Raw genomic sequence first — 71,241 nt, 5'->3', positions numbered from 1 at the left:
CCTTTTGTGTACCCCCCACTGAGTACCTGGCCTGCAACCCAGGCATGTGTCCCAACTGGGAATTGAACTGGTGACCCTTTGGTTCATATTCTGGCACTCAGTACACTGAGCCATACCAGCCAGGGCTACTTCATTAGTTTTTCAAATAAGTTATCAATTTCTCGCTCTCCCTTTTCTCCTTTTGGCACCCCTGTGATTCGGATGTTGGAACATTTAAAGTTCCTAAGAACAAAGAGGTTCCTAAGCCTCTCCATTTTTTTTGAATTCTTGTTTCTTAATTCTGTTCCAGTTGAATGTATCTTTGTTCCTTCTACTCCAAATCATTGATTTGAGTCCTGGTTTCCTTCCCATTAGTATTGGTTCCCTGTACATTTTCCTTTATTTCACTTTGCATAGCCTTCACTTTTTCCTCTATTTTGCAACCATACTCAACCATTTCTGTGAGCATCCTGACTACCATTGTTTTGAACTCTGCATCTGATAGGTTGGCTATCTCTTCATCACTTTGTTCTGTTTTTGGAGTTTTGATCTGTTCTTTCATTTGGGCCATATTTCTTTGTCTTGGAGCTCTTGTTACATTGTAAGGGGTGGAGCCTTATGGATTCGCCAGCGTGGGGCAACCTATGTCACTCGCTCTATTGTGGCACTGTATATGGTGGGAGGTTGGAGGGAACAATGCTGCTTGCTGGGCTCTCAGCAGGTTTTCAGTCACTTCCCCTGATACCCAAAGCAAATTGGGCCTTTCTGGTGCTGATTCCTGGGTGGGTGGGTTTGTGTCTGTTTTAGGTGCCCGTGGCTCTCTCCAGTGAACTCTCCTGTGAGGATGGGAGTTTCTCCTGCTGCCTCAACCCCCAAAGGTTTTTACAGCCAGAGGTTTAGAGGCTCTCTTTTCCCCTGCTGGGATCCTGGGTTGCAGGGTCTGTCTTGCTCCCCAGTTGTTCCTCCCAGCTTATCCACATTCAAATGTGGGAGCAACCTAATCACCACCTCACCTGCCCAGTCCTCCAGCCACCACCTTGCTGTGTGTCCTCTCTACCCTGGCTGCCTGTCTCTACCCCTCCTATCAGTCTCAATGAATGTTTCTTCTTTAACTCATAAGTTATTGGACTTAGATACAGTTCAATTTTCTGGCAGTTCTGATTATTTTTTTGTTTTTAAATTTGTTGTTCTTCTTTCAGTTGTGCAATGAGACAAAGTGTATCTACCTCCATCTTGGCCAGAAGCCAATCTCCTATTATTTTTATAGTGTGACTTTTCAGAACACAGGATTGCTCAGGAGCATTGGAATGTTTCCATAGAAGCAGCTGGTGTGCTGAGCACCTACTCTGTGCCAGGCACTGTTGGAGACACAGTAGTGGACAACCAAAATGGTGACCTCCCTCATGGAGGGGACACTACAGTGGGGATGGAGCAGATAGTATTCTGCAAAAACAGCTGTAACACTATCCCTTGTCCCACTGTCCCTTCATTAGTGTGAACTTGACACTCCTGCACACAAGTGCTGGGGTCTAGACCCAGGCAGACCTTTGTGTCTACCTCTTTAACCAATAGGGTTACGTGACATAATGATAATAGGTGGAAGTGACATAATGCTGTAAGAATAGGCCATAAGTGGTGTGAAGGTCCTTCCTGGCTCCCTCTTGGGCCATGCCTCATTAGAACCAGCTGCCATCATTGAAGAAAGACCAAACCACACAGAGAAACCACACACAGGTAGGTGTTTCAGTTGACCGCCCCAGCTGAGTTCCCAACAGCCAGCATCACCTGCCAAACAGGAGAGCTTGGAAAGCATTGCAGGCCAGGCTTCTGATTGATGCTTCTCTCCCTCTTTCTCCCTCCCTTCCTCTGTCTCTAAAAATTAGTAAATAAAATCTTAAAAAAGAAACTAATGACCAACAAGGAGGCCAGTGGGGTTGGGGTAGAGAGAGCAAAGGGGTGAGGAGCAGGGAAGTGATAGGGCCTTGCTGGCTGAGGTCCTGAGAGTTGCAGTCTGTGTTTTGTGCTGGGAGGCTGCAGGAAGATTCTGAGCAACAGCAGGATGATACCCAATCTCTCTTTCACAGGGTCGGGTGACAGATGGAGCTGCTTTAGCAGGCCCTTAGAGCTTTGTTTTCAAGGGCCCCTTCCTCCATTTCAACAAAAGTAGTCATAGTTCAAACTGCATTGGCCTTAAAGTGACTATAATCCATGCTTGATTCATGACATATTTATTACTTTTAATTCATTTTTTCCCTTCCAATCTTAAAAGAAACTAAATTCAAAACATTTTCATGGGCCCCTAAAAGTATTGTGGGCCCTAGGCACAGTGCCCGAAGGATGAGTCAGCCCCACAGAGCCATGCAGGTGATGCCAGGGCAGTGATGCCAGGGCATGTGTCCTTGGGGGACCTGCAGCAGGACACAGAACTGGGCCTGGTGGGCAGTTAGCCAACAGATCTGCCCCCATCACACTCTCAGGGGAGCCCCATGATTAACGGACAAATGAAATGATCCAGACTCAGCCTCACTGGGTGAGGCAGACTAGACTACCTTCTGCCATAACACTGCTGGGAAAAGTTCTGGGGGAATAGGGAGCCCCAACCTCTGTGATGCTCAGAGAGCCCATTGCTGCCCCCTGGACTGTCAACTGCAGGAAGGAAGGACTTTCTCATGCCATTCCATGCTGAATCCCCAGCAAGGCCCCCTACACACAGCAGCTGCTCAGTGAATATCTATTTCTATACACTCTGGCTGAGGCAGGAGGTAGTCAGGAAGGAAGCTCCAGAGGCCCCGCAGGGCTGAGGTAGAAAACACCTATACATGACAAAGACCCCCTAAGACGGGTTGTTCCTGTTTTCTGGGATAACTCTGAATCATAGAATGCGCCTGCGCGCTACCCCCTGATTCATTATAATATCATTATAATGAAATAACATTGTGGGACTCCCTTCTCCAGTAGCCAATCAAGAAAGTCATGGGAAACCACGCATGCGCAGTAGCTTTGAAATCCAACTCCTTGTACCTGCACAGGAAAAGCCCGCCAAAGACTAGCAGGGGGGCTTCTGCCCCTATAAGAATAGAATCCCCCAGCCCACGTGCCCTTTTTTTTCCCTCTGCTCAGAGCTGGCTCACTCCCGTGTCCTGTGGTGTGTACTATCACTTAATAAACCTCCCCTCTTTCTTTATGCTATAAACTTTGTGTGTTCGGTTCAATTCTTTGTTCTCGATCACTAAGAACCTGGTTACCTGTGCACACCTGTGCACACCTGTGACATGGCCACGCGGAGTGTGGTTGGAATGTTGTCCCATAGGCTGAAAGGTTGTGGGTTTGATTCTCAGTCCAGGCACATGCCCAGGTTGTGGGTTTGATCTTTGGTCAGGGCAAAGACGCATAAAAGAAGGCAACCAAGTGATGTTTCTCTTTTACATCGATGACCCCCCCCACACACACACACACATACAGGATTTCTTTCCCTGTGAAAGCAATGAGAAAATGTCCTTGGGCTAGTACTAAAATCCATGTATGTCTATGTATTTATCTGTTGTGCACTAAATAAATAGGCTTGCTGTTACCAAACAGCAAGTGGGGTCCCTCTGCCTGCCACCACCCTCTAGGCAAAATCCCAGAGCAAAGGTTTGGAGATAAAGAAAAGGAGTCTTTATTCAAAAGCTTCACAATTTTGGAATAAGTTTCCACATGAATTAGTCATTAGGCCTAACAATTAAGGCTAAACTCTTTAACACCTGAGTTCTCTGATTATTCCCCCTGTTAGTTTTAATTATCTTATTTATCTAGGGTTACTTTACAAACTAAAACAACATAAGCTACAAAAAACTACACAATTTTGGAAGAATGGCAGGATTTTGCCTCACAGCCCATCCCCTCTAGAACACCCAAAGAAGTGTAACCCTGCCACCCTCTGCCAGGCCAGCTTGACTCTAAGCTGCACCCAGAGTTCCTTCCCACCCAAAATACCACCCATTGGGAAATGCAGGCAGCTGCAGCATGATAATCTGGGCATCCTCCAAGAAAAGAGAGCCAGAGAGAGAGCCAGAGAGAGCCAGAGAGAGCGCCAGATAGAGAAAGCCAGAGAGAGAACCAGAGAGAGACAGAGCCAGAGAGAGAGTGCCAGAGAGAGTGCCAGAGAGAGAGAGCCGGGGAGAGAGAGAGAGAGAGAGAGAGAGAGAGAGCCAGAGAGAGAGCCAGCACCCCCCTGAGAGCCCGAGAGCACTTCTTTTATTTCAAATCTTCTTGCCCATAATTCCATGTGTTCTTGAGGTGCTCAGCTTCTCAGCTTATCCTGTCCTAGAATGTTTACCAGTTGCCTCAGCAAACTCCAACTGCGGCCAATCCTGACTTCTCCCCAGTGATCTGATAACATCTCTCTGTATCATTACTGTTTCCTGTTCAGAGCCTTGGGCAAAGCTGATGTGAGGGTAAAAGGGACAGACTGGTGAGGGGACTACAGACATGTTAGTGATTACAGGTCAGGGCAGTGGGATTCCAGACTTGGGGAAACCATCTTCCACTGGTGTCTCTGTAGGGGTGAAGCCCTGGCAATGGCAGCCCCACTGAACAGGTAACTGCTTGGTGGGTCCTGATACTTTCCTCTACCCAGAAAAATTCTGGATTCCTCTCTGTGATTGTCTGGGAGTATTGGCCACTGCCAGATCTGCCTCAGTTTCCCTCTAGGAAGTCAGATGCAACAGTGGAAGGAAGGCATAACGCAGGGGGCTCGAGGGCACCTCCCTCTGGAAGTTTAGCACCTGCAGGGACTGGCTGAGGCTGTCCAGTACACCTTGAAGTGACTTGAGGTAAGAAGACCGTCATTGGGACCTACCGTCATGATGAAGAGGAGGCAGGATCCTGTTGGAGTTGAAACAGCCCTTGGGAGTTGGGTGTTTGTGTTTGAATCACATCTCTAGTCCTTTATTAGCTTCATGACACTGGGCAACTTAGAGAGCCCATCTGAGCCTCAACAGCCTCTTCATCTGTAAAATAGGGGAAATCATAGTACATACTTCCAGCGGGGACTGTATAAATTAAATGGGGCCCTTAGCTTGGGGTCTCACATGATCCAGGGCAGACCCTGTAAATAGCCTAGAAAATAAAGCTAGGGATAGAAAGCAACAGCTGACCTGAACCAAACAACCATAAAAAGGTGTCCTTAAGTGCCAGACTCTGATGAAAGATACTCTGGGAGAGAGGTGGGGGAAAGGGCACAAATAACTGGCAAGTTCACAGAGAAGAGTAAAGAGGCAAAGAAAATCAAGGCAAGATGAAACGGAGAAAGGAGGTCTTACTGGACATGAGAACACATCCTGGAGCTAGAATAATTAAAACAACATTGCTCTGGCACTGAGACTGGATACAGAATTTGTAGATCCAAAATCACATGTGTGCACATGCATGTGATCTTGTGTAATGAATATGGTGTCACAGATCAGCAAATGGTGGTAAGACAATTAGTTAACTACTTGGGAGTAGGTAAAAATCCTTTTCTCATACTACATTACAACCCTTTGGGATTGAATTTGACTATTTACAAAAAAAAAATCTAACAGTTACTGAAACAGGAAGAAGTTTTGCTATTGCTCATATAACATTAAATCTGGAAATAAAGAGCCTGGGGCAGAGGCTCCCCGCTCCCTGCTGGACCTGGTGTCATTCCATCTGTACACATCACCATCCTTAGCCAAGTGGCTTCTGTCCTTGTGGCCTCAGGATGGCTGCTGTCATTCCAGGCATCATGATAGTGTTCCAGGCCCCAAGCAAGGGGAAGGATTATGCCTTAAAAAAAATAAATAAATAAAGCAGGGATGGCAGAGTTTTCCCTTCCACACAGGAAAACAATAGTTTTCAGAAGCCCTACCATCACTTATATGCCATTAGCCACAAATGGGTCACGTGGCCACTTCTAGCTACAAGAGAATCAGGAGACATTTGTGTTTTAAATGGAGCAGATTGCTGCCCCAGACAAAAATCAATGTTCTTGGTGATGAAGAAGGAAAATAAGTATCAGACAGGCAGCCAAGCATCTTTGTAAAAATACCTGCAAACGAATTTCAGCAGTGGCAGCCAGCCTCTAAGACGGCCCCTGTGATCCTCATCTCCTGGTATTCAAGTCCCCTCCCCTGTGTGGTGAGCTAACCTGTGTCACTAGTAGAATTCTGTAGACAGGCTGTGACCTCTGAGGCTAGGTCAGAAATGGCACTGCAAATTCTGCCTTGATCATGTGCAAGGACTGGCTAGTGTTTTCTGTAAAGAACTAGATAGTAAATATTTTATGCTTCCCAGGCCAGCCATACAATTTGTGCTTCAATGGCTTGACTTGCTGTTTGCAGTGCAAAGGCAGTCACAGGTGACTGGTGAAAAAATGGGCATGTCTTCCAGTCAGAGTTTCTAAACACAGGCTGCAGGCCACATTTGACCCACAAGCTGGGGTTTTCAGCAACTGCATTTTGAGGTAACTTATTATTCAGCAGTAGCCGATGAATACAAGGTGATCTGAAGAGGTAAATATCTAAAAATCAAACTACACATCTCCATGTGACTAGAAGGAAATAGAAGTAAACAGATTTCAAATCTTTGAGATTTCAGTTCTTTCTAAGCTTACTTAAGAATAGTGGGAGAAATGGGAAAGAAATTTACTGGGTCATCTCTCTTTAAAATTTAAAGAGCTAATAGCTAATATGAATTGATTTTTATGAACACTGCAACCAAGAGATAGAAAAGCCCATGAATGGAGAAGTCACAAATATCCAGGTGAGAAAAGCAGGCCAATAGTGCTGATCCATCCAGGAAGATGTTCGACCTCATGAATACTCAAAGATACTAATTGCTAATTTAAAATGAGATATCTTTTTGTCTAATAGTGGCTTTTTAAAAATTACAAAATTTTCTTTAGCTTGCTGCTTTCAGCATAAATTGCAGCCTTCTGGAGAGCATTGGTACCATGTGCCAAGAATCATAAAATGTTTATCTTTTGCAAGCCAGTATTTCCACTTCTGATAATTCATTCTGAAGAAATATGAGAAGTAGGCAAATAGGTATACATAATGATACTCATGATAGCATTATTTTAATATTTAGTTAGCACAAAAGCTAAGAGGCACAGTTAAGTGAGGTACAATAATATGATCAAAACTATTATGTGGTTATTAAAAATGTTTTTAACATTTTTGATGAAATGGAGACTTTTCTACTGATATGAAAAGGTTTTCTTCAACACTATGGAAAGTGTTTTTATATAATGTTTTCAGAAAAAAAGCTGCCTACAGATGAAACCTAGTTTTTTTTTTTCTTAAAAATGCTGCTGCTAGGGAAGAATGAAGAGGATAAAGGGGGTGAAGGATGTTGTGATGGAAGGAGACTAGACTTCGGGGGTGAGCTCACAATAGAGTACACAGATGTCATATAATACTGTTGTACACCTGAAATTTAATTAATGGTATTAACTAGTGCTACCCCCAAGAAATTTAATTTTAAACATTAAATTAAGCCCTGGCCAGGTTGCTCAATTGGTTGGAGCATCACCCCAATGTACCAAGGCTGAGGGTTCACTCCCTGGTCAGAGAGCATGCAGGAGTCAACCAATGGTTGCATGATGGGTGGAGCAACAAATCGATGTTTCTCTCTCTCCCTTCCTCTTTCTCTGAAATAAATCAATTTTTAGAATTTTAAACAATAAATAAACATAACTTTAAAAAATATTTTATTTATTTATTTTTAGACTAAGGAAGGGGGAAGGTGGAAGAATAAGAGAAACATCAATGTGTGGTTGCCTCTCTCTCAGCCCCCACACCAGGGACCTGGTCCACAACTGAGGCTGTAGCCTAAACTGGGAATTGAACCTTTCATTCTCAGCCTTTCATTCACAGGCCAGCACTCAATCCACTGAGCCACACCAGCCAGGGCTAAATTTTTTAAATGATGGATAAGTGTACAACATGGTGGTTATAGTTAATAATACTGTGTTATAGATTTGAAGTTGCTAGACTTAAAGAGAGTAGATCTTCACGTTCTCACCAAGAAAAGAAAATGGTAATGACATGAGGTGTTAGCCAGCTTCACTGAAGTCATGGATTTTAGTACATCCAGGTGTCAAACCCATCAACACCTGTATACCTCAAACTCACATAATGGTCTACATCAGTTACATCACAATAAAGCTAGAAAAATAAAATAAAAGGAGGATCCTTCTCTGAAGAAATAATGAACTTAAAATTATTTTATAAATAATAAAGCTCTCTAATAAAATTAGCAATTACTAAAATCCTGTTGCTATGGAGCAACAGAAGCTCTCCTTCATTGCTGATGGGAATAAAAAATGGTGCAGCCAGTTTGCAAAACAGTTCAGCAGTTTCTTACAGAGTAACACATACTCTTACCATACAGTCCAGCGACTGTGCTCCTTGATATTTACCCAAGCGAGCTGAAATCTATGTCCACATAAAAACCCACACACAGATGTTTATAACAGCTTTACTCATAACTGCCGCAACAACCAGGATGTCCTTCGGCAGATAAATGGATAAACAAAACGTGTGCATTCAGACAATGGGATATCATTCATCATGAAAAAGAAACGAGCTGTCAGGCCATGTTTAACCAAGGAAGCTTAAATGCATGTTACTAAGTGAAATAAGCCAGTCCAAAAAGGCCACAAACCGCATGATTCCAACTTCGTGACCTTCTGGAAAAGGGAAAACTATGGAGATTGCAAAAGGATCAGTGGTGGCCAGGGGCTGGGGTCAGGGGTGGGACAAGCAGGTAGAGCACAGAGGATTTTTAGGGCAGTAAAAGTACTCAGTACGATACTGTAATGGTGGACACCTGTCATGATACATTTGTCCAAACCCATTGAACGAACAACACCAGGATGAACCCTAATGTGAACTGTGAACTTGGGGGTGATCACTGATTCCAGGCAGTGCCTGGGGAGGCCAAGGGAGGCCTCAACACACCCAGGTCCTTGTCATGGAACAAGAAGGAATTTAAAAGCATGACAGGAAGATTTAGCAAAGCCCAGTAAACTTAAAGTGATAGTACATGCTGGAAAAGTGAGAGCAGGCCACCCCAGAGAACAAGATCCCCCAATGGGCTCTGGGTGAACAGTGTTTAATAAACGTGGGTGGGGGGAGGTTAGGCTTGAGAGGAGATAGGGTGGTCTTTGGCCTCTGACGCTGGTGGGGTGACTGCCAACATAGATCATCCTTGTTCAGCACTCCTCTCTAGGTGGCAATATTTTTATTGGTCTGCTCAATTACAGGAAACTAGGGAGAGAAAAACAGGGGACACATGGTCAGTGAAGTCACATCTGCGATGTTCCAGTCAAGACAGAAAAGGGGAGGGGCAGGGCTTGAGGTCTCTGTTCTGTGTCCTAACTTTCGTGCTTTAATCACAATGTGTCAGTGCAGGGTCACCAACTGTAACAAATGCACCACTCCAGTGGGGATGTGGGTAGTGGGCGGCTGTGCATGTGTAGGGAGGGTTATATAGGACATCTCTGTACTTTCTGCTCAATTTTGCTATGAACCTACAACTGTTCTTGTACATAATGTCTATTGAAAAAGGTAAAATCCTGTTGTCTGTATGCTGAATAAAAGAAGCCACTTTCAAAAGGTTACACACTGTGTGATTCCATTTATATGACAGTCTCAGAAAGACTAGACTCTAGCGACAGAGGACAGAGTTGCCAGGGGAGGGGAGAGAGAAGATGAGACTGTAAAGAGACAGTGTGAGGGAATTTTGGGGGGTGATGGAGCTGTTCTCTACCCTGACTGTTGTGGTTACATGAATCTATGCATGTGTTAAAATTCACAGAGCTACATATCAAAAAAAGAATGCCAATTTTACATCTATCTATCTATCTATCTATCTATCTAGATATATCCCCACCCAAGGACATTTGTTCATTACTTTTAGAGAGGGAAGAAGGAACAGAGGGAGAGAAGCATCCATGTGACAGAGAAACATTGATTTGTTGTCTCTGTATGCACCCTGACCGGGGATGGAACCCGCAACCTTTCGGTTTACGGCACAACATTCCAACCAACTGAGTCACACCGGCCAGGGCTATGAGATATGTATATATATTTTTTTAATGCAAAAAAACACTGTTGCCAAATCCTCAGCTAGTCCATAGGACCCTTTATGCTGTACAGTTGTGACTTGTGTGCTTTTTCTGTATGCTACATTTGAATACAAAGTTCTAAAGTTAAAAGCCCTCCTCCTTCCCTCTACCCCTCTGTCCTGTTCAGGCCTCATGAGCTCTGCACTGAGCAGCTGCCCCTACCTCTGCCCTGCTCCTCCTCCAGACAGCAGCCAGGGGGTCACCAGAGCACACAGATAAGACTGTGTCCCTTCCTGCTCCAAAACCTTCCATGGCTCCCTATTCCCCCCAATATCAAATCCAAGTCTTTAAGGACTTTCTTAGCACCAACCTTGCTTCTTCTGCAGTCTTATTTCTACCTCCCCTCTCTGTTCTTGCACCACTATATTAACCTTCATCCCAGAACATGCCATTTCAAACCTTTAGGCATTTGTATCTGCTGTCCTTTTTGCCTATAGCCCTGACACACTATCACCCTTGTAAATTCAGTTTCAGCCCCCGCTCTGGAGACCTCACCCTCTCACCTTCCCTCTGCCCCTGCTCAGATCTTGGGATAGGAGGCTCTGGGACCATAGCTAATTTTCTTTTAGTCAATATACACGCACGCATGCACACACTCAGTTTTGCAAAATATAAGAGAAGGCATTGAGTAATATGCAAAAGCTTAGCTGCTCACCCCAGGATCCTTTCCTCCAGGAAACCCTCCTTTTACCGAGGAGACCCAAATAAGGGGACTCCACCTCCTCGGTTCTTGTCTCACTCTCAAGAGATTAATTCAGATAAGAGATAAAGAATACAGTGGAAAAGTGGTAGCAAGTTTATTTATAAAATACAAGCCGGCACCCATCTAGTCTGAGTCCTCCACCTATTGGGCTTTTAGAGGTTTTATGCTTATAGCCAGTCTCCAGGCTCCCCCTCCTCCTCCTCTCTCCAGACTTTGGAATTAATGCATAGTTTCAAGGCTTCCTTTCCCAGACAGTGGAACCAATACACACAGAATCTCAAAGGCTCCCCTCCTCCTGCCTATCAAGTCTCTCTTGTGATCTTTGGAACATCTGGCAATCTTATCTGACCCAGCTCAGGAATGCTGAATCAATTGGTGAGATGCAGCTCCACCACACCCCCCTGCTCCCCCCACCCCCGCCCCCCTCCCCGCCTCCCCAACTAACATTATCATCCTTGGAGCCACTCCCAGGCTGGTGGGGATGTAGAAAGAACTGAGAAACTCCAGGTCCCAGTGGGGGAGGACCCCCAAGTCCTGAGCTCAAACACAGCCCCTCCACTGTCTTGGCATGACCCCCAGCCCCACATCCCCAGGCCCTTCCCCAGCTCTGCCAGTCCTGCCCTGGCTTCCTCCTCCCACCCACCCCCATTTCTAGGCAACTCTCCCCCTCTTCCTCCCCAGCCTGCAGCAGTTATGAAAGAAACATTGGAGGGAAGGGAGGTTCTAGGGAGGTGGGGTCAGGCCAGTCCCCGCTCCAGCTCGCACCCCAAGCAAGAGTGCAGGAGTCTTCATTCAGGGCCCAGCTTTGCCCAGACAATGGGATCCATCTGTCCACTAGCCACTGACTCACCACCAATAGAGCAGAAACACTGTCCAGTGTTTCACTCCCAGCTCAGCCACTGACCGGCTGTATGACCCTGGGCCAGTACCCTAACCTCTCTACATGCCCATGTCCTCACCAGCGAAAGAAAGATAGGAATACCCACTTCACAGGGCTGTTGAGGGATCAGGTGAGTTTATGTAAAATAGAGTCTGACACAGGAGTACCTGTGACAACAGTTGTCAACAGTTGTGTTTACTAGGCAAGAGGCTAGGATATGCTCTGTGTTTGGTAAGTGGTCAATAAATGCAACAAATGCTGTTTTCCCCTCCCTGCTCCTCCTTTCTGATTGTCTTCCTGCAGCTCCTGCCCAAGGTGGTCTAGAGGCCAAGTTCAAGGCCTTAATTACCCTTCAGGTACACTCCTTCGGCCTCATCTGTCCAGCAAGGCTGCTCTGTGGACTCCTCTGCCTGGATGCTGAGGGTGGCCCATGCAGCTGGCCTGAAGGGGCAGAGGGGACAAGTCCCAGCCAGATGTCCCCTCGCAGTTAGACCCAGCCCCCATACACCCCCTTGCTCTCACCACAGAGGCTGTTGCCCATGGGCACTGTATCTCCAGCCCACACAAACTGGGCTTTCAGCACATGCCTCCCAGAGCCATCTGGACCTCTCCCATCCAACCTAGTACCTTCCCTTCAAATCTGCTGTTGCCCTGGCTGCCCCCTTGGCTTCCCAGCCAGAGAGGGGCATCATGCTATGTGCACAGTCCAGACCTGCCCATAGGACCTCCCTCCCACCTCACTCTCCTTTCTACCCCTCTTCTGCCCCCGGTCCTGCCAGCCACCAAGTGCCTTTGCTGTGAAAACAAGGCTCATGTCCCTTTATGCTTGCTGTGCACCTCCAGCACTGTGGCTCCATGAGCCTGCAGACTGCAAATCAGAGGATGACACTGTCCACAAAAACCTGATTGTGGTTCCATGATGTCTGTGCCTGGGTCCTGCAGGCCTGAGGACAGACAGTCTCCTCCAGGTCACGATGGGTTCTGTCTCCCCTGGTTCCCTGATCCACACCCACCTGCCCCTTCAGCTGAGGGACATTCTGTCCTTGAGAAGGTCACCCCTGACACCTGCCCACACCCTGAACATTCTGTCCCCCACACACCCTTATCACTCATCCTCCACATTGACTTGGAATGACAAAGGGGTCTCCTCATGACCCTCCAAAACACAGGAACCAAAAACCCGGAGGAGGAAATGAAAGGGTTGGTTGAAAGGAACTATATCTTTCAAAAAGTGTCCAAATTATGACAAAGAATTCATTCTACTTTATAGTGAACAAGATGGGGGCTATAACTTGAACTACAGGCTGATAATTCTTGGGGGGAAAAGGAATTAATTCACTGGGGGTGCAGGGAAACTCACTTTAGGTGCAACCTGGCTCCAGCACCAAAGGCGCCTGGGAAATGCTGGGCTCTGTTTAACTCTCTGCAGCCTCAGGCTTAGCTGACACCCAGACAACTGCACAAAGATGAGTGTCAGGCCCCCAGGATGGAGGTCAATGCATGTCCAGAGGGCAGTCACTGCCCAATGCTGCCTGTTACCTTAGGGGGGGACACACTGCTCTTCCTGGTGGGCAGCGTGACTACCCACCACAGAGTTCTGCTGTTAACCCCTATAAGAAGGGACCCTGTCCTGGGAGGGGCGTGGATTTTTCTGGGCTGCCACCACTGGGAGCAGCTGCCTTGCCACGTGTGTAAATTTCTCCTATAAAGCTCTTATGAATTTGAATAAGGCTATGTGCCAATTCTTCAGAATCAATCCTGAATTTAGACTTTTGGGGTTCTCCCCCAACAGGTGGTTTTTTGGAAGGGACATTTTGCTTCCACAAATTTGTATATAATAATTCACATGTTATTTCAATAGGGTTCTACCACCACAGAGTCGTTTGTGGGGGAGGGGAACAGATGTGTAGGAGAGTGCAGCCAGGGGGCCCCCAAAAGGATTTATAATGGGGTCCAGAACTCAAGGTGTCCAGGAAACATTAGAAAGATATATAGGATGTCCTCACCCCCACCCCCACAGGTGTGAGTTGGGGGAAGGGACACATGGAGCAGGGCCATTGAGGGCTGTTTTGCATAGCAACAGCTTTGCAGCTAACCTCTGGTGCGGTCATTTAACACATCTATAACCTTTAACTGGTTGCATAGATATGTTAAATAGCTGTGGCCATGCTCTGAGCCAGGGAAAAGGGAGTTACTTCCACCCAGGACATAACTGGGAGGAACTCCCCCTGGTTACAACACCTGCGTGAGAGCTTGGAGATGATTGGCTCCACGCCGTGGGGCCACGCCTGTCCAGACTCACTATGGCAGCCCAGTATACCTGGAAGGATACAGGAGTGCTGGCAAGTGTGGCCGATTGTGGGGGGAGTCGGAAATGGTGCTGCAGAGGAGGATTGGCGCAGGGATTTAAACCCAGACGTGACAGCCATTGCAGAGAGAGCTACACGCTTCTGGCAGAGTGGGAACCCCTGCAGCCATGAGAATAATCACCATGCAGCTTTAGCAAAAAACCATCACAAGGCTTTAGCTGGAGATCCCGGCGACACAGCTGATACTGCTGCCTGAGCCACGGACTTCTATTTCTTTTCCTGAGATACAGTACCCCAGACTGAGCAAAACAGGGAAGGAAGGACTGTGTGTGTTTGTGGGTGTTTTAAGGGACTTTGGGATTTTGATGAAGACATTAAGTCATTACTCTTAAGTCTATATAACTTGAATAAATAGCTCCTTTCTTTTTCACCAATCTCTAGCATGGAGAGTTATAATTCTCTGGTGAAGGGGAAGGTGAACCTAGTACAGGGGGACCCCAAAAGAAATGGGGATCAATTCAGTAACACTGTGGGACCCTCTTCCCTGGTGGCCAATCAGGGAAAATCATGGGAGACCACATGCACAGTAGCTTTAAAGTAATACAACTACTTGTACATGCTCAGTAAAAGCCCACCAAAACTAGCCAGGAAGGATCTGCCCTATAAAAATAGAGTCCCTCCAGCCCATGAGGTCAATCTCTGCTTGGAGTTGGCCTGCTTCCATGTTCTCTTCTATAAACTCTGGGTGTTCGGTTCAATTCTTTGTCCTGATCACCAAGAACCTGGTTACCCGTGTCCACCTGTGACAGATGCACACACACAAAGAACAAATCAAAAAAATATTTGGAAGGTATTTTGGATTGAATTATGTCCCTCCAAAATGTATGTTGAAGTCCTAAGCCCCAGCATCTGCAAATGTGATCCTATTTGGAAAGACGGCTGGTCCTCAGGTAAAGTTATATCAGTCTTTTTTTATATAATGTGGATTATATAATGTGGATATAATGTTTATGTCGTTTTTATGGAAAAACGATCAGTAGGAGTGCCAGGGAGTCTTCCAGATCAGCCAAGATGGTGGCTGGGGAGGTTTTTCCAAATGCATGAAAAGCTAGCAAGACAATTGGAGAGAGAAAAAAAGCTCCCCTTAACCACATTGGAGGTGGGGCCAGGGGAAGGCAGGCACAGGTACCATATAAGTCAAAATGGTGCAGGGGGAGGTGCTGAACCAAAGAGGCCTGTCAGTCTAGCCTGGCGAAAGAAGGGATTGGTTGGGGGGTGGGCCCACCCAAAAGCTTGCGAAACTTTGAGTAGTTGATTGGTTATTTTGAGAAAGCACCTGCTTCACCCCACTCCCAAGCTAATATAATCCCAGGTGAACAAGGAATTTCCCTCTCCCTCTCCCTTCTCCCTCTCCCTTCTCCCTCTCCCTCTCTTGTTCTTTCTTCCTTTCTTTCTCTCTCTTGTTGCACTTGCCTGTTCTTTCCATGCCATGTGGTCTTAGCATCACGTGGCCCATGGCCTCCAGGAGGGAGGCTCACTCGCCCACCTGGTAATGGTCTCACCCATGTGTTCATGTGCTCTTTTGCCTGGGAGCACACGACCATGTGACTCCAGCAGCCACATGGTTCATAGCTGTGCAGGTTCCACACACAGGCTCCAGCAGAGAAACTGAAGTGAACAACAGCTGGGAACAAGCTGGGGAACAAGCCACCTGGACAGGGACTAAGACCACTTAGTAGCCACCTGTGGGCTCCAAAGGACTGTACTTTAAAATAGAGCAGGAGCTCTGGACACGGGCTTCTGTCTTGGTCTTGCTGAGGACAGTTGGACTCTTTTCCATGGCAGAAAGAGGAGATGGTCTCTGAGAGAGGAGTCCACCATTCTCCCAGCTCACTCAGCACCTGAATAAAATCTCATTCCTTTTGCACCAGCATCTGCCTCACAAGATTGGCTTTTGTGGCAACAGATGGCCAAACCTCTGGATTTGTTCTGCTATAATATGTAATTTTGCTTAAAGTCATAGAACTTACCACATCAAGTGAGAACTTACTGTAGAGTCTTTGCAGGTGTAATCAAGTTAAAATGAGTATATCCTGGAGTAGAATGGGCCCTGAGTGAATGACTGGTGAACTTATAAGAGGAATTTGGACACAGAGAAGGAAGACAGCCATGTGGATATGGACCTAGGAATTGGAGTAATCAGTCTTACAAGCCAAAGAATACCAAGGAATGCTGGCATCACCAGAAGTGAGAAAGAGGCAAGAAAATTTCTTCCCTAGAGGCTTTGGAGAGAGTGTGGATTTGCCAATGCCTTGATTTTTAACCTAGAACTTTCAGAATTGTGAGAGGATAAATTTCTGTTGTTAAGCCATCCAATTTGTGGTATTTTGTTCTAGTGCCTTGGAAACCATACACTGGAAGTGTTCTGGCTCATCTGATGTTCTGATCACATCACCTAGAGCAGCCCATCCTGCCTTCACTGGTGGCCACTTGGGGGGTAGCTCAAGACCGGCCCCCCAAACTGGGTGATACAGAGGTGAGGCAGGAGGTAGTCAGAAAGGAAGCTCCAGAGGCCCCGCAGGGCTGAGGTAGAAAACACCTATACATGACAAAGACCCCCTAAGACGGGTTGTTCCTGTTTTCTGGGATAACTCTGAATCATAGAATGCGCCTGCGCGCTACCCCTGATTCATTATAATATCATTATAATGAAATAACATTGTGGGACTTCCTTCTCCAGTAGCCAATCAAGAAAGTCATGGGAAACCACACATGCGCAGTAGCTTTGAAATTCAACTCCTTGTACCTGCGCAGGAAAAGCCCGCCAAAGACTAGCAGGGGGGCTTCTGCCCCTGTAAGAATAGAATCCCCCAGCCCACGTGCCCTTTTTTTTCCTCTGCTCAGAGCTGGCTCACTCCCGTATCCTGTGGTATGTACTATCACTTAATAAACCTCCCCTCTTTCTTTATGCTATAAACTGTGTGTTCGGTTCAATTCTTTGTCCTCGATCACTAAGAACCTGGTTACCTGTGCACACCTGTGACAGAGGGATCTGATCATATCACTGTGGAGGAGTAGGGAGTGGCCATAGGAAAAGGTTGTCTGGGCAATGGTAAGCAGTCTAGGAAGGGATTGTCTGAGAAGCTGAATATGCAGAGCACATGGAAATAAAATGCCTGGGTTGCAAGCCAGGTCCCCAGTTGGGGATGTGCAAGAGGCCATCAATCAATGTGTCTCTTGTACATTAATGTTTCTCTCCCTCTCTTCCTCCCCCTTTCTCTAAAAATAAATAAATAAGAATCTTTAAAAACACTTGGCTTGAACACAGTAAATTGGAGAATTGGATGGTATATGAATTATATTTCTAAAGCTGTTTCCAGAAAATAAAAGACTCATCTCAACCCCTTTCAAAACAAAACCAAGAGATCTGTGTTAAAGAAAAAAAATTCAGGTCCAAAAGGGTATCACTCATGCTAAAAGCCCATGATGCCCAACCTAGATTTAATGCCAAACCTAACTGCACTTTCAACCCCTCCCAGAAGTGTGATCTTAATCAACTAGTCTGGACTTTGGTGGTCAACACCAATGAGATCATCTGTCTTCCTCCCACAGGAAGAAGAAACAGCCTGTGTTCCCTCATCCCCTTACCTCCCCCCCACCAAAGATGTCATAGTCTAAAAATAATTCTTTTCTTTTACTAATAGGTCCCTTGCCCCACCCTTCTTCCTGTAAACCCTTCCATTTGGTACAAGCCCTGGGAGCAACCCTCTGCTTGCTCAATGAGATGCTGTCACACTCCTGAATCATTTAATAAAGCCAATTAAATCACCAGACTTAGTTGAAAATTTGTTTTTAACACCTCTTTATGTATTTTAATTTCAAAAATCCCCAGAAGTATTAAGTTAAAAAACAAGGTTCAGGTACCTTGATAAGTTACAAATAGAATTACCACAGGCTCTAGAACAGGCCCCAAATTGAGTCATTTGCCCCTACAACAGCAAACCAAGACTTACTTGAAATTCAGCCTCTCCCAGAAGTGTGACCTTTTACCAGCCATTCTGAAATTTCCTGATTAACACAAGTGACAACATCCGCATGATAAAACCCCTGCCTTCCCTCCAGCCAAGAAGAGGACCTGGCCTGAACCAGATCGGTTCTTTTCTTTTGCAAATGGTTTCCTCCCCTCCCCTCCTTTGGCCATTAAAACCTTTCCATTTTGTTCACTGAGTGCCTCTCTATTCCCTAGAATGTGAACCTTCCTGAAGGCTTAATAAAACCAATTAGATCTCAAAATGTACTCTAGCAAACTTCTGTTCTTTAACCTGCCCAAAAGAATGGAGAGCAGGGACTCAACCAGGCAGTTCATGTTCTCTGCAGCATGATCTACAGTAGCCCAGAGTGAAAGCACTCGTGTCCATTGACAGTTGATGGATAAATAAAATGTGGTGTGTATGTACCATGGATATTTACTCAGCTATAGAAAGAATGAAGTACCTGGTACAAGACAGATAAACCTTAAAAACATTATGGTGAGTGAAGTAAGCCAGACACAAAAAGGATAAGTACTCTCTGATTCCATTTATAAGAGGTCCCTAGAGGAGTCAAATTCATAGAAACAGGAAGTATATGGTGAGAGCCAAGGGTTGGGGGAGGGGGAGGAGGAATTAGTGTTTAATGGGGACAGAATTTCGTTTTTGGGAAGATAAGGTTGGAAGGAAAGTTGGAGGAAGATAGTGGTAATGGTTGCACAACAATGTGAATGTAATGCTATTACAGCAGAAACTCCCAGAAACTCAATTCTTCTTGCCAAGGCAGTAAAGAATTACAGATCAGCAAGTTTATTAGCATGCAAGCAGGGTTTGTTGGTGATATGTTCTCAAGGAAGAGAATGGGCCTTGTGGAGAGGGGGCGGGGGTGGACGGTGAAAGGCAGAGGTTCAGGGCAAAGCAGGGTAAGAGCAGCCAAAGGGCCTGGATGGCAACTGCCTGGGTAGCCTGAGGCTGGGTGCCAGAGAGCCAAGAGAGCGAGTCCTTTGTTCAGAGGCGTATATAGTTGGCGGGATGGGGGTGAAGAAGTTACATATTGATTGACAGGTAAAGGTGGTGCCAGTTTTGGGCATGCATAGGGGTTGTGAACACCCAAAGGTGTTAATGGGCTTCATCCTTTGGGCACTGTGGGCTCTTTCAGCCTTCCAGGCCTTGGGATGAAAGCACAGTTTCAAAGGCTCACTTTCCCAGGTAGTGGTGTCATAGGTGGGCACAGGTAACTAGGTTCTTAGTAATCAGGACAAAGAATTGAATGGAACACCCAGAGTTTATAGAAGAGAACATGGAAGCAGGCCAACTCCAAGCAGAGATTGACCTCATGGGCTGGAGGGACTCTATTTTTATAGGGCAGATCCTTCCTGGCTAGTTTTGGTGGGCTTTTACTGAGCATGTACAAGTAGTTGCATTACTTTAAAGCTACTGTGCATGTGGTTTCCCATGATCCTCCCTGATTGGCCACCAGGGAAGAGGGTCCCACAATGCTACTGAATTGATCCCCATTTCTTTTGGGGTCCCCCTGTACTAGGTTCACCTTTCCCTAAGCCAGAGAATTATAGCTCTCCATGCTAGAGATTGGTGAACAAGAAAAGAGTTATTTATTCAAGTTATACAAACTAAAAGTAATGACTTAATGTGTTTGTCAAAATCCCAAAGTCCCTTGAAACACCCACAAACACACACAGTCCTTCCTTCCCCTCTTTGCCCAGTCTGGGGTACCGTATCTCAGGAAAAGAAATAGAAGTCTGTAGCTTAGGCAGCTCTTGGTTTTTCCTATAATTTGTGCTCAGCTGGCAGGCCTTTCTTAGTTCCCAGCACCATTGGTTGTGTTGCCAGATCTCCAGCTAAAGCCGAGCGGTGACTCTTCTCTTGGCTGGAGGGGGATGGGGGGTGATCCCCCTTTCTGGGAGAGCAATGGCATCAGTGGCAGTAGCAGCAGCAGCAGTGCCCAGAGGGCTAGTGCGGAGCTTATCGTGTCCTGGCCCCAGGTCCAGAGCAGGTGGCTGCGAGGTTGGCCTGAGGCTCTGAGAGCCCAGGCCTGGCGGTGGCTGCGGTGGCCGGGCAGTGACCCGGTGCTCCCAAGTCACTTACTGGTGGCCCCTTCTCACGGCCGCAGCTGCAGAGCCGGCTGGGGCTCGGAGCGTCTCAGGCAGTGTCTACGGGGCTACAGCAGGGCAGGCGGCTGCGGAGACTCCTGTCCTGTCCGGGCCGGCCCCTGCCCCCTCCTCACATGGCTGCAGGAGTTTCCAGTTAGCCAAAACTGCATGGATCTCTTCCCAATGGCTGCCGCACCTGAGTTTAAATCCCCGCGCCCATCTTCCTCTGCAGTCCCATTTCTGACTCCTCCCACACTTGTCCTCACATGCCAGAACTCATATCCTTCCAGCTTTACAGGGTTGCCATCATGAGTCTGGGCAGTCATGGCCCCATGTCATGGAGCCAATCTTCTCTGAGCTCCCACACAGGCGCTGTAACTCGGGGGACCTGCCCCCCAGTTACATCTTGGTGGGGAAGTTACTTCCATTCCCCTGGCTCAGAGCTGGTCACAGCTATTTAACATATCTATGCAACCAGTTAAAGGTAATAGATATGCTAAATGATATATCTAGATGCAGCAACAGCTGCAAGGCTGTTGCTATGCAAAACAGCTCTCATTGGCCCTGCTCCATTTGTCCCTTCCCCCAACCCACACCTGGGGGGTGGGGGTGAGGACATCTTAAAATCACCTGGACACCTTGAGTTCTGGACCCCATTCCAAATCCTTCTTTTGGGGACCCTTTGGCTGCACCCTCCTACAGTGGGACATGAAAGGACAAAAAAGCCCTTTCAGGACCTTTTTACCAGAGCTAGCTCTCTCTCTTTCCTTGAGCCCATCAAGCATAATTAACAGTTGTTTCTCTGAGCCCCTATTCTCAGGACTGGAGAGATTACTAAAAGCATCCCCCATGCGGGTCCTTTAAACTTACACAAACAGGACATGCCAGACCTAAGGATCTGGACCCTAAACCCAAAGATAACAGCAGAACAAACTGAAGCCTGCACGATCAGCCTGAAACCTTCTGATTTACAACTAATCACCATGACTACCCAGCTGTATTCCCCTGCTCTTTATCACCCAATAAAAACTTTTTGCTGCTTGTGTACTTCTCCACACTAGCCCCCTTCCCTGCTTGGAAAGTATTCACTTTGCTCTCTGCCTTTTCTTCTTTTTGTGAATTCTTTCACAGCCACAGCACGGCCACCCTAACGGGGCAGAACACAGGAATCAATGAATCAGGGCTTCCTGTGAGTGGGAAGTTAGAGATGAGTGGTGAACGGTAGGCGCACAAGAGGTGTTGGGACCCTTTCCCATCACCCATATCTTACCTGCATGGGGGCCAGGCCAGCCCTGACCTCCCAGGAAACAGAGATGGTGGGGATGAGGGAAAGTGAGGGGCAATCATCCCCGACCCTGATGCCTCCCCCACCCTGGTGCCACCCCCACCCAATGCAACAAAGGGAGAGAAAGCTGAGGCTGACAGAGAGTAAGAGGTCAGGCAGAGCTCAGTTCAAAGGTGCATGCTCCCTGTGCTGTGTGGCTTTGGGCAGCTTGCTTCACCACTCTGGACTTGTGTCTTCATATGTGAAATGAGCATTTGAAGGGCACTTGCTTCACAGACAGGGTTGGCCATGTTCATCTCTGCCAGATTGTCCGCACAGTGCCTGGTAACAACTTCTCCCCACCTCGGGTTGGCTGGTGGGCATCACTGACTCACACTGGCTGAGGGGAGCTGGGAGGGCCAGATGGTGGGGAAGGGAAGCTAGATGCTGAGGCAAGTGAGGACACTGAGGCACAGAGCTGGGAGGGTACCCGATGTGGGTAGGGTAGGAGGGAGACAAGCAGCAGGACAAGAGAGGAGGCAGTGCCAGTTCAGGGAGAGTGGGATCCAGCGCTCACTTGGTAGGGGAAGTTGAGGCTTCATAGGCACCCCCAGAAACAGAGACACACCCTGAGTCAGACAGACTCACAGACACACAGAGATATACAGAGAGGCACCCAGGGACACCTCAGAGTTAGACATCTCCATAGTCATACACACGTGCACCTACAGACATACCCAGGCAGACTCACAGAGATACAGACACACAAAGAAACACAGAAAAGCACACAGAGACCTAGATGAACATAGAGACACATAGACATACACACAGACACACCACTCAGCAAGTTCTTTCTGAGCCTTTCTCAGACAAATCCCATTTCTTGTCTGGGCTGTCTCATCCTCTCTGCCCCTAGTGAATATTTATGAAGCACCCACTGTGCAGCACCAAGGCCCTGTTTAGGTGTTAGGGTCACAGAGAGATCAAAGCAGGGCCCCCTGTCTTGGTGGGGAGTGGACACTCTCCAGGGGGGACTGCCAGTACACAGGCTCAATACTGAACAAGAGGGAGGAGGACTGGAGGTTTGGCAGGGGATAGCAGGAGGGAGGAGCAGGATGGCCTTTGACTGAAGACGCAAGGAAGTGAGTGTGGGGGGCTGCGTGGACAAGCGGGGACTGTGTGGACATGCAGGAAGAACATTCCAGGCAGAGGGCACAGCCAGTACAGAGGCCTTTCCATTCCTCATTTCCCCCTCCAGTCACCTCCCCCAGTCCCTATTCAGGGCATTTGGAGGGGAAAAGGTGGGACAGGCATGTGGGGAGAATGGTCCCTCCAGTTATCAGCCCCCAAGCAGGCCTGGTTATCTTCCATTCCACTGATAGGGACACCACAGGGCTCAGAGAGGCTGTATAACACACCTGAGGTCACACAGCACAAATGGGGACCCAGGCCTGTCTGAACTGTGGGTCTCTGTCTTCAGGAAGAGGAGCCCCTCCCCCCCCCGAAGGTAGGAATTTTTTTTCAATTATGGTTGACATTCCATATCACATTAGTTTCAGATGTACCGCATAGTGGTTAGACATTTATATAACTTACAAATTGGTCCCCCAATAAGTCTAGTACCCACCTGGCACCATAAATACTTATTACACCATTATTGACATTACATTCCTACAACTATTTTGTAACTATCAACTTGTACTCCTTTTTAAAAAAGCATATTTTATTGATTATGCTATTATAGTTGTCCCATTTTTTTCTCCCCTTTGTTCCCCTCTGCCCTGTACCCACCCCCACCATCATTTCCCCATCTTAGTTCATGTCTGTGGGTCGTACATATAAGTTCTTTGGCTTCTCTGCTTTCTGTACTGTTCTTAACCTCCCCCTGTCTATTTTGTACCTACAATTTATACTTCTTATTCCCTGTAACTTTTCCCTCATTCTCCCTGCTCCTCTTCCCCAGTGATAGTGCTCCATATAATCTCCATTTCTGTGAGTCTGTTCCTATTCTAGTTGTTTGCTTAGTTTTTTTTTTAATTATTTATTTTTACAGAGAGGTTAAGGGAGAGAGAAACAGAGACAGAGAAACATTACTGTGTGGTTGTCCCTCATGTATCCCCTACTGGGGACCTGGCCCACAACCCAAGCATGTGCCCTGACCAGGAATCAAACCAGCGACACTTTGCAGTCAAGCACTCAATCCACTGAGCCACACCAGCCAGGGCTGCTTAGTTTGTTCTTGTTTTCATTTTTTTCAGGTTCAGTTGTTGATGTGAGTTTGTTGCCATTTTACTGTTCATATTTTTGATAATCTTCTTCTTCTTAGATAAGTCCCTTTAACATTTCATATAATAAGGGTTTGGTGATGATGAATTCCTTTAACTTGATCTTATATGGGAAGCACTCTATCTGCCCTTCCATTCTAAAGGATAGCTTTGCTGGATAGAGTGAGTAATCTTGAGTATAGGTCCTTGCCTTTCATGACTTGGAATACTTCTTTCCAGCCCGTTTTTACCTGCAAGGTCTCTCTTGAGAAATCAACTGATAGTCTTATGGGCACTCCTTTGTAGGTAACTCTCTGCTTTTCTCTTGTTGCTTTTAAGGTTCTCTCCTTATGCTTAATCTTGGGTAATTTAATTACAATGTGTCTTGGTGTCTTCCTCCTTGGGTCCAGCTTCTTTGAGATTCTCTGAGCTTCCTGGACTTGCATGTCTATTTCCTTTTCCAGGTTGGGGAAGTTTTCCTTCATTATTTTTCAAATAAATTATCAACTTCTTGCTCTTTTGTCTCCTTCTGGCACCTTTATGATTTGGATGTTGGAACATTTGAAGTTGTCCCAGAAGCTCCTAAACCTCTCCTCATTTTTTTGAATTCTTATTTCTTTATTCTGTTCTGGATGAATGTTTATTTCTTTCTTCTACTCCAAACTGTTTATTTGAGTCCCAGTTTCCTTCCCTTCACCGCTGGTTTCTTGTATATTTTCTTTTATTTCACTTTGCATAGCCTTCACTCTTTCCTCTATTTTGCAACCATACTCAACCATTTCTGTGAGCATCCTGATTACCAGTGTTATGAACTCTGCATCTGATAGGTTGGCTATCTCTTCATCACTTTATTGTATTTTTGGAGTTTTGATCTGTTCTTTCATTTGGGTCATATTTCTTTGTCTCGGAGCTCTTGTTACATTGTAAGAGGCAGAGCCTTATGGATTTGCCAGGGCAGGGCAACCTACTTTGATCCGATGTGGCACTATATGTGGGGGAGGGGTCAGAGAGGGAACAGTGCTGCTTGCTGGGCTCTGGGCAGGCTTTCAGTCATTTTTCCCACTGCCCACAAGCAAATTGTGCCCTTCTGGTGCTGATTCCCAAGTGGGTGGGTGGGTTTGTGAATGTTTTAGGACCCTGTGGGTATTTCTAACAAACTCTCCCAATTTGTACCCCTTAATTCCTTCACCTTTTTCACCCAGCCCTCCAGCCCACCACCCATCTGGTAATCATCAAAATGTTCTCTGTATCTAGAGTTTGTTTCTGTTTTGTTTTTTCATTTATTTTGACCTTTAGATTCTGAAAGCAGGAATCTTGATTGGCAAAGATGGGCCAGACAGGACAGTCAGACCCTGGGATAGCAGACAGCTTCCTGGCATGAGGCACTAGAGCAAGAATCACTTAACAGAATACTGCAGGGCCCAGAGAGGTAGTGACAGACAGGCAGACATCCAGGACTTCAGTCCCCAACCCTTGGGAAGAGGGAGCAGCCACCCTGGAGACCACCATAGGGGGTCAGGTCTGGAGTGGTGGTAATTTGGAAATTGAGTCAACATGGGAGTAGGGGTGAGGTCTGACACTGTGAGAAGGACTCCTAATAGGGCACTTGGAGTCTGTGTGAGTCTCCTATAGCTGCAGTAACTAACCATCACAAAGATGGTAGCTTAACTAACACACAATTATTATCTGATGGTTCTGGAGATCAGAGATCCAACATGGGTCTCACTGAGCTAGAATCAAGGTGTCTGAAGGGCTGCAGTCCTTCTGGAAGCACTGAGGAGAATGTTTCTGTGCCTCTTCCTGTATCTAGAGGCTGCTTGCAGGCCTTGGCTCAAAGTCCCACCCTCCACCTTCAGAGTCAGCAGTGCAGCATCTTCAGTCTCTGACCCTCTTGCCTCCCTGTGATTACACTGGGCCCACCTGGATAATACAGGAGCATCTTTCCCTCTCTAAACCTTTAACTTAATCAGACCTGCAAAGTCTTTTTTGCCATACAAGGCCACATAGCCACAGGTCCCAGGGGTTAGGACATGTGGGTACCACTGCATAGCTATTATCCCACAGGATTCAAGGTCCAGAGTCCAGCTACCAGGCCTGGCTGTGATGGCCCCAGGGTCTGAAAAAGGCCAGTGTGGCAAGGACCAGCAGACTGGCTAGAGCAGAGCAGGAAGGACAAGGAGATCCTTGGGGAGGCACCTGGATCCAGGCCCATCAGCCTCCTCCATCCTACCTTCTTGTCTCTGAAGTCCTGGAGGGGAGGAGAGGAGACAAGGAGCTCCTTCTCTCTCCCTTAGGTCTGAGTTCTGGGCTTTCCTAGGGCCCACCCCTAGATGCCCCATACTGAACTAGCTAGCTTAGAAACAGCTCTCATTCCCCTTCCCCACTCACCAGGCCATGGCTTCCCATGATTCCCCTGACCCTGGCCATTTTACTTCTAAATCCCCCTGGAGTCCCTTCTTTCACTCCTATCTACCACCCTCAGCCCCATCAGGCCCCAGCTGCTCCCCCTGCCCACTCATTTTCAATCTGACTGTGTCTCATTTTACATCTGGTTGTGCCTTTCCAGGAAAAGCCTTTGAGGGCCTTTAGTCACTGACCTCACCCTATTGTCCTCCCCTCATCACCTCCAGACCCTGACTGTGTTTATTCCCTACCCACTCATCTCTCTCAAGTCACCCCCTCCTCCAGGAAGTGTGCTTATGGATGGGGCTAGGGAGGACCACGAGGAGGACATGCAGAAGCCAAGCAGCAGCCCAGCTGTAGACAGCCTAGCCTGCACCCCTTCCCTCAGGCTGACCCCTTCCTGCAGCCTCTCCACTTTGCCCATGTAGTACCTCCCACCTGAAATCTCTCCCTGGCCCTGGGCCACCCCATCCTTTTCAGAGGGCCTCTTCCTCCATTTTGCCAAGGATCTGCCACTTGTCTCTATTCCATGGGGAGTCTCCCTGTTACTATATTCGTACAAATGGCTGTCCTGTTCTGAGTGGCCCCAGGTACAGTGCATGTGCTACAAGGCAGTTCCTAGTGACAACAACGGAAACCAGTTACTTTGTTTTCCCTTTCTGGTATGCAAAGAAACTCTTGGAAGAGGGGTAGAGAATGAGTGCACATGGAGGGTGGGCAGAGGTGGAGATGGGGGGCTCTTTGGAAGGGACTGAGGCCTGAGGAAGAAGGACACGGCATTTGAAGAGAAAGAATAATGGGGTGGGGCAGTGGGTAAGCAGCAAATGCAAGGCCAGAAACTGAGTTGGAGGGACAGGTTCTTCCACACTTGTAACCAAGAACTCTGTCCTCTCTACACTCCTGTGTGTAGAAATCAAATGTCAGTGATATGAGGCAACTTGCCTAGGGGGCCCAAAGTCCAGAAAACCAGGACTTCTCCCACCTTCCTGGGATCTGCTTCAGGGAGAGGCTTATTGTCGAAAGATGATGCCAGATCACACGGGTTGGCCAGTGGCTCTGGAAACCCCACCCCTTCAACTGGTGACAGCTGAACCTTGAGTCCCTGATGTGCCTCATATGCACAGAAGACCTCTGCCTGATCTGGGATTGTCTTCCATTCACCGTCTGAATACAATTTGTGCCCCTGCACACTACTGACCTGGGTCACTTTCCATTCCAGCCACTACCAGGGAGCCCAGCACCTTCCCCTGTTTGCCTCTCCTATGTGGGCACCACAGCAGAACCTGGGGCTGCGCCATATTCCAAGCTGCCTGACACCTGCACGCCACCAAACTGCAGACTTTTTTTTATCCTAAATTTATTGAGACTTGTTGTGTGTCTTAACATGTGATCTATCCTAGAAAACGTTCCATATGCACTTGAAAAGAATGTATATTGGGCTGTATTGGGGTGAAATGCTCTGAAGGTATCAACTAAATCCATCTGATCTAGTGTGTCATTGAAGGCTGCTGTTTTCTTGTTGATTTTCTGTCAATGGGGTGGTAAAATCCCCTACTATGACTCCAAACCGCAGGCCACCCTGCTGCGTTCCATGCCTCCCAGCCTCCAGAATGGCCCTGAAGGCCCCCAAAGTTGAGATCAGCCTCTGCGCGCCCCCGGCCCATGAATCACGAACTGGACCGGTATGGCCTGTGAATTGGGACAGGACCCTAGACTCGGGGTACCGGAGGCGGCCTCGGAGGTCAGAAGCGGTGTCCAGGCCTCCTCTGCAACGCTCTGCCTACGGGGAAACAGGGCTTCCCAGCAGGGTTGGCAGATTCGCCGGCCGGAGCCGAGCCAGAAGGCACTCCGGAGGGGGCGAGGGGTGGGGAACATGTGGCGAGCGCAGGCGAAGTGGGGACCAGACTGAGCGCACAATGCACAGTAGCTATGTTCACAGACAGAGGTTCAGACAAGATATCTGGAGCTGGATTGCGGCCAAATGCGCCTTGGGGCGGGGCTGGGGGCGGGGCGGGGCGGGGCCCGGGGCGGGCGGGGCGGGGCTGGCGTGGGGTCGGGAGCAAAGACTGAAAGCCGCCAGTTGTAGGTAGGGCGCCCTGCGCCGCCGGGACCCAGCTTGTCCCCAGCCCCTGCCCCCAGCCCCGCCCTTCCAGGCCCCGGCCCCGCCCCACCCCGCCCCAGCCTTCCATTCCCCTCCACCCACCACCCCCGCCCCTAGCCGGAGGGGAGCTACGTACTGATTGTGACTACCCAGCCCTCGCAGCGTGTGGTTCTTTTATTGGCGCTGATATCCCGCCCCTCCGCCGACCCCTAGTGCACTCCGTCGCCCGCTCCCCTCAGGTAAGCTGTTCCCCCCCGGTCCAGAACACCGCCGAAATGCCACCCTTGCGGCCAGCTCCCGCCCCTCCTCCGCAGCCATGGCGGCCCGGGCCGGGTCTCCAGACGCAGCTGCTCTGTCCCCCATCTCCGCGCCCAGGACGGCATCTCGGGGCTTTCCATCTGGTCCAGGCCCGGGCTGCCTCCTCGAGAGATCCCCGCTCCCCGGAGAGCCCCAGAGAGGAGCCCCGGGGCTGTGCGCACTCTGGGACGCGGCTGCGTAATGGGCAGGAGGCACCGGGGGCATGCCTGGCACCGTCACCCGGGGGAATCGGGCCGCGTGCCCGCGGGGAGCGCTACGGGAGTGTCGGCTCGTCCCCAGCAAATCTGTACGGAGTGCCTACTGGGTGCCACAGACGTGCCAGACCTGGGGATGCAGCCGGAGCCCCGGCTGCAGAGCCCACAGGAGCTCAGCGTAGACGGCTAGGAACCGCGTAAGCAGAAACAGATCATTCCAGCCCCTACTAAGTGCAGGGAAGACGACGCTTCAGGGCAGTGGGGTAAGTTAGGACAGGGAAGGCTTCTTGGAGAAAATATCATCCGAGTCTGAGTGACCAGACAGCGAGGGCTTTTTAGGCCCAGAAAACAGCAAGATTCCGAGGCAGGGCCCACAGCCTGGTGTGTTTGCTGAGTAGGAAAGAGTCCAGCGGGGCTGAAACGCGGGGATTGGAGGTGGGGAGAGGTTGGCCCTGGCCTCGAAGATGGATGGAAAGAAGTGTGTGGTTTCCATTCTCAAGCCTGTGGGGACCACAGGAAGCTTAGAACAAAGTGTGAGAGGGAGTCCCATTGGAACTTAAGAGTATCCCGCAGCTGCTATGGGAAAAATAGATGGGAGGCAGCTTCTGCTTTGGACTGGACTCCCAGGGATGGTGGACACTAGGTGGACTGAATGTTCATTTTAATAGAACATCATCTGTGTCTCCTGACTGAAGCAGTGAGGCATGAAGGAAAGTGTTCAGAGGAGATTGCTGGCTGGGCAGCTGGGAGTGTAGAAGGGCCTTTATGGTGGGAATGGGGAAACTGAGGAAGAAACATGTCTGGGGTGTGGACCTGTGTGGCTGAGTCTGACTTGCAAAACCTGTGAAATGCCAACTGATGGGCAATCCTAGGCTGGAGCCCCCACTGGCCCCACTGAGGTGGACTGGATCTGTTGCATGGGACCATTGCAGAGTTAGAAATTCTGGAGCAGGGGCTGTAGTATCCCCAGCCTCAACTCAAGAGCAGCTGCTGTGGATAAACTGGGAAGTGCCTACACCCTCACACACCTAGGCCCCGCAGGCCTAGCCAGGCTGCAGGAAGGAAGCTATTGGACCTCCCTTGCCTGCCCTCCCAGCCCACCTGCTCCCAGTGAAGATGTCTGGAGGGAAAAGGCAGTGGAAATAAACTGGGAGCCTTCGTTCTGGAACTGGCCTTTTGGCCCCAAGGAAAGTTTTCTGAGCCTCAGTTTTCTCATCTGTAAAATAGGTGAGCAATTTCTATTTCTGGGAGTGTTGCTGGGGTCAGAGGAAGCTTTGACTAGGAAAGGGCCATCCCAGTAGCAGCCTCATGGCTGGGGGGAGGGGAGGCTTCCAGTGCCAGTGGGAGTTCACAGCCCCATGAGCCTCCATTTCTTGTTCTGAGAAATGGGTGTGAGGGTGCATAACTGTACCCTCCTCCAGACCCAGGGCCATCTACAGATTGAGTGAGTCAGGCACACAAAGTGTTTCTGGTTGGCCCAGCGCCTGGCATGGTGTGAACACTGGCACAGGAGCCGCTGGGATGACTGTAGTTGGTGGGGGCTAGGCCTGGGTTCACTCCTCCCACCTCCTAACTATCCCTAGGACACCCAGAGGAGAGCAGATGTGCGGGGCATGGGGGTGAGGTCCTTTCTTATCTGGGCACTGCAGGCTGCCCCCTTTCCGGCTGTGGTTGTGGTTGTGGCTGTCTGGATGTTGCAGCTGACCAGGTCCTGCCAGTTTGAGTTGTTCACTGACCTGAGGCTAGTGACTTCGCCTCCTCTTTCTGTGCTTCAGTTTCTTCCCTGCAAAATGGGAATAATAGCAATCACCACCTGTAAGCATCATCAAAGGTGAGCACAGTGCCCAGCTGGTAATGAACATCTGGTAAAATGGAGGATGCCTGAGGGAGGGAGCTGGAGGAGTGACCTGATTCAGCCTGGGGAGGGGTCAGGCGAGGCTTCTTGGAGGAGGTGGCTGTTGGACTCATTAGTAAGGATGATTAAGAGATAATAGGCAGAAGCAGGGTGCGGGGGGAGACCAGGGAGCTAGGATGTGGAGGCAAGAAACTGCAGGGCGGATGCATGGAGTTCCACCAGACAGGAACCAGCATGGAGGCAGGCACACTGCTGTGGTCCAGATCAGGGTGGGACTGGACCAGGGGGAGGTGTGGCTGTGTGAGAAGTGGGTGGGTCCTGGGGAGGCAGAAGCTGCTGATTGGGGAGCATGTTAACTTATCACTTACTAGTCGGCAACCTGTTTCCAGCATCTGTAAATAGTGGCACCACTGGAGGCCCAGGTGGTGGTGAGGTGACGCTAGGTGCTGGGCTGGCTTTGGAGAAGCAAGCCTGGAGCTCTGGAGACATAACTCACCTTGGGTGTGAGGATGGAGTTTGAAGAGAGGGCAGAAGGAAACCAGGAGTGAGTGTCATGCCAGATGCCAGGGGAGCAAGGGCTTCAAAAAGGAGGAAGACACCAGCCTCAGCCATGTTTTTCAATCCTTGCTTCTGATCCCTGCCTTTGGCTGCCCTTTCTGTTCCCCATCTGCACCCCAAGTCTTTCAGAATGAGCTTTTCATGGCCACCCTTGGATCTGCACCTCAAACCCAACCTGGCTCTGACCTCAATTGGAGGTAAATAGGAGGCCTTTCTCCTCCCTCAATCTTGACTTTGTACCTTTCTTAATAGGGTTCCCTCACACCAGTTCCCCGCACTGAACCAGCAGGAGTCTGGTTTTCTCCCCACCCACTCCTGGGCTTTCAAAACCATATTTTGCCCAGAGGTCCCACAACTGTGTATGGAGGAGGGGTTAAGCCCCTGCCAGCCATGCCCTCAGGAACCCCTCCGTCTGGCTCTGTCTCCCTTCTGTCTCTGTCTGTCATTCATTCATTCAGCATATTCTTAGGAAGTGCCTGCTCTGGGAGACAGTGGGGACTAGCAATGAATAAGATGAAATCCAACCCCTTCCCCTGGAGCTGATGTTCTGGGACCGGGGAGCAGAAAGGTGATGAGGTTGTGAGACCCAAAGGATGAAAAGGACCCAGCCAGACTGGGGGCGGGTGGGCATCTGGAGGAAGAACATTCAGGCAGAGGAGCCGGTCCTGAGGCAGGGCTGGGCTTGGCATGTTGGAGGTAGAGTAAGGGGGTTGGTGTAGCTAGAGCAGAGTGAACAGGCGGGGAGTGGAAAGAAGGGCAGATGAAGAGACCGAGGCTCTCAGGGCCCCTAGTGCAACAGCAGCTGGCCCTGGGAGGGTCCTTGCCCCAGGACTGCTTTGTGGTTTGTGGGGGGAGGGGAGATTGCTTTGGTACTTTGTCCCCTGTGTGCATTGGTCATTCTGCTCTGGAGTTCTGGAATCCTGAAGGCAAACTGGGCTGGCAGGAGGAGGGAAGATCACCCCTTTCCCCCTGTACTGGGAGCGGGTGCTCAGCTGACCTGGGAGACCCCCTGAAGGGGCTGGCGGGAGTGGAGGAGAGTAGAAAGGGAGAGGACAGTGATGGGAATATGGGGGTGGAGGGGACACAGTGGCACTCGGCCAGGGCACAGAGCTGGGTGTAATGGCTGGATGCTCTCGGCAAAGTAATAGGAGCCTTAAGGGACACAGGGATGGCAGGCAGGGGCCTGGCTGGGCCTTCAGGACAGGCAACAAAAACCTAGGCAGGCGTGTTTTGAGGATGGTCCTGCCACCAGCTGACTGTCACTCCCTTTCCAGGTTGAGGAGAAAGGTATTGGGCCCCCTACACATACCCTGTGAGGACAAGGACCTGGTCACCCTCCACACCCCCACCACTAGCCCAGGTGCACCCTAAACCCCTCTGGCTTCAGAGATTTCAGACACTTGGATGCTAGAACCTTAATCAGAGGTGCTGCGGAGCTAGGGACACACATGATTGGGACTGTCCTCCCACCCATCACCCTCCAAAATAGTGCTGGGTACACCTATGGGCAACAACCCCCTTAGGCCCTGGCTCAGCTATGGCCATGATCCTGGCAGGTGCCATGGGACCACAGTTGGAGCAAGGGAGTCAGACTAAACTATTGGGAAATGGTAGGAGGCAAGGACCTTGAGTGACAGAAGAGAGCAGGCAGGAGAGACTCTGGGAATGTCTGCCTCTGGGTCTCATCTGTCCATCTGACATGTTGGTTAGATGTTGGCTGTCACCACCCTGCCCCACCTCTTCCCACTCTCCTGTTTGTTCCAGTATCACAGGCCTTGTTTCACATGTGGCCCTGCCTTAGGGCCTTTGCATAGGCTGTTCTCTCTGGCTAGAATGCCCTATCCCCATGGTTTCCCCCCTGACCTCTTTTGCTCAAATACCACCTTGTCAGAGAGGCCTTCTTTAAAATTGCAGCCTTCACTCTTCAACTCCTGATCTCTTTTCCTTCCTTGTTTTTCTCAACGACCTGACATCATGAAACAAATTAATAAAATATATGGTATTGGCTGCCTCCCACTCCCACCCTCATGGAATTAAGGTTCTGGATGGGGTGGGAATCCTGTGGTAGTGTGTGCCCTGCTGGGATCCCAGTGTGTAGCCCAGCACCTGTTATACAGTAGGCACCCAATAAATGTTTATGAAAGGATGATGTTCGTCCCAGGTCCTTCTGGCTACAGCCTGAGAGGCTTAGCTTGGAAGAGGAGAGAAGGCATGGGGGAGGGTACAGAGAGTATCCAGCTCTGGAGAATAGCGAGCTTAGGTTTGAATCCCAGTTCTCCACTTCTTGCTCTGTGCCTCAGTTTCCCCAGCTGCAAAATATGCACAGCAGAAATATCTGGCACTGGACACCTGCTGTAGCTTCCTGGGGGCTTAGCTGGAGACTAGGAGCTGGGGACAAGTCAGACCCTGAAACAGGACACTTAGCACATTCCCACATATTCCTAGAATTTTCAAGAAATGTGTTGAGCCCTGGCCAGTATGGCTCAATTGGTTGGGCATCATCTCACAAAGTGAAAGGTCACCCTGATTCTTGGTCAGAGCACGTGTCTGGGTTGTTGCAGGTTGGGTCCCCCATCGGGGCGCATGCAAAAGGCAACCTACCAGTGTTTCTCTCTCACAATGGTGTTTCTCTCCTCTTTCTCCCTCTCTTCCCTTCTTTTTATAAATACATAAATACATAAATAAATAAATACAACCTTCTAAAAATTTTTTAAATAAATAAGAAATGCATTGAGTGGGGGGAGTTACTTTAGTTTAGGTGGTCAGAGCCTCTATGTATTTTTCTCCCCATAGATTTTGCATCCTTTGCTTTTGGATGTAAAGAAAACCTTTTTCACAGAGCTTTTGCCAAGGCAAATGCCATGACCCTTTAGACTGTGGGATTGCAGAAGCATTTTCCAAAGAGCCAATTTCTTTTTTGTTTGTTTGTTTAATTTATTGATTTTTTTTAGAGGGAGAGAAAGAGATAGACATCGATCTGTTGTTCCACACATTTATGCACTTGTTGATCGATTTTTGTATGTGCCCTGACCGGTGATCGAACCTGCAACCTAGGTATATCAGGGCTATGATACTCTAACCAACTGAGCTATTCAGCCAGGGCCCAAATGACTAATTTGTAATGATAAAGTCCAGTTCCCCCTCCACTGCCAAGTGCCACATTTTCTCAGGTATTAAGAGCCTCTGGACAGCAGATTATAAAGCAGTTCTTGGAGAAAGTGTCTGGCTGTCCACGCATGTGCTTCCATAATGCAGTTCTTCTTGTTGCCAAAGCAGTGATTCAGGATTTTGAAACCATTGCATTTTTCACACCACAAAATTCACATGACTCCACAGAAGTTATTGAGGTTGGTGGGACAGAATGTGTTTATTCAATCTAGAGCCTGTTGAAATAACACAAGGAGCAAGACCTCTGTCTTGCAGCCTGAGTTGTTCCTAGATTCGAGGCTGGCTCTGAGGGTTAAGGGTTTCCAGAACATTCTCCAGGGCACAGAAAGCGTATTGATGCAGTGAAACAGATGCTTGCCATTACTGAGACAGGGGTGAGCAAGGGCTGGAACTGTTCACTCCTTTCAGCCTATTTCAGCTTTGGACCATATTCATCCAGGACCCGAGTGTGCAGAGCCAACTGAAATTTTAGAAGTAGGTGAAGTCCAAAAAGTAGAGGAATCACTTGGCCAGGAATGAATGTCATCTTGTTTTCACTGTGTTTTATGGACACTATGCACATGACGCTGAAGCTGGCTCTCTTTTGGAGATGGAGGGCGACCTGAAAATAAATGTACTTAAGGAAGAAAAGTGAGCCTTTTGAAGGAGACTGGCAGGTGAGTCATTGAGCAGGTGGGACAGGGATGGCGAGGCTCGAGGCTGGGGCTCAGTTGTTTCCTGAGGCCTGGGTGTCTGTGGCCAGAATCAAGGTCTTAGCATAGCCTTTCTTCCAGCCATCCATTTGATGGCGAGCTTCTGGGCATCTGTTGTGTGCCAGGTGCTGGGAACATGGAGGGGTCAGGCCACATCACCAGGCTACTGGGGAGGAGACAAATGTTGACCCAAAATTTTCTGAGAAAAGGGTTGGGCAGGAGAGTCCAGGGGAAGGACCCTAACCCAGTCTGAGGGCACCTGGCAGTCTTTCTGGAGGAACTGTCTGGAGAACAGTGTTGAAGAACCAGAGGGGTCTGGCAGGCAGAAAAGGAGGGCATGGCTGGTGGGGGAGACAGGGACAGAGATATGTTCAGAGGCCTGAGGGTATTCCTGGGTGCCTGGTGGCAGGTTCGGGGGGAGCACTTGTAGGCTTTCAAGCTGAGGGTCTGGTGTGCATGGATGCTGATGGAGGAGATGGCCAAGGCAAAACCCACAGGCAGGGGGACCGGGGCAGAGGCCATGATAATTGACACGGAGAGATGAGGCTGCAGCGGACGGGATCAGTAGAGAAGGGGCTCTGTCAACAGTGACTGGGGAGATGGGTGCCATTGCAGGAGTCAAAGAGTAACTGGGTATCCAGGGATGTGGAGGGGCCTGGGATGATTCCCAGGTTCCCATCCCCAAACACAGGATGGACAGTGGGACCTTGGCCAAGAAGCCTCAGGAGGACAAAAGCATTTCCTGTGGGTGGAGGACAACTTGAGTGTGAAGGGCAAAAGCCCCCACACAGCTTTTTATTTTAAATTGTGTAGGATCTGAAACTGCTTTTTTAGACTCTCTCTTTTTAACACACTCCATCCATTGTTGAGCTGTTGTGGTCTCTGTGGGCTCTATCTTATCACTTTTTAAGCCAGTTTCTATTTCCAGTGACTAACAATAAAAAATGGGAAATGCATCCCATGCTGTTTCCTTATTCCAGACAGAGGCTGCCAACCAGTGTCTCCGTGTTTTGGTCGCTCTCGAGCAGCACTGCTCCGTAGTCTTCTGTGCGCGATGCTCCCTGTGTGCCCTGCCCAGGACACTAGCCACAGCAGCTATTGCGTGTAGGCATGTGCAACCGAGGAACTGTATTTTAAATTGTATTTAATTGTAATTACATGAAATGTAAATAGCCACATATTAGGCTAGTGCACAGGTGGCAAACACAAGGCCCGTGGCCCAAATCTAGCCCTCCACCTTGTTTTATCTGGCCTGGCACCTTGTTTCTACCCAGTGGCAGCACTGAGCTCTTGCTTTACTTTTAAGAAGTAGTTACATTTATACAGTCCTAAAATTACATTTGGCTCTTTGAAGGGAACCATGAGGCTGATATGGCCCCTGGTGAAAATGAGCTTGACACCCCAGTTCTACAGCATCTCACAACATCATAGTGAAATGATGTTGTTCGACGTTATACATTTAGTACGTAGTCCAGAGTTGGTGGTCATCGCAGAGAGGGCCGGTCTGATGTGGCAGCCCTGCCCCGCCAGGGCCAGACTTCTCCCAGTGGGTTTCCGTTTTGCAAACTGCAGAGCGGGCCATTAGTGTCTCTCTGAATTTGCTTTCATTTTTTTACCTCAGTGATCCTCCCAAGTCAGTGAACATAGCATTTCCTCTTCTCTTCCCCCTCTTTTGATAATTTTTTAAATTGTGTCAAAAATTGGCAGTGTTGAAGTGCACAGCTCGATGTTAAGAATGTTCACATTGCTGCACAAAGAAATCTCCACAACTTTCGTCCTGCAGAACTAAATCTCTCACCTTGCTAAAGGACAGCCCCCACCCCACCTCCCAGCCCCGGCTTCCGCTGTGCACTCTCTGTCGCTCTGGACTTGACTCCTCAGGGACCTCCCGTAGTGGAGTCCTGTAGTGTTTGTCTTTCTGTGACTGGCTCATTTCACTGAGCCGGCTGTCTTCACGGCTTGTACCTAATGATTCAGTGCATGGAATCCTGAGGTTCCTGATCCCCAAATGTCAGACACCAAGGTTGCTGCCAGTTTTCACTGGAAGGGCGAGAGGGAGGACTCGGAAGGGGCACAAGGAAACCTCAGGAAGAGATGGTGACCCTTGAACAGTGTGGGGGTTGGGGGCTCTGACCTTGCATGCACCTGAAAATATATCTGTAACTTTCAACTCCCCCAAAACTTAACTGCTAAGAGCCTGTTGTTGAGCAGAAGCCTCATCAACAACATAACAGTCAACAAATGCATATTTTGTAAGTTATATGTACTGGATACTGTATTTTTACAATATAACAAACATAAAAGAAAAGAAAATGTTATTAAGAAAATCATCAAGAAGAGAAAATACATTGGTAGTACAGTTCATACTGATGGATACTATAAGTTTCCATCATCTGTTTACAGGACACTAAAAACCTGCATATGCAGTGGACTCACGCAGTTCAAACCTGTGTTGTTTAAGGGTCAGCTGTATTCAATGTCTTGATTGAGGTTATGATTTCATGGTTGTGCACATATGTAGAACATACTGAATCTCACTATTGAAACATGCTGTTTCATACATGGTAATGGCACCTCAATAAAGCAGTGTTGTTTGATTGTGGTATCTGAGAGAGCCGCCCTACACCCCCCACCTGTGCTGACCCAACCCTGTGCAAGTATCAGATCCCACTGCAAACTCCAAGAGACCCCATCCTCTCTCGTCCCTCAGTCCATGAAACCTCCCTGACTGACACCCCAACATATACCCACATTAGCTGACGCTGGGGACCCTGAGGCCTCTCCCTGGTGTTCAGTGTTTGAGGGAGATGCAGAGCTAGCTCGCTCTCTCAGCTCCATGGGGTCTGACCATGGCCAGAGAAAAAGCTCTTAAGAAAGGCTGAGGAGGGTGGGAAGGGTAGAGAAAGTCTCTTAAGTGGAGAATTTAATCTGATCCAGGTCTTGAAAGGCTAGTAGGAACTGGCACAGTGAAGGGGGTGGAGGCGTTTCTGGCAAAAGGCTGATGCAAAGAGCTGGAGGCTGGACCCCTGGGGAAGCTCTGGGCCTCCTAGGGCCTGGGTATGGAGTAGGGCAGGGGCTCAAATGGAGCTGTGTGAGGGAACAGGGCAAGGCAGCCAGCCCACCGCACAACTGATGGGCAGCTGTAGAGCAAGCTTCATGGTCCAGTGTTGGTTGTTCAATTTGGGGGATGGGGCATAGCCAGGGGAATGGGAGGGGTGGCTTTGGTGAGGAAGGGTGGCCAATGGGCTGAGAATGCCAGGTACCTGGCTCAGATCAGCCAGGCCCCTGAGCCTTTGGTGTATGTGGGAGGGGGCAACCCTGGGGAAACCTTGGTGGACAGAAGCAGGCCTGGGAGGCCCCTCAAGGGTCCTATGAGCACTGATCACTGGCAGCCCCTGGGGAGCTTCCAGCCCTGGCTCTCTCCCTTGCTAGCAGAGTAGCCTGTTTCCAGTAGTTTCTGGCTTTGAACCTGAGACTTCTCAGCTTCTGGGGAGACAGTGCACCTGCTTTATGGGGATGGGTCTGACCTAGCCTGTTAAAGAAAGTGGGTCCTTTCTCTAGAACATTTGACCACCAGCTAAAGTCTTCATTTCCACCCATCAATGTGTCTGTTCTGCCCACTCATTCATCCACTCAGTATTTAGTTGGCACCTAAGGTTGTGCCAGGCCCCGTCTGAGGACCCAGCTGTGATGATAACACCCATGCCTTCATGAGGCATGTGCCTTGTAGAATGAGGCAGACAAGTAAGTAAACAGATCAACTGAGATGACAGGGCTGCAGGAATAGAACAGGGCGAAGAGATGGACTAGTATGGTGGCTTCTTTGGAAGTGGACTGAGAAGGCTTCTCTGAGGAGGCAACGTGGAGGAGGAGGCAGACCCAAACCCTAGGCCATGGGGGAACCCACATGCGCCAGGGCCCTGGGGCAGAAGTGAGCTTGGCAAGTTGGAGGCCCACCAAGTAATCATTGCAGTGAATTGAGCTGCTGGGGAGAGAGGATTGTATCTACAGGGCAGGAGTGTGTCAAATAGGAGGGGCTGAGGCGAGGGGTGCCCTGGACTTGGGGCCCTTCCTGGGCTAAGTGCATCTCTGGTCATTAGCAGCCCACAGGGACCCTGCTCAGAGAGGTTCGGAGTAGAGGGGACAGCCAGGGCCCCATGCAGGGGCAGCTGTGGTTATCAACAAACAGTCCCCACACCTCACATCATGTGCTCTTCACTGGGGCCTCCAGCTGCAAGAGCCAGGCAATTTGGTGTGTGTGTCCTTGTGTGTCTGCCTGTCCCTGGGCTGGACCTGGACATCTGGAATCTGAATTGATTTCCTATTTCACAACTCAGGCCAGTCCTGTGTTTCTAGCTAGACTGAAAATAAAACAAACCTGTATGCACAGCCCTGCTCTGCTGAAACCTTACGGGGTTTGGGGCCATAACAGGGGCTGGTGGACTCCATCAGAGCCCTGGGGCGGGCCAGGGACCCTGTGCTTTCCTGCCCTTCCTTGTGTCAGCATAAGCCCTAATCTCCCTCTGTCCTCCATTCCGGGGGTATTTTTAGCCACTAAGAAGGGTTATCAGAGTCTGGCTCCAGGTGGCAGGGGCAAGGCTAGGAAAAGGCCAAAGAGGCTTCAAGATACAGCTGGACTGAGAGACCCAGGGGCAGGCTGGATGGCAGTAATGGGGATGAAGGCTCAGGCTGGTCAAGCTGGCCCAGCCATCTACATGGTCATTCTCCAAATGACCCCTCTGTGGCCTTGGCTGAGCCCAGCCTGAGCTCATTAGCTACAGCTGTCAGGAAAGGTGCCTTTGCAGAGGCCAGGGGCTGTTCTGGGAACAACCACCCAGAACCTGCTGCAGGCCCGTACCCCTCCTTTCCAGAGTGCCCCAGCCCACCCCTCCTCTTCTCTCTACGGCTAACAATAAGTAACTAGATAAAGTCTAGTTACTCATGCCCACTCTGCCTGGGCGTCGTTCCAGCCACCTCACGTGGAAGGATCTGTCATGGCTCCATTTTACAGATGAGGAGACAGAGGCACCCAGCTGCCAGGTCAGTAGCCGAGGTCGCACGACTGTAAAAGGGTGAGACAGGAGTCTAGTCGGTTGCAGTACCAGCATGCGGTGTGTGCGGCAGCAGGAGACCTGACTGTACCCATTTCTCAGATGGAGCAGACAATGCCCAGGGAGGCGAGGGTCACAGGGAATGGGTGGAGGAGCTAGCATCCAAGAGAGGAAAAAGGAAGGCCAAGGCGTGCCACCCTGAGCCCCATTTCCTCCTGTCCCTCGGGAAGAGGATATCTGGTGGGGGGTTGGGGTGGAAGAGAATGTTGGGCCTTGCTGGCCATGGATGCCCGTTTACAGCTGTCCCTGAGCCTACCCTGTGTGCCAGGCACCTGTCCCACCAAAGGCGGGCGAATAAATGGAGGCCCTAGGCTGGGAGCATTAGAGCGGGAATTCCAGCCGGTTTGCTGGGCTCCAGACCCTCCTCTCTCCCAAACCAGCATCTCTTCTTTATCAAGAGGGCAAAGGGGGTGGAGGAAGGACAGACATTAGGGTTAGAGAAAGGTAGGACTTCAGGGCTGAGACCTCTGCAGTCAGGGTAGGGTATGTCAGTCTGAAAGCCCCCTTGGAGGGCTCTCTGGTTTGGAAAGCACTTTTCCAAAGTGACTTGGGGGCCAGACAGGGCTGGGCCTGCTTCAGCTCAGGGGACTGGGGTTGGAGACTAGTCAAGTATCCTTCCTTCACCCCTCACCACCTCTAAAGAGCCTGCCTGACTGGCTCCCAACCCCAGTGAGTGAGGCAGGGCTGGGGGAGGTGCTTTAGGAGGGTCCAAGGTTGAGGCAATTGAAAGGTGCCTCCAGGAGGAAGTGACAGCTCAACTGGGTTTTAAAGGATGCATAGGAGTTTGCTAGACAGACAAGAAAGGTGAGTAAACTCTGCAAAAACAGAGACCTTGCCTGCTTTTCCCCCCATTTTGTGTCCTCAATACCCAGCATGGGGCAATAAATACTAAGTGGACATTGCAGGCAGAGCACAGCTTTTGCAAAGGCTGGGTGTGTGAAGTGGTGCCATGTGATGAGGGCAGAGCATCAGGCAACGAATGGTGGGCTTTGAGGCTGGGTGCATCCATAGAGACCTGAGATTACGAGATGCTGTTGTTCTCATGTGTTCTCCCTTGTCCCTGAAGCTCCTGGAGACCTGTAAGCACCATGGCTTCAGTGGACCCCCTTCTGGGCTCCCTTGGGTGAGGGAAGAACATGGAGCTGCAGATCCAGACTACCAGCCCACTTCCATCTGCACGTGGTTGGGCATGTCCCTTGGATGGTTGGGATGACCACTGAGGAGGAGACTGCAGATCCCCTGCAGTGGAGGTGTGTAGCCAGGAAGCCAGGCTGGGCGTATGCCCACATGCCCCAGTGGGTGCATGGGGCCAAGTCAGCCTTGCTTGTGAGTGTAGGTGGTTTCTTTGCTAGAGAGATGAACCTTTGCACCAGAACTTGTACCTTTCCATCTGTCTATTCTGTCTGGGATACTTGAGCCCTGCGGGTTGAAATTAGCCACTGCTAGCATCCTTGATCCTTGATCGTTTGGCAGGCTACTGCTGCCTGGTGCTCTGCCTCTACCAGAGTGTCCAATGGCAGTGGCCACTGCCAATCATTTATTGACCCTGAATGCAGGATTCCCTGGTGTGGCAGGGGAGAGGGGGGAGGGTTGCTCCTTTATCCACACACCACCAATCCCATCCATCCTGACAGAGTTAAACATGAGTGCTGCCCCCCACCCCACCTGAGGAGCTCCTGCTTCTTCCACGTGTCCGTAGGGACATCTAAGCCATGCCTCCAACCCCAGCTTGTCTTGTTCAACACTGAGCCCAGCTCCTGCCCCCAAAATCCCTCACCCATCCTGGTTCACCCAGTTCCTCAGGCTCTAAGAATTTTTCTTTTTTCAGTATTTGACTTGTGATATTGTGATTTATAATAAGAAATACAAATTCTGCCCTTGTCACCTGTCCTGGCACAGAGCTCCTAAAACTAGGAACTGAGAGGGACAGAGGTATCTTGTTATGTTAAGGTGACTTTGGAAAGCCCCTTGGTCACCTAAGGATGAGGGCCAATTTTCAGGGGACCCAACCACGTGTCAGAGGGTTGAAGCTATCACACCTGCCCAGGACCTCCCTGGCAGAGAGAGGGCTGGAGCTGGTGAATCAGTCACCAGTAGCCAATGAGTTCACCCATTGGGCTTGTGTAGTGAAGACTCCGGAGAAAGCTGATAGGACAGCTCAGAGAACCTCAGGGCTGTGAACATGTGGGGCTTTGGGGAGGGTGCCTGGGCCAGGCATGGGGGCTCTGTGCCCTTCCCCATTCAGGCCCCTCGTATCTCTTCCATCAGGCTGTTCCTGACTTGGACCCTTTATATCAAAGCAGTGACCTAGCAAGTAACATTTCTCTTGAGTTCTGTGGGCCACTCTAGCAAATTAATCAAACCTAAGGAGGGAACAGTGGGAACCTCTTGATTTGTAGCCCATCATGGGTCAGAAGCCCAGTGAAGTTGATGTAGGACAGAGCCCTTAACCTGAGGGATCTGACATTGTCTCCAGATGATGTCAGGATTGAATTGAACTGTAGGGTGCCCAGATGGTGTCAGAAAATTGCCTGCTGGTGTGGCAAGAAAACCCCTGCGCCAGACCTCAGATCAGAATCATAGCTTTTAAAAGTACAAATGGTTTAATTTGCACAGAGAAAAGGGCCCATGTTATAGATGCACAACTCAGTAAATGTTTTCAACCAGAATAGTGCCTGGATCAGGAAACTGAGCCTTCCAGCCCTCTGCATGGCCCCTCCTGGTGACCAGCCATGTGGGAGCAGAATAATGCCCCTTTACAATGTCCACATCCTAATCCTGGGACCTGAGAACATAGTACCTCTCATGGCAAAGGGGAATTGAGTTTGCAGATGGAATTAAGGTTGCTGACAGGCTAACCCTGAGATGGGAGATGACCCTGGATTACTTGTGGGTCCCGAAGTAATCTCAGGGGTCCTTATAAGAAGGAGGCAGGAGGGTCAGAGAGACATTTGAAAATGTTATGCTTCTGGCCTTGAAGGAAGAGGAGGGGGCTGTGAGCCAAGAAATGCAGGCACCTCTAGAAGCTAGGCAAGGCACAAAAACATTCTCCCCTGGAGCTTCCAGAAGGATTGTAGCCCTGCTGACACTTTAATGTTAGCCTGGCAAGATCCTTTCCAGACTTCTGACCCTCAAAACTGTATGAGAATAAATCTATATTGTTTTAAGCCACATAATCAGCAGTCCCAGGAAACCAATGTAAGTCTCGTAGATTGCTTTTGACTGGTGTTGAACTTGACATAAATGGAGTTATACATTCCTGCTTCTGGCTTCTGGCTTCTTTCTTGAGGGTATTCAGCTCTTGGAGACTCTGACTTCAAAATGTCTCCAGAAATGTCCACCCACTTACCTCATCTGGACAGCCCACAGCGGCCCCTTCTGGTCTTCCCCAGGCCACTTCCTGCTTGGCATCCCATAGCCCATGGCTTGCCATCTCAGCCAGAATATAACAAGGAGCTACAAAACCCCCAGACTACACAGGCAGGAGTGTAAAATGATACATCCACCTGGAAAAGTTTGGCAGTTGCTTATAAAGTTAAGCACGTGACTGTCCCATGACCCAGCAATGCCATTCCTCGGACCGTCCTAGGAGACATGAAAACTATTCACACAAGACTAGGATATGAATGTTCATAACAGCTTTGCTCATGATAACCCCAAACTAGAAGCATTCCAAATGCCCCTCAACAAGTGAATAATAAATAACCAATTGTGTTATATGCCTGCAGTACCTGCAGTTCCATGTTTAAAAGGAAAACCAGTATGGCAGATGTAACAACATGGATGAGTTTCAAAACCATGATACAGAGGGAAAACAGCCAGGCATGAAGATGGAGTCTGAGGTTCCATTTATGTGAAGTTCTGGAACAGATAAAAGAGCTTTCTTCTCATAGGCCTTCTTATCCATCTGACAGGCATGCTGACCCCTGTGCAGGTTGGAAAAAAAAATTGGCACAGCCCTGACCTGTGTGGCTCAGTGGGTCGGGTGTCATCCTGCAAACCAAAAAGTCACTGGTTCGATTCCTGGTCAGGCACATGCCTGGGTTGTGGGCCAGATCCCCAGTAGCAGGCGAGTGAGAGGCAACCAATTGATGCTTCTCTTGCACATCAATGTTTCTTTCCCTCTCATCCTCCCTTCCTCTCTCTCTGAAAATAAATAAATAAAATATTTTTTAAAAAATTGGCACAGAGGTGTCCTTTGGACAGCAGAAATGGAGATTGACTGGGAGAGGGTATGAGAGACCTTCATGGAAAAACAAAAATGTTTGTGGTAGGAAACTGGGTTACACAGGTACATGCATTTACCAAAACTGGGTGACTCAACACTTAAGATCAATGCATGTTGCTCTAAGTAAAATTAACCTTGAAGGGAAAAAAACCATGAGCAAATATTGAACCCTAGTTATGACTTGCATGCTGAAATATTCAGGGGTAATTTGACTTGTGTCTGCTACTGCTTTTGAAAGGCATCCAGAAAAATCAAATGGGCTGCTGGGTGGATAGAGAGATAGATGGAAGCATGGGCAGGTGTGTGAGGAAGCAAACAGGGAACAGTGAATGGTGGAACCTAGCAGTGGGTATGTGGGTGTTCACTGTAAACTCTTTTTTCTGTTGGGGCAATCACCTAATTCTTTCCCACAGGCCCACAGGCCCTGCCTGACCTTCCCTGCCCAGTGCCCTTCCTGCTTTCACCTCCCCTTCCTCTCGCTTGCTCACTCTGCTCGCACCACACAGGCCTTCTTGGCCTTCTTACTGATCCTCCAGCACTCTGAGCCAAGTCCTGCCTCGGGGCCTTTGCTCATGCTGCTTCTTTCTCTGGCAAGCCCCTCTGTACCACCACTACCCTCCCTCACATAAACTCAGGCCTTCCTCATCTCTAGGTCTCAGCTCAGATGGTTTCTCCTCAGAGAGACCTCCCTTGGTCACCTCACTGAAAATCAATGCCACCCTGTTTATTTCTCACTAGACCTCATCACACTGTGTTATTTCATTTATTATGAATCTATTTATTTGTGTATTGGTTGCCTCTCCTGCTGACCTGGGAGATCCCTGGAGACAGGAATGTGTCTGCTTTGTTCCTGGCTGTGCCCTCAGCACCCAGCCCAGGCTGGTGTATACAAGTCACTCAGAGAACATTTTATGGATGGGTGGGTGGGTGGGTGGATTAATGGACCTAACAAATGGATGAATAGGTAGATGGATGGGTAGATGGACTGGTGTGTATATGGATGGATGGACAGACGGATGGATAGATGGATGGATGGATGGACGGACGGACAGGTGGATGGACAGGTGAATGGACGGGTGGGTGGGTGGATGGATGGATGGATGGATGGACAAATGAACAATGAGTGAACAAACATTCCAAGTGGGGATTGGTGTGAGGCTCTGGGCACTTGTCTTAAAATCCTGTGGAAGGAAGAAGCTGTGTGGGCCACTCTGGATGGCTGGGCTCTGCAGATAGGGGCTGGTCCCAGGCAGCTCTTGGTGGAAAGCTGGCTCACCTCAGTTACTACTCTGTTATCCTGAGAGCTCGGTCCTGCTGTTGGTTCTCCTATGCATCTGCTGTCCGCCTGTGGTCTGGGATAGCGAGCGAGGCAGCTGATACTCATACCTCCAGGGGTATCACTCAGACCTCCCAGGGAGTCCACCTGGCGAAGGGCGGCTGGGGAGGGAATTACAGATTTCCTTAAATTCTTCATCTTTGGACTGTATCCGAGGCACCTTCCCACATGGCAGGAAACCTTCCTGGACATTTGAGAACTCAAGGTCATGACCCTACCCAGCCACCCCCTTGACTTCTAGCCATCATTTTCCTGTCTGTAAAGTGCAGAATAATAACTACTGTCATGATCTGTGTTGTTAAGGATCAACAGGCACCAGGCTGAGCTGAAGAGTGGATATATGCTGCCCTTGGTTTATAGATGACCTTGAGGTTCAGAGAGATCAAGTCATTTGCCTAAAGACACACAGCCCAAGTTGAGCCTTAACCCCCACTGTAATAAACTCCAGGTTGCCCGGCAATGGGGGCGGGGCGAGGGCCAGGCAGATAGGCCTTCCAGCATCACCCAACCTGCAGGCTGAGCTCACCCTTAACTGGACCGTCTGTCCACAGGATGTGGTCCAGTCTGAACGAGTGGCTGTGGCAGGACAGGTTCTGGCTACCACCTAATAGCTCATGGGCTGACCTGGAGGACCGTGATGGCCGGGTCTATGCCCACCCCCAGGACATGCTGGCGGCCCTGCCCCTGGCCCTGGCCCTGGTGGTCGTGCGCTTCACCTTTGAGAGGTGAGTGTCCCTTGTGGCTGGTGTTGCAGTGCTGGCCTGTGCTGCAGCCTTTGTGTGGTTTTGTCCTAGCTTTGAACCAAATTTCCCCCTCCGCCACCAGCTGCTGCCACTCACACTCCTCTGGGCTCTGAGGGCTGGTATAAGAACACTGGCTGCAGCTCTGACCTGGCTGTGCAGCCTCTTCGGAACATGGGTGGGGACCTGGAGGGCATGTGCCTATTTTGCTGGCCAAGGACAGATCTGCAGGGGCCAGTCAGTCAGTGAGCAGAGAAACTCCTGCCCTGCCACCCCTCCATTCCCACCCCCTGCCACCTCCTTCTGTGAGAGGCCACCCCTCCCTGGTTCCCCATTACTCCTTCTATCACCTTCCCTCCTCCCACCCTTTGTAGCCAAGGAAGGAGCACAGGCCCTATAGCCTCGCCTGTGGGGCCCCTTCCGCTCAGCCTCAGCCTCCTACAGCCTGGCACCATCCCTGAGTATATGCCGTCCATCCCCCTGGCAACCTCCAGTTGCCAAACCCTGTGGATTTCCAGGCCTTTCTCAGGTGACCCAGATGGTGATCAATCGGAACTGGATTTCTCCCTCTCCCTGGGAGTCCTTCTCCTGGGCGTGGGCATCTCTCCTGGGGTCCCTCCCGTGTCCCAGGTAGCCCCACCCTTTCCCCTGTGACTAGAGCTGTGGTCATAGCTCCTAGACCTACCTTGCCAAGCCCCTATCCTGCTGGCCTCCCCACTGCCCGTCCCCCTACCTGCCGACCCCCACAATGTTTCCTGTGATGCTGAGGGCCCCTCCCCTTTCTCCACAAGCACTTCCTCCTCCGCTCCTCACACCCATTCCTGGTTCGCCATCTTTGCTGCCACCTGGCCTTCGCACACACTCTCTTGCAGCCCCTTTAAGGCTGAGTTCCAGGGAAGCCTGCCCTGCTCCCACAGAGCCCTTAACCCCTCCAGCCATTTGGGTTTCCCCCTGACCACGGGGACATGGAAGCCGTCTGCATCTTGCTTTGTGTCTCCCACTCCTAAGGAGCTCCCAGGTGTGGGCTCCCTGGACACGGGGGACCAGGGAATGTCCACTGACATATTTAACAGGCACCCTTTGAGCACTTATCTGTGCCAGCCACTGCTCACAGCAGCCGAGTGTCTTCACCCATTTTTGTGCTATTATCACCCCCATCTTACAGAAGAGGAAATGGAGGCACAGAGAGGTCAAGGGACCTGCTTGGTGTCACATAGTGCATAGGCCAGCAGGGTTGGAGGCTTTGCCTGGGGGATTCTGAGAGGCCCCACTGGCCAGGTCTGCTTTCCCACAGGGTGGGGAGTAGGGGTCAGGGCCTGCCCAGATTCACTACTGGAGCCCAGAGCAAGATTTGCATGTTTAACTAATGGTCCCAACTGAGGTGGAACTGTTATCCCAAAGGCATCAGGTGGAATGATGGAGATGAAATTCCATCTTTGAACCCCTGGCCTTGGGAGCCCCCTTGTGGGCAACGTGGTGATTGATCGGAATCCAGCTCCTCCAGGTGTTCCCCCTGTGAGGGTGAGGCTGGGAGAGGGGAGACCTGAGTGGGAGCCTCAGCCTGGTTAGGGCCAGACCAGGATTCTAGGTGGCCAGGGCACAGAAAGTGAGGGGACTCTGACCCACGGTTTGGGATTAGATTGAATGACAGTGATTTGGTACCCCAAAAGTTGACCTTCACACCCCCATTCTGCAGGCCAGCACAGCCCAGCTGCCTTTCTTACACTCAGTCTAATACAGCAGCCAGGATCTCCTCCAGGGTCCCAGGACATGACCTGGCCCTGCCCAGCCTCAGTGTCACCACCATCTGTAGCATGTATGTCCCTCCTCATGTGGACTGATGAACCCTGTGTCCCCTGCACCCAGACTCGTCGGCCTGCCCCTAAGCCGGTGGCTGGGTGTGCGGAATCGAGCCAGGAGGCCGGTGCAACCCAATGCCACGCTGGAGAAACACTTCCTGGTAGAAGGACAGAGACCCACTGAGGTGAGGGCCCTGCCACCCTCCTCTGTCCCCATCTGCCCACATGGCTGCTGTGTGGATGGGGCCTGGGGGTGGCAAGTGGCCCACTTGTTGGGGGCAGAGAAAGACCAGGGCACCCATTCTCCCCCATGACACCAGACCCCAATCAGTGAGCCCAGCTGACTAACAGGCAGCTCCTGGGCCTGGAGAGGGTCTGGGGAGCCAGTGTCTCTCCTGCCCTGGGGGAGAGTATTCAGATACTCTGGGGGTTCTGTAGTCTTATGCCCCTCCCTCAGGCCCCATCCGTGGTATAGCTGCCTGGTGGGAAGGGTCTGGGCTGGGTCCTCAGGAGGAAGAGGAAGGGAGAGATCTTCCTACCCTGGGCACGGGGGTATTCTGCTCCTGCAGAATACAGAGCCTTGTGATCCTGTCTCTTGTCAGTCCCGCTGCAGGCACGCATGGGAAACAAGGTCTCAACTGCCTGCCTGGAGCAGGGGTGAGACTACACTGTTCTGGAGGGGTGCAGGGAAACCTCTATAGAGAGCTGCTCCCAGCCCTCATCAGTCATCAGTCTGTCCTGTGAGCAGGGCTGGGTTCTCATTAAGGCCTGACTGTTTGGGGGTCTCCAACCCATACCTCCCTATCTTCACAGGTAGAGAGTCGCACGGGTGAGGTCTAGGGCTACAGGGGATGGGTCCCACCTGTTCTGGGATGAGTGGGAAGCCACTTCTGTGACCCTGGCCCTCATGTCCCCTCCCCAGCCTGAGATGGTTATCCTGGCCACCCAGTGTGGCCTCACACTGAGGCAGACCCAACGCTGGTTCCGAAGACGACGGAACCAGGACCGGCCTTGCTTGACCAAGAAGTTCTGTGAGGCCAGGTCAGCCCAGGGTGGGGTTGGGGAGGGGGGAGGAGTGTGCTCTGTCAGCAGCTGCCTCATGGGCTCCCTACCTGTCTGCAGCTGGAGGTTTGCCTTCTATCTGTTCTCCTTCTTTGGTGGCCTCTCGGTCCTCTACCACGTGAGTGTTCTTGACTGCTCCCTGGCTCTCTGCCTGCCCCACAAGCACCCGCTATGGGCCAGGCCCAGCTTGGGGTGGAGGTGGGGAGGCGTGTGGGCAGAGGGGGAGGAAGCATGTGCACAGAGAAGGGAGCAAAAACTTGGCAAAGTCCTAGGGAAGCCTGTTGGGACCTCCTGTGGGTGGGGCTGGGGTCAGGCAGTGAGTGAGCTCCTCATCTGCAGTGAGAACAGAGATGTAACCAGGAGGGACACAGCAGAGCTGAGTGACAGCAGTACCAAGGGCCAGGGGACCCCCCCAAGCAGGCCCTGGGCCCAGGGCGGGGGGCTGGGGTCTGGTCTTTGGGCAGCCTCAGATGTCTGTGTCCTCACAGGAGTCATGGCTTTGGAGGCCAGCGATGTGCTGGGACAATTACCCATATCAGGTGAGTGACAGGGGTTGCCTGGAGCTGGAGGGGGGAATGGAGTGGTCAGAGTTCGTATGGCCAAAGGCGGCAGAGCCAGACCTGGACATGACACTGTAATCTCCTCCAAGTCCTGCTGTCTGTTTTGGCCTCCCCTGAGGAATGGAGAGGGGCCAGGCGTCAGGAAATTTGGAGCAGGAGTAGACACAAAACCACTACTCTTGATTACCTCCTGGGTTAGGGAGCTCAGACCTTCTTGGCTCTCTGGGATTCCAGTGTCCTGGTTTTGAGCACACTGAGGGCTCTGAGGAAGTTTCCACCCCTCAGCTAACCCTGCTTCACTGCCCTGCCACAGACCCTGAAGCCGGCCCTGTACTACTGGTACCTCCTGGAGCTGAGTTTCTACATTTCCCTGCTGATCACTCTGTCCTTTGACATCAGGCGTAAGGTGAGGCCCTGCCAAGAGTCCAGCTGGGGAAGTGATGAGCTGTGGAGTCAGGGTCCAGTTCCAGTTGGGGAGGGATGGCCTCACCAATACCTGGAGACCCCCAGGCACGAAGCGTGGTGCCAACCAAGCCCCTGAGGGGGCTCCTCTGGCTACCCAGCCGTGTCCCGGCAGTGACCCGCTATCTCTCACAGGATTTCAAGGAGCAGGTAGTGCACCACCTCATCACCATCACCCTCATCACCTTCTCCTACAGCACGAACTTGCTGCGCATTGGCTCTCTAGTGCTGCTACTGCATGACTCCGCTGACTACCTGCTGGAGGTGGGCCCAGCCCCCTTCTCAGAGGTCCTATCCTGAGCCCAGGGTCCCTGGAGATGAGGCCCCGCCCCTCCCAAGCTTCTAGTAAAGTGAGGCCCCTCCCACTCTGCTTTCCAGGGAGAGCAAACTTCACCCTAGTCAGTCTTCCTGGCAGGTGAGTCCCAGACCCTCTCTGTCTTCCTGAGAGGTGAGGCCCCGCTCCCTGCGATTCCTGGAAAGTGAGGGTCTCAGAGACCCAGTTTGTACCTTTGTGGGCAGTTTCTGGAAATAAGGCTCTGTCGCCCCATGGTGCCTTTTCCTGGGGAAGAGGCCCCGCTCCTTCCCACCTGGTCCCCTACTGCCACCACCACCCACCCGAATCCTTCCCTCTCTGCTGTCTTCCCCAGGCCTGTAAGATGTTCAACTATGCACACCAGTGGCGTGTGTGCAACTCACTCTTCATCGTCTTCTCCTTGGTCTTCTTCTACACTCGCCTTGTGCTCTTCCCCACCCAGTGAGTCAGCCCTCCAGTAGGCGCTGGGCAGATGGGTGGGTGCAGCTGGATCCAGTCCTGTCTCACTCAGTTTCAGACCCAGGGAGCAGGGGGTGTTTGTTAGTTGTGAGGCTTCCAGGAGGAGGCACAGAAGGGTGTGGTGTTCCCAGCCCAGGGCACAGCATGAGCCCAGAGGTGAAAGGGACAGAAAATGGCTCAGTCCTTGTTCCCCTGTGTGCCTAGAACATGGAATGGACAGCAAGGCTGGTGGCCAGCTCACTGAAGCCTTTGCCCAGTGTATTTATTAGCTGAGCCTCTCCCAGCAAAGGGAGCAATGTGATCTCTGCTCATGTGGAGCTGACACTGAGGGATTAAATAAGGCAAATAAGTAGAATATAGAGCACACGACAGAGTGGTGATCATGTTAACGAGAAAATAAAGATAGGCCCAGGAAGTGTGTGGGTAACTGGAATTACAGGGATGGCCAGGGAAGGCATCTCTGATAGTGTTCATGCAGAAAGATGAGTGAGGTGAGGAGGGGCCAGTGCTGATCTGAGCAGAAAAGGCTTCCAGGCAGTGGGAATAGCACAAGCAAAAGCCCCTAGCCTAGACTGTGCCTGGTTTGTTGGAGGAACAGCAAGCCCATATGGCAGGAGCAGAGTGAGCTAGGGGGAGGCAGGGGGCCAGACTTGGGTGCTCATAGGCACCCTGTGGTGGCTACGGAGAGAACAGCTGGTGAGAGCGCCCACCCCCTAGCCAGGAGCTGGGGGACCAGGACAGAGGCCACTGTCCAAGTGAGCAGTGATGGAACTGGGCCAGTGCAGGTGAGGAAAGTGGGTGGACTCAGGAAACACTCAAGTCATGATGTGGTTTTGAGCTCAGAGCTGTTCTTTGAGGATCAGGAGATCAGCTTTGACGATGTTGGGTTTAAGGGGCCTGCAGACCACCAAGAAAAGCCATAGAGGATACAGTGGGCACACCAGCATGGAGAGATGTGAATGTTTGGTGTTTGCAGCCACGAGATGAGACAGGTCATGCAGGGACAAGGTGTGGACAGAGATGTGTGCCAGTCAGGGGAAGGCTGCAGGGGAGGCAAGAGGGAGTGGCCGTGACCTGAGGAGGCAGAAGTGTGGGCCCCTAAAGGCACACAAGGGAATGGCCTCAGGGAGGAGAGAGGACCAGCTGGGCACCTTCTGCTCAAGCCAAGCAGGTCACTGGTGGCCTTACAGCTGATTTGGGGAGGGTGGCTTGGGGGAAAGCCTGCTGAGTGAGGGGGAAAAGGCAGCCTGAGAAGAGAAGGAAAAATGTCAAAGGACCACCCAGGAGAGCAACTGGAATACTAAGTGCCCTGTTGGAGTTCATGGTTGTGTATGATTAGTAAGCTTGTGTGATCTCATTTAACATGTAACCAAGTGAGAGGGGGCATTTAAATGCCCAGCTGAAGAGCATAGGTATTACTCTTGGGACAACAGGGAGCCATCAGAAATTCTGGAGCAGGGAAGGCCACACATGTTAGAGCTTCCTAGGACTGGGGGCTAGAGCTGCTGGTAAAGCCCACTTCTTCCTTCTGCCTGCCCACGTGCCTACCGCAGGATCCTCTATACCACGTACTACGAGTCCATCGCCAACTCGGGCCCCTTCTTTGGCTATTACTTCTTCAACTCGCTTCTGGTGATGCTGCAACTGCTGCATGTGTTCTGGTCTTGCCTCATCCTTCGTATGATCCGCAACTTCACAAAGAAAGGCCAGGTAGGGCCAGGCGAGGGTGGGCTCCCATGTGCTATCCAGGAGCCCCAGCCCAGCCCCAGCCCAGCCTCATACACACTCTCTATTTCCCAGTTGGAGAAGGACATTCGCAGTGACATGGAGGAGTCGGACTCGAGCGAAGGGGAGGAAGCCCAGGAGCATCCGAAGCTCAAGAATGGGGCAGCTCAGGGACCTGGGGTAGCTTCTACCGATGGCCCTCGGAGCCGGGCAGCCTGGCGGCTAGCCAATGGGCATATGTTGGCCACGTAGCTAGCCAAAGACTGACTGTGCTCCTCCCAGTGCCTTGGATTTGTTGGGTGGCTGCACTGGCAGCTCTTGGGCCAGCTTTGTGGAGACAGGGAGGGTCCCACCCCAGGGTCGGGGAAGGGCTCATGACCTGTCTCTAGCCTCTTCCTTCTGCATACCCTCACTCCTTTCCTTGGGGCACTAGACAGAGCTGGGTGGTGGGCAGCAGCAGAGTGCTACAGCCCACCAGAGGCACCACGAGGCTGCAGTCTGAGGACTGTGAAGAGCCCCGGTGTGAAAGGAGTCCAATAAAACTTGTACAGAGCCAAATCCTCTGCCTGAATTTGTGTCCTGCAATAGCTCCTCGGAAGCCCCAAGGAAGCCAGGACTCTGTTTACATACTCCACTGACAGGGGCACTCACTGCCACCCCAAGACATATGCTTGGTCCCAGGATACCCAGACAGCAAGCAGCCCTTGGAGATTCCCCCAGGCAAGTCCCTGAGTCCCAGCCAATGCCTTAGCCAAGCCACCCCCTTCCACCTCAGGGCAGCCTTCAGCCAGCTACTTACAGACCCTGCTTACACATGACTTTGCCTGTGGTCACAGGAGTCAGAGGCCAAGCAGAAGGGCAAAGGAGAGGCTCATGCCTAGACTTGCAGCCCCTGCTCAGTGTTCTCGGGGCCTCCCTGGAGAGAGGGAGGTAAGGCCCAAGAGTGGGGACTCCCACTGCTTCCCAAGGGTAAGCCTAGGTGAGGTCACTTTTTCTTCCAGAGCTCTGCAGGAAGGTGTCCCCCTCTTCCCCAGCTGAAACAGACTGAGGAACAGTGTCCCATACACCAGAAATCACAGCCACAAGGTCCCACTGCAGGGCCAGAACATCCTGCCTTCAGGGGAACGGCAGAAAGCTGAGCTGTAGAAAAAAAGAAGTAGGAGATGACAGAGAAAGGGCACCGTGTGGGGACAAAGGGGGGGGCAACTATTTTAGAGATAGAGGACAGATCACTGAGAGAGAGGGGTGGGGAAACAGGATCAAAGAGGAGCAGATCTGAGAAGAAATGGCAAGGAAAAGTGGCAGTGGAAGAAGGAAAGGAGGTCAGGGGGACAGGAGAGGCAAAAGAAGACAGCGAATCAAGACTAGACTGAGGGTCCCACCTGATGTGGTTCAGTGGATTGAGTGCTGGCTTGCAAACTGAAAGGTTGGCAGTTTGATTCCCTGTTGGGGCACATGCCTAGGTTGCAGGTTCTGTGCAACTGATCAGTGTTTCTCTCTCTTCCTCTCTACCCCTCTCTCTAAAATAAATATTTTTAAAAAGAGAGAAAAATGTTTGAGAAGCTGGAAAGAGGAACTAGAAAGGGAAGAGGGAAGAACAGGCGAGTGGCAGATGTCACGGGAAGAAGAAGCAAACAGGACAAGAGAAAGAAGAGAGGGAAAGAAGCACCGGAGAGACAGCAACAAAGAGCAGACCCAGAGCTTTCAGAGAAGCTGAGGTGTTACAGAGAAGGACTTGTGAGAAGGTGGAAGGACCTTGAGGAAGAAAATTGGAGAGAAGATTGAGAAATGGCAAAAGAGAAAAAAAGACACAAAAGGGTTATCAAATAGAAATGTGAGAGTAAATATTGAAAGAGAAAAGCAGATTTGGAGATAAGGGAGACATGGGATGTACAGGTTGCTCAGAGGGGAAGATTCAATGGGCCTTGAAGCAAATCAAAAAGATGTGCAACATGGCCCTGGCCTATGTGGCTCAGTTGGAACATCCCACAGTAATGAAAAGGTTGTGGTTTGATGCCAGGGATAGGAGCAGGCACGTACAACCCCCCCCTCCACCCCCACCCTCATAAGGACCTTGTAATCACTTGTCTGAGCAAGTATGGGAGGCAACCAATGATGCTTCTCTCTCCCATCGATATTTCTCTCTCATCCTTCCACGCTCTCTAAAAGCAATTGAAGGAAAAAGATGGCCTCTGGCCCTGGCTGGTGTGGCCCAATGGATTGAGTGCCCACCTGTGAACCAAAGGGTTGCCAGTTAGATTCCCAGTCAGGGTTGTGGGCCAAGTCCCCAGTAGGGGGTGTGTGAGAGGCAACCACACACCAATGTCTCTCCCTCTTTCTCCCTTCCCCTCTCTAAAAATAAGTAAATAAATAAATAAATATAATGTCCTCCAGTGAGGATAAAAAAAATAAACAATTTAAAGATGTTCAACTTTAAAAGAGCGCAACCTCAAATAATGGAAGTTCATTTCTTGCCAGCTATCCTGACAAAAGCGACAGTGACAGTGCCCTCTGGTGGTGAGATTTGCAGGGACCATGGAGCTGCTCTGGCACACCCCAAGGAGGTGAACTGGGCAGCACCCTGGGAGGACAAATGCATTTATCTCCTCTTTATCCCTGAAGATACCCCTAGATCTCCCTGGTATGCATACAAATCAATAAGAATAACCAACCTAAAAACAAAATGAGAAGAAAGACACAATGCACATTATAGAAGAGAAGACAAGGCCAATAAACACACGAAGATATGCTCACTCAATCTCATTCATAATCAGGAGAATGCCAAAGACTGAGACACCATTTTAGACCCATTCAATTGGCAAAAATAAAGAAATTGGACAAAGCCAGTGTTGGAGAAGATGAGGGTCAATAAGAATCACAGATATTACTGGGGAGAGTGGACACCAGCACAATCACTTGGAAAGCCACTCAGCACTGTGTAAAATTATTGACCGTTTTATACAGTTCAAAAGCAACTCAAACAAAAAGATGTATTGTTTAGGCGTAAATGTCTTGTAGAACTATTAGTAGTCCTTCCTTATCCAAGATCCCCAGCGGATGCCTAAAACCACAGATTGTACCAAAGCATATATATATGTACACTTTTTTTAAAAGATTTTATTTGTTTTTAGAGAGGGGGGGAGGGAGGGGGAAAGAAACATTAATCAGCTGCCTGTCTCACGCCCCCAACCAGGGACCTAGCCTGCAACCTAGGCATGTGCCCTGACCAGGAATTGAACCAGTGGCCTTGAAGTTTGCAGGACAACACCTAACCTACTGAGCCACAACAGTCAGGGCTGTACTATGTTGTGTTTCTTTTTGGAATTTTTCGTTTAATATTTTTGTGCCACAGTTGACCACAGGTACTTGAGGCCACAGAAAGCAAAACCTCAAGTAAGGGGGTACTATTGTATTTCTTTAATAAAATAAAAACAAAATTCAAAATACTGCTACATTACCTTTAATTTGGGGAAGCATGGGAATGGGATTCAGGTAGGTATAAATTACTGTCACTGTCCTAGCTTTTGAAGTTGTGAGGTGTGGTGACAGATACATTATTAAATACAATGTAAAAGGGATATGCAGTCAAGAACCATATGACTTCACTCATGGAATATAAAACTGAGAGCAACAGCTCAGTTGGTTGGAGCATCGTCCTGTAAACCAAAAGATCATGGGTTCAGTTCACAGGCAGGGCACATGCCTGGGTTGCAAGCTCAGTCCCTGGATGGGGTGCATCTAAGACATAGTCAATGTTTCCCTCTCACATCTCCCTTTCTTTCCCTCTCTTCCCCTCTTAATTTCAGTAAGCATGTCCACAGATGAGGATAAATATATATATATACACACACACACACACACACACACACATTTATATATTTGAGTGTATGATGACAGAAGGAGACTTGACTTGAGTGGTGGACACAATTCAACATACAGATAATATAGAATTGCACACTTGAAATTTATATAATTTTATTAGCCAATGTCATCCCAATAAATTTAATTTTTAAAAAGTTAAAGGAGGGGATATGTGAAAAGACAAAGTATTTGCAAGCCATTAATATGCAAAGTATGTAAAGAACTCTTACAAGTCAACAGCTGAAAAACAAAACAAAACCCAACTAAAGGATGGGCAAAGGACTTGAATTGTTTCTCCAGAGAAGATATACAAATAACTAACAAGCACATTAAAAGATTTCAACAAAATCAGTCCTGGCTGGTATAGCTCAGTGGATTGAGCACAGGCTGTGAACCAAAGGGTCTCGGGTTCAATTCCCAGTCAGGGCACATGCCTGGGTTGCGGGCCAGGTCCCCAGTGGGGCCACGTGAGAGGCAACCACACACTGATGTTTCTCTCCCTCTCTTTCTCCCTCTTTTCCCCTCTCTCTATAAATAAAAAAAAATAAAGTACTGCTAAAAAGGGCATACAGTGGTAACCTGGGCTGAAACTAAAAATCTAGCAGCCATTTCTACTTCTACACAGGGGCCCTTCATTCAAACCACTTCAGGGAGAAGCCCACATTGAGTTGCCCTCTGAGCCAGCCCTTATAAAACAGTTCCTGGAATCCTACTCCAACCAATGGAACTGAGGCTTTCCTCATCCAATCTGAGCTGGGTAGCTGTATATCCCAATCAGCTTCTTCAGCAATCAGTCAGAGTGCCTCCATTTTGACCAATCAGGGCAGTGCCTTTTTGGACCAATTTGGTGATTTAGAGTCTTCATTTATATGAAGATGGACCAATCAGGGACCACAGGCAGGGACGTCCTCTGGCTTGGGGAGTGCACTTTCCCTTTCCATCGAAGACTGAGTTTCTCTGGCTGAGCAGAAACACTGAAAATGTTTTACCAGAGCAGATTAGTGTAGGCCAGAGCATATTGGCACAGAGTGGAGCAGGGAAGAGCTGTTTAGCTGGAGAGGGGTGAGGCTACCGGCTACCTGACCCCGGGGCTGCCTCACAGCTGTGCTGTACCACAACTGAGCTGTTTTACAACGAATAAAGTTTCCTTCTTCACCACACCCCAAACTGGGGATTCCAGTCGGCACTGAATTGGCCAACAGGTTGACAACGGAATTTTTAAAATGTGGTCAAATACAATGGAATTATTCAGTCTTAAAAAGGAAGGAAATTCTGATGCACGCTATGACACAGATAAGCTTTGAGGACATTGTACTAAATGAAATAAGCCGGAAACAAAAAGATAAACACTGTGTGATTCCATTTATATGAGGTGGGTACCAGGAGCTAGACAAAGGAGAAATGGAGAGTTACTTAATGGGCACAGAGCTTAAGTTTTGCAAGATGAAAAGAGTTCTGCAGATCGATCACATAACAATGTGCATATACTTAACATTCTTGAAATGTACGCTTAAAAATACTTAAGATGGTAATTTTTATGTTATACGTTTGTTTACTACAATTTTAAAAACAGGAAAAGTCAGTAAACTACAAATAGAGGAGAACTTACCCAACTTGATAAAGAACAATTTACCCAAAAACCTCTACAACTAGCATCATACCTAATGGTGAGAAACTCAAAGCTCTCCCACTAGACCCGGAGCAAGCAAGGGTGTCCCCTCTCATCACTCCTTTTGAACCCCTACTGGAAGGTCTAGCTAATGTAGTAAGACAGGAAAAGGAAAGGGATACAGATTGGGAAGGAAGAAGTAAAACTTTGTTCATATATGATATGATCATCTATGCAGAGAACTTTTTTAATCCACTAAAAAATCCCTGTGGAACTAAGCCATTATAGCAATGTTGCAAGACACAAGGTTACTATACAAAAGTCAATCACTTTCCTATGTACCAGCAAGTAAAAAGTGGAATTTGAAATTAAAAACACAATATCATTTATATTAGCCTCCCCGCAAATTAAACACTTTGGTATAAATCTAACAAAACACATACAAGTACTATATGAGGACAACTACAAACTCTGATGAAAGAAATCAAAGAAATCAAAGAACTAAAATGGAGAAATATTCCATGTTCATGGATAGGAAGAGTCAATACTGACAAGATGTTAATTTTTCCTAACTTGATCGACAGATATAATGCAATTCCAATCAAAATCCAAGAAACTTATTTTGTGGATATTAACAAACTGATCCTCAAGTTTATAAGGAGTGGCAAAGACCCAAAATAGATAACACATGTTAAAGAACAAGAACAAAGTTGGACTCACACTACCCAAGTTCAAGACTCACTATAAAGCTATAGTAATCAAGACAGCATGGTAGAGGCACATGCACAAAGGGATCAATGGAACAGAGCACCAAGAAACAGATCCACATCATTCCAGTCAACTGATCTTTGACAAAGGATCAAAGGCAACACAATGGGGGAAAATAATCTTTTCAACAAATAGTACTGGAACAACTGTACATCCACAAGCAAAAAAAAAAAAGTATCTAGATGCAGACCTTACACCCTTCACAAATTAACTCAAAATGGACCATAGACCTAAATGTAAAATGCAAAACTTTAAAACTCCAAAAAATTACAGAGGAAAAATCTAGATGGACTTGGGTCTGGCAATGACTTTTTAGATATAACACCAAAGGCATAATCCAAGAAAGAAAGAATTGATAAACTGAACTTAATTAAAATTAAAAATTTCTGCTCTGTGAAAGACATTATCCAGAGAGAAAGAAAGAAGACAGGTTCAGGCTGGAAAAATAAATTGCAAAAGACATCTGATAAGATATACAAAGAACTCATAAAACTCAACAATAAGAAAACAAACAACCCAATTAGAAAAGTGCCCTGTGCGCCCTGGCAGGTATGACTCAATGGACTGAGTGCTGGTCTGCAAACCAAAAGGTCACCAGTTCAATTCCCAGTCAGGGCACATGCCTAGGTTGAGAGCCAGGTCCCTGATTGGGGGCATGGGAGAGGCAACTGACTGACAATTGATTGATGTATCTCTCACACATCAATGCTTCTCTCCTTTTCTTTCTCCCTCCCTTCCCCTCCCTCTAAAAATAAATAAATGAAATCTTAAAACAAAAAGGAAAGAAAAGAGACCAAAGATCATTAAAGAAGATATGCAGATTGCAAATAAGCATATGAAAACACATGCCATCACACATCATATGCCATCAAGGAAATAAATGTAAATTAAAGCCACAGTGAGTCCTGGCCAGATAGCTTAGTGGGTTGGAGCATCCTCCCAATGTACTAAGGTTGCAGGTTCAACACCTGGTCTGGACACATGTAAGAGGCACCCAGTGAATGCATGGATGAGTGGAACAGCAAACCAATGTTTCTCTCAAATCAATAAATTAAAAAACAAAATTAAACTCAGTGAGATATCACTACACACCTATCAGAATGGCCCAAAATCTAGAATACGGACAATACCAAATGCTGGCAAGATTGTGGAACAGCAGGGACTGTCAGTCAAAATGCATAATGGCACAGCCTCTTTGGGAGCTAGTTTGGCAATTTCTTACAAAACTAAACTCATACTCATACCATACAATCTAGCAACTGTGCTCCTTGGTTCCTTGGTACTTACCCAAAGGAATAGAAAACTTATCTCCAGAAAAAATCCTGCATAAAACATTTGTGATGACTTTACTCATAATTTTCAAAACTTGGAAACCACCAAGATATCCAGTGGGTGAATGAATAAATAAACTGATACACCCAGAGAATGGAATGTTCTTATTCACTGAAAAAAAAAAAAAAAGAAAAGAAATGAACTATCTAGTCATGAAAAGACACAGAGGAAAGTGAAACGCGTATTACTTAGTGAAAGGAGCCAATCTGAAAAGCCTACCTAATGGAAGGTTTCAACTGTACGAAATTCTAGAAAAGGTAAAACTATGGATATAATAAAAAGATCCATGATTTACAGGAGTTGGGTAGAGCAAGAATTTTTAGGGCAGTGGGACTACTCTGTGTGATACTGTAGTGATACATATACATCACGTTGAAGCTGAAGAAGTCAGAGTTCATGCTGCCTGTCACTACCAGAAGCAATAAGTAGAAACAAGGATTGAATCCTTATGGGTGCTGTATTCAGATGGCCAGTAATTTGAGAAGACAGTATACACCCTCAAAAACCATCTTAAGACTTCCAGCCAAGATGGAGGCATAGGTAGATATGCTTTGCCTCCTCGCACAACCAAAAGAAGGACAACACAAATTTAAAAAAAAATAATAATAACCAGAACTGCCAGAAAATTGAATTGTACAGAAGTCTGACAACTAAGGAGTTAAAGAAGACACATTCATCCAGACCAGTAAGGGCGGAGGAGTCAGGCAGCTAGGGCAGAGAGGATGTGTGGCAAGGAGGCAGCTGGAGGCTTGGGTGGGTGAGGCAGCAGCTGGCGATCTCACATGTGCATGCAGATAACCAGGAAGAACAACTGGGGAGCAAGACAGACCATGCAATCCAGGGTTCCAGCCTGGAGAAATAAAGCCTCAAAACCTCTGATGGTAAAAACCTGTGGGGACTGCAGTTGGAGAAACTCCCAACTTCACAGGACAATTTGTTGGCAAGACTCACAGGGTCATAGAATATAACAAACCCACCCACCTTGGAATCAGCACCAGAAGGGTCCAATTTGCTTGTGGGTAGTGGGGGGCAGTGACTGAAAGCCTGCCAAGAGCCAAGCAAGCAGCACTGTTCCCTCTCTGACCCCTCTCCCACACATAGCACTACAACACAGCAACGTGGGTTGCCCCACCCTTGGGCAACCCACCATACCTAATTCACCATACCTAAGGCTCTGGCTCTTACATCGTAACAGCTGAGCCAAAACAAAAAAAAGTATGGCCCTAATGAAAGAAGAAATCAAAGCTCCAAAAATAGAACTAAGCGATGAAGAGATAGCCAACCTATCAGATGCACAGTTCAAAGCACTGGTGATCAGGATGCTCACAGAAATGGTTGAGTATGGTCTCAAAATGGAGGGAAAAGAGAAGGCTATGCAAAGAACCAACAGTGAAGGGAAGGAAACCAGGACTCAAATCAACAGTTTGGAGCAGAAGGAAGAAAGAAACATTCAACCAGAACGAAATGAAGAAACAAGAATTCAAAAAAAATGAGGACAGGCTTAGGAACCTCCAGGACAACTTTAAATATTCCAACATCTAAATCATAGGGGTGCCACAAGGAGAAGAGGAAGAGCAAGAAATGGAAAACTTATTGGAAAAAAATAATGAAGGAGAATTTCCCCAATCTGGCAAAATAAATAGACTTCCAGGAAGTTCAGAAAGCCTGGAGAGTCCAAAAGAAGTTGGACCCAAGGAAGCACACAACAAGGCATATTATAATTGCATTACCCAAGATTAAAGATAAGGAAAGAATCTTAAAAGCAGCAAGAGAAAAGGAGACAGTTACCTACAAAGGAGTTCCCATGAGACTATCAGCTGATTTGTCAGAAGAAACCTTGCAGGCAAGAAGGGGCTGGAAGGAAGTATTCCAAGTCATGAAAGGCAAGGACCTACATCCAACATTTCTCTGTCCAGCAAAGTTATCCCTTAGAATGGAAGGGCAGATAAAGTGCTTCCCAGATAAGGTCAAGTTAAAGGAGTTCATCATCACCAAGCCCTTATTTTATGAAATGTCAAAGGGATTTATCTAAGAAACAGAAGATAAAAAATGTATATAGTAAAATGACGGCAAACTCACAGTTATTAACCACACCAAAAACAAAAACAAAAACAAAAACAAGCTAAGCAAACAACTAGAACAGGAACAGAACCACAGAAATGGAGATCACATGGAGGGTTAGCAACAGAGGAGTGGGAGGAGGAGAGAGGGGGGAAAGATATAGAGAATAAGTAGCATAGATGGTAGGCAGAAAATAGATGGGGTGAAGGCAAGAATAGTATGGGAAATGTAGAAGCTAAAGAACTTATGACACATGGATATGAACTAAAGGGGGGAAATGTGGGTGGGAGAGGGTGTACAGGGTGGAGAGGAATGAATGGGGGGAAATGGGACAACTGTAATAGCATAATCAATAAAATCTATTTTTATAAAAAGCCTATTGAGAGAGAGGCTCAAGACCTTTCTCCTCTGAGACTGGTCAGCCTTTTCTCCCCCAGCAGGTCATGTCTTGGTAGACTTATTCTCATCTGAGGTGGCAGGGAGAGCTCTGCTGGACAAAGCTTCCCCACATCAGATAAGACTTGAAGTCATGCTGTGATTTTCCTAGTACTTCTTTATCTGTCAATCAACAATTCTCTATCTGCATTCCCTCCCGGGGAACACAATGGCTCACATACCATCTCCATCTCTAACAGACCCCCTTAGGGCACAAAGGTTGAATTGCTTGTCGACCTCCAGGAGTCAGGTGGTCATGAATTCCAGTTCCTAGAATAAGTTTTCCATATGTATAAATCACTTAAGCCTATCAATGATAGCTAAGGCTAAAATTTTTTAACACTTGACTTCCCCTATCAATGTTACATTTGTGCAAACCCACAGGATGTCCAACAACAAGAGTGAGCCAGTGAAATCTATGGACTCTGGGTGACTGATGTGTCTGTGTAGGTTCATCAATTGCTCGGAGGCTGTGCACACAGGTGGGGCTGGGGAAACACAGGGACTCTGTACGTTCTACTAAATTTGCTGTGAACCTAAAATTGCTCTAGAAAATAAAATCTATTTAACATTTTAAAAAGAGAGCTTCTCTAGTAATCAAGAAAATGCCCACTGATATAGTCACAAAATTTATATTCTAACCATGAGATTGGGAAAAAATTTAATAATTTAATAATTTAAATAATAATTTAAAATTTAATAATTTAAAAAGTCTAATAATATCAAAAGTTAATGAGATTGTGGGGAAAATGGTATTCTCCTGGGGGCATAGATACAAGTTGTTTTGGAAGACACTAGACACTAAGGGAAAAAAAGGAAAAAACATGCTGACCCCACACACCAGCACAGCCTGAGGATGCAGAGGCATGATTTAATGGCAAAAAAGGGTAAATTAGCCAAATTAGCCAAAAAATCAATAATATGGAAATGTGCTAATAAAATGCACATGTTTCAATACTACATATACTATGAATAAGTCATATTATCAACATGAATAGATAACAAAAACATTGTTGAGTAAAAAATTTTTTAATGAGATGGAAAGAATGAGGGAATATACCAATCCTTAAAGGACAAAACCTAGAGGATTTAACGATCAAGTTTTATCAGCATCTCAAGTAGTGGATAATTCCCATCTTATTCAGGTTGACTCCAAGAATAGAAAAAAAAAAGGGGTGGGGAACAAGAGAGGGAGAACACACAACTTCTTTGAAGAGGATAGATAGTATATAACCTACAAACCAAAACCAGATAGGGCTACAACATGGATGAGCCTGGAAAGAAGCCAGACACACACAAGGCCACACAGTGTAGGACTCTGTTTATAGGAAATGTCCGGAACAGGAAAGTCCACAGGCAGGAACCTAGTTAAGGGCTACCAGGGCTGGAGGAGGTGGAGGCCGGTAATGAGAACAATGCTTAATGAGTCCGGGGGGTTTCCTTTAGGGGTGAGGAAATGTTTTGGAATGAGAATGCGGTGGTAGTCGCATAGCACTGTGAATGTACTAAATGGCACTGAATTGTTCCCTTTCAAATGGTTCATTTCATTATGTAAATTTCACCTCAATGAAAACAAAACCTGTTAATAAACATGGAGCTAGATAGGAAAATGCAGACCAATTTGCAAAAATTTCCATAGAAGCAAAAGTCCCAAATCTTGCAACATGCAGGGATTCTGTCATGACCAAGCATGACTTGGCCAGAAAAGCACAGAGGAATCAACCTCAGAAAATCAGGGCAATTTATGACTGTGTGCTGATGGGTTTGCTGCTGACACAGGCACTTGTTCTTACTGCAATAGCATGTGTGTGTTTTACGCAGTCAGACCTGGGAGGGGCTCATATACACACAGCAGGTGCAGCCACTGAGAACCCTGGCAGTATGCAAGCAGAGCATTCACCACGCAGGAAGGAGCTCTGGAAAACACTAGCACATTTCTCACACGTGTAAAGAAATGAAGACAGGAATAGAAATTCACCTTTACAAACAGATTCAGCCCAGAACAATACACATGCCATAGTCGCCCATTTAAAATGTACAAGTCAATGGTTTTTAGTATATTCACAGATAAGTACAACGGTCACCATGATCAACATTAGAGCATTTCCATCACCACAGAGAGAAACCCACTATACCCTTTAGCTATTACCTTGTATCCTGCTACTTCCCCAGGACCTAAGCAACCACTAATCTTTTTCTCTCCATAAATGTACATTCTGGACATTTTGTACACATGAAATCATATAGTACTGATCTTTGCTTCTTTCATTTAGCATAATGTTTTCAAGTCTCGCCCACATTATAGCAGGTGTCAGATCATCTCTCCTTTTTGTGGCTGATTAATATTTTAGTGTATGGATGGACCATATTTTGTGTATTCGATCATCCCATTGAGGGACCTTCAGGTTGGTTCTACCCTTTGGCCGTTACAATTGTGCTGCCCTGACATTTGTATGCAACAAATATATATTTTGTAAGATTTTATTTCTGTATTTTTAGAGAGAGGGGAAGGGAGGGAGGAAGAGAGAGAAATATCAATGTGCAAGAGAAACATTGATTGGTTGGTTACCTTTCACATGCCCCCAACTGGAGACCTGGCCTGCAACCCAGGTGTGTTGTGCCCTGACTGGGAATCAAACCAGGGACCTTTCAGTTTGTGGGATGACGACCAACCCACTAAGCCACACCAGCCTGGGCACAACAAATACATTTTGAAGAAATAAAGAATCTTTCATAGCCTAAAGAACTGCATAAAAGTGGAAATTCCTTACTGTGGCAAAACAGAAAGAAAGTATAAGAAAGTCCCTTTTTTCCAAGTTTTTAAAAATTTATATGCTGCTTTATTTCTGTAAGGATACACTGAAACGTCAGATGATACTAGCTAATGACAAAACATAGAAATGGGGCATTGACTTCTCTAACCCTGGCCACGAGACTGTTAATATGTATTGTCATTACAAATTCACTTTAAGATTGTTTCATACCATATAAATAAGAAAGGGGCTAGAAATCAGTAAGTGATCCTGCCTCTCAGTAAGTACTACCTGGACATCTGTTTGTGAGGATGATAACCACCCCGTTCCCCCAGGTGCAGCTAAACTCTTGAGGACCAGTCCTAGCAACCATAAGAGAAGGGGTGCTGGTGGGCCTCTTTAACACAGGGACAAAGAGCAGACAACTATAACAGGAGTGTCCAACCCATGGCCTGCAGGCCACATGCAGCCCAGGATGGCTGTGAATACGTGCCAACACAAAATCATAAATTTACTTAAAACATTATGAGTATTTCTTTTTGTGATTACGTGTCACAATGCCATGGAAAATAAAAATAAGTATGCTCACGGTATTTGTACACGTGTGGCTTCAGTTTTACAGTAGTGTGCGGCTTCCAGTGTGTTATCATCCAAGTGCAGGCAGTAGAACTGACACCATCAGACACTACATGTGCTCGTGGTGACTTAGCGAGGCAGCAATTATCAATATTTCAACCTGCCATTGCAACATTAGGCATTTAATGTTATTTAGAAGTCAGGTAAGCATTCTTATTTGATTATTAAAGGTATTTCCACACCTCAGCAGCACCTCACACATTGTCCACCACACCTTACTATCAGTGGTTGCCTCACCCTGCATCGGGAGCCAAGAGGGCTGTGGAACGGCCCAAACCTTGTGATTTTCCTGTCAATTAATTTTCATAATAAAAGTTAATAAAGCCCCTTACCTATTATTGTTTTTTTTTTAATTCTAGCATGGTTTCTACAGTATCTCAAAAGAAAAAAAGAACTCCGAAAAGGAAAAATTACAGATGAAGGAAGATTGTTCAATGAAAAGTGGACAGATGAGCACTTTTTTGTCAAGGCAAATAGTAAAGAGGTCTGCTTAATTTGTAGGGAATTTGTGCAAGTTTTCAAAGACCATGATTTGAAAAGTATTATATGCAAAATTGTGCTGCCAAATTCACTGTGTATGAAGGATCGTGTCATAAGGACAAAATAGCAGAACTGAAAAAAGTCTGTCTTCTCAACAAAAATTTTTTCAAAAAGTTACAGCTCAGGTGGATTCCACTGTAAAAGCTAGTTATATGGTAGCATATTTAATAGCAAAAAACCCCCAAACCATTTACTGATGGTGAGTCTATTAAGCAATGTATAGAAAGTGTGGCAGATATCATTTGCTCTGAGAAGAAGGGGGATATTTCTAAAGTCAGTTTGTCTCACAAGACTATTGCCAGGTGAATTGAAGAAAATGGAAAATCTATCGAAAGAAGTTTGGAGAGTAAAGCTGCTGATTTTAAATTTTATGCTTTGGTGATGGTTGATAGCACTGATGCTACAGATACAGCTCAACTTGACATTTTTATTAGAAGTACTGATGATGACTATAATGTCACTGAAGAAATGGCTTCTTTAGTGCCATTAAAAGACACAACTGAATCAAGAGATTTATATGAAGCAGTAAGAAATATACTGAAGCAATTTTCTGTGTCCATTGTCAGCATACCTGGTACAGTTACTGATGGTACCCAGCGATGGTAGGGAAAAGAGAGAGACTTGTAAAAGTAACAGAAGACGGTGCAATTGCCACCCAAAACTCATGTTTGATGAAGTATCATTGCATAGTATACCAAGAGAATTTATGCACAAAATCTTTAAAATGGATAATATCATGCAAATCATCATCAAGACTGTGCATTTCATAAGAGCCAGGGAATTGAATCATCACGAGTTCCAGGAATTCCTTAAAAATATTGATGCTAACTATGGCATCATCATTTGTTTTTCAGAAGATGGCTAAGTCAAGGCCAAATGTTGAAAAGATTCTATGATTTGCGGCATGTTATCAAGTCGCTTATGGTATCAAAAAACAAATTTGTGCTGGAATTGACAATGAAAACTGGCTCATAGATTTAGCATTTTAGTGGATTTAACTGCTCATTTAAATGAGTTAAACATGCATCTTCATGGTGAAAACCAACCTATCAATACCATGTTCCAAATGATACTGAAAGTATGGCAAGCTCAAATTAAGGCAAACAATTCTGTTCATTTGGACACATTGGCTAAACACAGTCCTGTGAACAGTGAAAAATACGCAGCCTGCTTTTTGATTTGATACAAGAATTTGAAAAGATTTCAAGATTTCCAGGAAAATAATCAGTATTTTGCTACATTTGCAACTCCATTTTCAGTCGACATAAATATGTTACCTGCTAATTTTCAAATGGAATGCACAGAGCTGCAATCTGACATTCAACTTCAAGAAAAATTTTATCATTCCTCTTTACTGGACTTTATAGGTCCTGTCTTCCCAGAGACAAATCTCCCTTGCTTCACAACCATGCCTTATTCATGTCATCGCTATTGGGTGGCACCTACATTTGTGAGCAACTATTTTCAAGAATAAAACACGTTAAGAGTAAAATTAGAACCAAAATATCCGGTGAGTGAGCACCTTGAGAACTCACTGAGAACTGCGACTACTTCTATTAAACCAAATACTGATGCGCTATTTTCTCAAATACAATGTCAAATATCCCACTAGTTTGATGTTGCTTTACGTTTATAATTTTTTTTAAATTTTTAAAAAATCAGTGACATTTTATTTCTTAGATATGTATATTTTCTATGTTAGTGATCAAAAAGTTGGGACCTGCTCAACAATTTTAAAAGATTATCAAAAGGGCTGCTGCATAATTACGGTTATTATGTGAGGATTTTATTGCTTATCTGTGGTGGTAGATATCACAAAAATTATGCAGACCTTTTTTGGTTCATTAGTATTTGTTAGTATTTATGTATTTAACGTGTAGCCCAAGACAACTGTTCTTCTTCCAGTGTGGCTCAGAAATGCCAAAAGGTTGGATACTCCTGAACTACAATGTTTGTTATAAGGGATTCAACAGGCCACATCTATGCTATTCACAGCCCTGGTGCCTGCTCAGCTATCTCTCCAGAGTTCTATGGTTACTTCTGTGGGATGATGTCAGAACTGGAGGAACCTGTGAGGGGTCTAAAATATTGCCATGCAAGTCTCCACTCATAAACTATGTTGCTATTGATTAAAACAAAATATTGGTAATTAAAAAAAACGACAGCTGGGCTAGTTTTGTTAAGCTTCCAGAAGCATTCACGGTGACAATATTCATCTGAAACACACTCATTCTCTCAGATCTGCCTGAACTTTCCAAGTCACCTGCGTGTTTTGAGCTTGAAAGTAAGGAGATTCAGAAAACACAGCTAAATTCAAATGTTAATTTTCTAGAAATTCGCATTAGTTGATTGAAAGTGCCAAAGAACAGAAGGGAGGTTTTCATGAGGGAAGTTAGACCATGCATTTTGGTGGGTTCTCCTGTGCACAGAACAGGGTGAGCAGCAAGTTGGAGCAGCCCTGCAACTCTGTGTTGGGTGATGACAATGGGGCCCAGCTAAGTCCCAAAGGGCATTTCAGTGGGTGCTCTATCTCTTAGGCTTCTTGCTTACATCACTAAGCAGCTAAAAGTAAATGGTTAGTACTTTTCTGCTTTGTGGTAAACATGCAGTAAAGTCAATCTATCTAAATGTTCACTTTTTAACTGCAATCATCACAAAATTCACTTTGCTGTGAAGTTGCTTTTTGCTAAATCCTAGTATGATCTCTGTGTACCCATATTTGAGTAATACTGTAAAATGGCAGAAAAGACAGAAGGGCTGTGGCTGGGTAGCTCAGTTGGTTAGAGCGTCGTCCTGATATGCTGTTAGGGGTTCCATCCCTGGATGGGGTACATTTGGGAGGCAACTGATCAATGTTTCTCTCTCACATTAATGTTTCTCTCTCCCTTTCTCTCCCACACTCTCTAAAATCAATATATATATTCTCAGGTGAGGATCAAAAAAAAAAAAAAAGACAGAAGGAAAAACTTTGAAGAGGTGAAAGGCCACTCTTTCCCTAAGGTTGGTGCAGGGCAGAGGGCGAGGGCACGAAGAACAAGACTCAATCCCATTTTACAGAACAGGAACCCTGTCATTTTACAGCTTTCTGGCTAGTCAGGGCAATAGACTCAGGCCTGATGGAAAACAAAGCACTTCTTGGCAGGTACACAGAGCATTTTTTGCAGTGGAAGCAGTAGCTGTGCCAGGATTGTCCTTCATGGGCCACCACACTGGAGCCTTTGCCAACCAGTGATGGGGTTCTTGTACCCAGCACACTGCTTGGTCATAGAGTCTTGTAGCCATCCACACAGTAACACTGGTCTTCCACAGAAGTGACACCTGCCCAACAGCTTCTCAGAGCAGGTGGCACACGCAAAGCACTCAATGTGCCAGGGCTGATCCCAGTGATCATGATTCTCCCTAATGTGTTAACCTTTCACCCAATGCTTGCATTTCACCCAATGCTTGGCAAATCTGGCCTCATGGCAAGTTACACAGAGGAAGTCCTCCCCTTTAGGAAAAAAGCTTCCAGTCTGGGTGACTTGCCTGCAATTGCTGAAGGTGAAGGTGTCTTTGTGCCAGATGGCCTCCCTTGTACTACGTCTGATCTCCTGCCACAACCACTTGAAGCAGCCTTTGCACTCCAGGGAGTCCTCCCACATGGCACACTTGTTGCCCAGGATCTTGCTGGACTGAGACACAAAGGTCTCGTGGGGCAAGGAGTGCAGGCACTTAGCACAGCAGGAGCAGATGTCATACCAGTAGCAGTTCCTACAGTGCACCTGCTTGTAGTCAGCACCAAAGGGCTCATGGCATCCACACAGGTGTTGGTGCAGAACTTGTCAAAGCATTAGAGGCACCAGCAGTGCCCATCCTTCTCCTCTCCTCTTCCCCTGCAGGCTGTCTCTGTGGTGGTGGCTGTCAAACATCTCAGCCATGGGGCCCACCTTGTACCTGGAAGAGTCTCACGCTGGATGTGTGGACAATGGGATGTGTTGGCAAGGGTTGGATATAGCTGTCAGCAACTTCAGTGTGCTGCCTGGGGACACTGGCAGTGCAGAGGTATGGGCAGCAGCTGCTGCCTGCACTGACATCAAGGCATGATGGTGGCAGACTGCCCAGGTATATTTTTTTTTTCCACAGAGGAAGAATGAACCAGTTCCCAGTTCTGTAAGAATATAAACTAGCATATTGTTTCAGAATAAACTGCACCTATGCACTGCTGCTATTAAACCAAGTTAGCATAAAACAAAGTCTTATTTAAGCCAGAAGCTTTCAATTCAATAAATCACTTTTTTTTTCCCCGCAGGCATGTGCCCTGACCAAAATCCAGCTGGCAACCTTTCAGTTTGCAGGAGGACACCCAACCAACTGAGCCACACCAGCCAGGTCTCGATAAATTGCTTCTTTAAAAAGGGATTTTCTTAAAAAAAAAAAAAAAAGATGGGAGGATTTTCTTATTGTAGAAAGACACTTTAAAACCTAAGACAGTGCATGGCCATCTTTGCTC

The 71,241-nt window shown here is 48.1% G+C and overlaps 1 protein-coding gene and 1 pseudogene across 4 annotated transcripts; one reads left to right on the top strand and one right to left on the bottom strand.

Moving 5' to 3' along the window:
• Window positions 1–28,280: 28,280 nt before the first annotated feature.
• CERS4 (ceramide synthase 4) lies at window positions 28,281–53,315 on the top strand. 4 transcript variants are annotated; one of them, XM_045850580.1, is made up of 12 exons: window positions 39,571–40,002; window positions 41,140–41,323; window positions 46,189–46,362; window positions 48,244–48,361; window positions 49,099–49,217; window positions 49,299–49,356; window positions 49,727–49,777; window positions 50,112–50,204; window positions 50,396–50,524; window positions 50,908–51,014; window positions 52,586–52,742; window positions 52,833–53,315. In XM_045850580.1, exons 2-12 carry the CDS (start codon window positions 41,274–41,276, stop codon window positions 53,007–53,009), a joined length of 1,233 nt encoding a protein of 410 aa, XP_045706536.1. In that variant the 5' UTR covers window positions 39,571–40,002; window positions 41,140–41,273; the 3' UTR covers window positions 53,010–53,315. The 4 variants fall into 4 exon arrangements, with proteins under 4 accessions (XP_045706538.1, XP_045706539.1, XP_045706536.1 ...); XM_045850582.1 differs by lacking the exons at window positions 39,571–40,002; window positions 41,140–41,323 and adding an exon at window positions 28,281–28,416; XM_045850583.1 differs by lacking the exon at window positions 50,396–50,524 and having other exon boundaries at window positions 39,569–40,002.
• A 16,526-nt stretch (window positions 53,316–69,841) lies between these two features.
• On the bottom strand, window positions 69,842–70,703 carry LOC123826579 (annotated as a pseudogene).
• Between the last annotated feature and the right edge of the window lie 538 nt (window positions 70,704–71,241).

The sequence above is a fragment of the Phyllostomus hastatus genome, unplaced genomic scaffold (assembly GCF_019186645.2).
Source record: "Phyllostomus hastatus isolate PE091 unplaced genomic scaffold, TTU_PhHast_1.1 phas_contig_81, whole genome shotgun sequence".
NCBI lineage: Eukaryota > Metazoa > Chordata > Mammalia > Chiroptera > Phyllostomidae > Phyllostomus > Phyllostomus hastatus.
This window is presented reverse-complemented; position numbering and strand designations above follow the sequence as displayed.

Coding starts and splice junctions, on each gene's coding strand:
- CERS4 (XM_045850580.1), top strand. CDS start 41,274: ATGGTTGGGATGACCACTGAGGAGGAGACTGCAGATCCCCTGCAGTGG. Junction 46,363..48,243: donor GTGCGCTTCACCTTTGAGAG/GTGAGTGTCCCT, acceptor CCCTGCACCCAG/ACTCGTCGGCCTGCCCCTAA. Junction 50,525..50,907: donor CCGCTGACTACCTGCTGGAG/GTGGGCCCAGCC, acceptor TGTCTTCCCCAG/GCCTGTAAGATGTTCAACTA.